The sequence below is a fragment of the Lycium barbarum genome, chromosome 9, assembly GCF_019175385.1.
Source record: "Lycium barbarum isolate Lr01 chromosome 9, ASM1917538v2, whole genome shotgun sequence".
NCBI lineage: Eukaryota > Viridiplantae > Streptophyta > Magnoliopsida > Solanales > Solanaceae > Lycium > Lycium barbarum.
The window spans coordinates 104221768-104293856 of NC_083345.1; the positions used below are offsets into that span (position 1 = coordinate 104221768).

The 72089-nt window shown below is 36.8% G+C and overlaps 2 protein-coding genes, 1 long non-coding RNA gene and 2 pseudogenes across 4 annotated transcripts in view; 2 read left to right on the forward strand and 3 right to left on the reverse strand.

Annotated features, from left to right (window-relative positions):
* Positions 1-18845: 18845 nt before the first annotated feature.
* On the reverse strand, positions 18846-20226 carry LOC132611378 (uncharacterized). Its single transcript, XR_009571612.1, has 3 exons — positions 20078-20226; positions 19670-19871; positions 18846-19537 (listed from the first exon to the last, which is right to left on the reverse strand). It is a non-coding gene; the product is annotated as an uncharacterized LOC132611378 (long non-coding RNA).
* Positions 20227-21166: 940 nt separating this feature from the next.
* Positions 21167-26188, reverse strand: LOC132609229 (F-box/LRR-repeat protein 25-like; annotated as a pseudogene).
* A 4745-nt stretch (positions 26189-30933) lies between these two features.
* Positions 30934-33959, reverse strand: LOC132612103 (probable F-box protein At1g60180; annotated as a pseudogene).
* Positions 33960-57223: 23264 nt separating this feature from the next.
* Positions 57224-58741, forward strand: LOC132612104 (uncharacterized). Its single transcript, XM_060326443.1, has 3 exons — positions 57224-57595; positions 58107-58361; positions 58676-58741. Exons 1-3 carry the CDS (start codon positions 57224-57226, stop codon positions 58739-58741), a joined length of 693 nt encoding a protein of 230 aa, XP_060182426.1.
* A 13248-nt stretch (positions 58742-71989) lies between these two features.
* Positions 71990-72089, forward strand: part of LOC132609230 (uncharacterized) — an 8277-nt gene continuing 8177 nt past the window's right edge. For both annotated transcript variants that reach the window (XM_060323107.1, XM_060323106.1), the window contains exon 1: positions 71990-72089. This exon is cut by the window's right edge and continues 1242 nt beyond it. The gene's annotated coding sequence lies outside the window, so the exon portion shown is untranslated.

The following is a 72089-nucleotide window of genomic DNA, read 5'->3' on the forward strand; positions in this document are numbered from 1 at the left end:
GCTCTAGTTTATGCATAACGTTCTTTAACGAATACGTGGTTACTACGCATATTGGGTGGCATTGAAAATAAGGTTTTAATTTCCTAGATGCAGTTAAAAGAGCCAAAGCCAATTTTTCTAAGTGGGGAAAACGTTTCTCCGTATACCCCAAAATTCTACTTACATAATAAATTGGAAATTACATACCTTCCTCTTCTCGATCCAAAACTCCGTTTAGTGCCACCTCAGATAATGCTAGATACAAATACAACTGCTCATCTGCCTTCGGGGTGTGCAGCAAAGGCAGGCTGGCCAAGTACTTTTTCAATTCATCCAAGGCTTGTTGACATTCCGAGGTCCAGACAAAGTCGTTCTTCTTCTTTAGCAAAGAAAAGAACCAGTAGCTTTTATTTGATGATCATGAGATGAATCTGCTCAGGGCCACAATCCTCCCAGTTAACCTTTGTACTCCCCTCATGTTGTCGCCTACTTTGATGGCTTTGATGGCCTTGATTTTGTCCGGGTTAATCTCGATTCCTCGATTTGACACCATGAAACCTAAGAATTTGCCCGAACCTACTCCGAAAGTGCACTTTTCGAGGTTTAGCTTCATATTGTACTTGCGCAGTATATCGAATGCTCCCTGTAAATGCTTTAAATGGTGCTCTGTTTATAGGGACTTAACTAGCATATCATCAATGTAAATTTCCATTGTTTTCCCCATCTACTCTTCGAACATTCGATTAACTAGGCGCTGCTAAGTTGCTCCGGCATTTTTTAGTCCGAATGGCATCACGTTATAATAGTAAGTCCCATATCTTGTTATGAAAGAAGTTTTCTCTTGATCCTTCGGGTTCATCAGAATTTGGTTGTCCCCGGAGTAGGCGTTGAGAAAACTTAGCATTTCATGCCCTGCCGTTGCGTCGATCATTCGATCAACGTTAGGCAAAGAAAAGGAATCCTTCAGGCATTCTTTGTTCAAATATTTATAATCTACGCACATTTTGAATTTATTACCTTTTTTAGGTACGACTGCTACGCTAGCTAACCAGTTCGGGTATTTAACTTCGCGTATGGAACATATCTTTAATAGCGTTGTTACCTCCTCTTTGACGAATTTATGTTTGACCTCGGACATTGGTCTTCATTTTTGCTTCATCGGGGTGAAATTCTGATCAAGACTCAGCCTGTGCGTCGTCATCTCTGGCAAAATACTTGTCATGTCTAAGTGGGACCATGCAAAACAATCGATGTTAGCATGAAGAAATTTAATCAATTTACGCTTGAGCTCGGGGTCAACCCCGTGCCCAGGTATACCTTTCTATCAGGCAGATGAATGAACAGGATAAACTGTTCCAATTCTTCACGGTTGACTTTGTCGCGTCCGATTCATCCGGTAGCACGAACGATCTTGGAACATCGAAGTCTTCTTCCTCGAAGTCCCTCTTCTACTAGTTTTCAGGCCTGGCTGGGCCCGGGTTTTGTAGTTGCTATTTAGTATCTTTACCTTTGTTCGGGTCTTCAGTGTCCCTGGACGCGGATGACTTCGGCGCTGGAACCGCTTCTTCGACCGCAAAAATTTCCTTTGCTGCCGGTTGTTATCCATGGACAGTTTTTATTCCATCCGAGGTCAGAAACTTCCGCATCTAATGTAAAGTTGAGGGCACCGCCCTCATGTTATGTACCTACGGTTTGCCGAACAAAGCATTATACCTCATTTCGACATCAATGACATAGAATTTCGTATGTTGAACAATCCCGACAGTGTTCACCGGCAGAGTGATCTCTCATTTGGTAGTTTCGCATGCCCTGTTGAACCCGTTGAGGACCCGGACGGAAATTACCAAAGCATTATTGTAAGGTTGAATGATGCCTTCCGCGTCTTCGTCACTTAAGCAAACGAACCTCTCTGGTACATAATCTCTAGTTCTCTTTTCCCGAGTGGTTGAGACCTTTGTTTTCTTCATCATCGGACCACGGGGAACTTCTACTCCTCCGATAATCATGTTGATCACGTGCTGAGGTTCCGTCGGTTCAGTTTTCTTATTCGCTTCCCTACCTTTGTAATGACTCTTCTCTCGGTCACTCAAAAATTCATGCAAGTGACCGTTCTTCAATAACCAGGTGACCTTGTCCCTTAGTTGTCGGCATTCCTCGATTCGTTGACCCTGAGTTCCATGGTAATCGCATACTGCATTCAGATCCCGTTAGGCGGGGTCAGTCCGAAGTGTGTCGGCCATCTCACATCCTTGATATGCCTAATAGCAGAGACAAGAGCAGCGGCATCGACGTTGAAGTTGTGTTCGGATAGCCTTGAGCTCTCTCCAGTATCGTACGTCCCAACGGGATTGTTCCTGAATTGGAAGCCCCTTCTACCAGAGCAGCGGTCATTTCGCCTGTCATTCCTTACCACCTCATAGTTGTGACCATTTCTTCCTCTATCCGTCCTAAAGTCGGACCTCTCAGGCTGACTGTAAGGCCGGTACCAATCTTTTGATGGTTTCAACTCTGCTTCCATCACCCTTTTTAGCCTTTCCGTATTTTTGTTCCCGCTTTCCGAACCTGGGAGAAGCTCGAGTTAATCATCTTCGACTCGAATTTTGGATTCGTACATGTTGTGGACGTCAGCCCATGTCACTGCTTCATACTCTAACAAATTCTCCTTTAGTTTGATAGAAGCGGCAGAGCTACGAGGATTGAGTCCCTTAGTGAAAGCTTTGGCCGCCCACTCATTCGGGACTGGGGGTAACAACATTCTTTCCTTCTGAAACCTTGTCATGAATTCTCGGAGCAATGCATTATCCTTTTGGGCTATTCTGAATATGTCAGCTTTCCTCGCTTGGACCTTCCGAGCCCAGCATGGGCCTTCACAAAAGGATCTGCAAGCATCTCAAAAGAGTTAATAGAGTGTTTGGGTAGCATACTATACCATGTCATTGCCCCTTTGGACATCGTCTCGCCAAACTTTTTCAACAACATCAACTCAACCTTATCTTCTTCGAGATCATTGTCGTTTATGGCACAGGTATAAGAAGTCACGTACTCTTATGGATCCATTTTTCCATCGTACTTAGGTAAATCCAGCATCTTGTACCTCTTTGGGATTAACTTCGGGGCTGCGCTTGGTGAGAAAGGCCTCAGGATATAGCGTTTGGAGTCTAGCCTGGATAAAATTGGTGGGGCCTCGAGGATCTGGTCCACTCGAGAGTTGTAGTTTTCTACCTTTTTCTCGTTGGAGTCGATCCATTTGGCTAATGCCTCGAGTATTTTCAAGACCTCAGATGAACCATCAGAACTGGATTTCAATGCCTCGGATAAACCATTAGAACTGGACCCGTTGCCATTGTCACTCACTCTTTCTCCTCCACGGACTGGCTCGTTGATTTGGTTCTGCTCTGCTGTTGCTAGGACGTTGTTCTTCTGTTGGAGTTCGACTATGGCTGCCTGTTGTTCCTGCAACATATTAAAAATCAAACGCAAGTTAACATCTTCCCCCGTGCCATCAGATGTCTTTGTATCATTAGAATTGACGACGTTTGGGTCGATGGGGAGGCCGTTGTTAGGATCAATAGGGGGTAGGTCATTTGCTGGCACCCTGTTGTTGGGGTTCTCGTCATGGTGACTTGAATCTTCATCGTTCAAATGGGCTGACAGGCTAAGATTTGACATGCTAAAGCAAACCTGAAACTACAAAGACCAATAGAACAAGTGAAAGTAAGGTTGTGAACAAACTGCCACTATTATCCTTTGCCCCACGGTGGGCGCCAAACTGTTTGCCCCTTAAAAAGGTAAGCATTGAATTTATACGTGGTTAAAGTATATGTGGCTAAATTCGTTGAAATAATAAAGTATAACTAGCAATCCATGATAAGTAAAGAACAAGAAAAAGGATGGCTTGTAATTGTTATTGTAGAACATAGTAACTTGGTTCGGTATGGAGCAATTTGATCCGTTTTCCGAGCCAAGGCTTGTTTAGTCTTAAGAACTTGCAGATTTACAATGTGTGAATGTAGAAAAAGATCGGAATTAGATGCCCTAATGAAGGAATCTCCCTCTATATATATAGTACTAGAGTTAGAGTTATACAAGGTAACTAAAATTTGAAAAAGAGATAATGATCCCGACGATCTCGGGTGCCTCAATGGTTGATGGCGCGACGGCCGGCGGGAATCTCGCTACAAGTTGCATTCCTCGGGTTCGTGCCGATCGGTGCCCCTCCAGTTTGTGACCCCTCGGGACTTATTTTGTCCGACTATTCGAACCTTCTTATTTTGGTCCGATCTTCCGTCGACGGATACAAACACTTTGTTCCGGTTTACACCGTGTACAACACTCAATAAAAATCCAAACCAATATTCCATACGAAATCGTTTATACCTCAACACAATCCACGCTAAGGTCTTGTCATGAACGACAGTGAAGAAAATTAACCAAATACCCCGACAAATCCACGACATCATATGAAATGCCCCAAAACTAGTTGAACTATAAAGTTGTTTTCCACTCGTATTGTGATTTTGATACTCTTACTTTTGAGACCACAGGCTGCATTTTGTGTCGGGAATCTGGGCAGAAGGTCTTTTAAACAGGAAAGGAGAATGCGAACTATTTAATGCATGTATATTCATGGCGAAGTTACTTCAATAGCTTATTGCATGATATTGTTTTAGCCTCCTGCTTTCACTAGAAGTATGATTGAGTACAACTAAGTGCCAATCCATAACTATTTCAGTGGATTTTCGTGAATAATGCCTAAACCCTGTTAAAATAGGTAATTAAGGATTTTGAATGTGCCCAAAGATATCCTTTTGTTGAACCTTCTTAAGTTACTTAAGTTGCACATGCACCTCAGTGTCCCAACCTTTATTTTTACAGGACAATGCAAAAGCAAATGGTCTATATTCCCACTCACTGTCAAACATAAAAAACACTTATTGCGGACTGCTATACTATAGGTCCATCCCATGATTTTTAGAACAAATGTGTTTTTTTTTTCTTTGACAAAAAATGTGAAAGCAATCTGCAACAATTTTTTGGGCAGACACCATCTTTGAAATTGGCTCCGGCCAATTAATGCCAAAAAGAAAAATGAGCACATTACATCTCTATAGATAAGAAGCTCTCCGTCAGCTTTAGTCACACCAATCTCAAAAAAATACATCTAAGTATTGGAGATTAGAGTGAGATATACCATAAACTGTGTAAGAAAATACTCCGTTGAGGAAAATAGAGTGTGAGCGATATTATAGTGAGGTGGAAAAATTAAAAAGAGTTATTTCTTTTGAGTGTGTAGTGGGCTTTGAAGTATTTATACCCGTCACTACACAGTGTAAAAAAATTTACTATAGTGATATCAGTTGCTCCTCTTGGCCCGTAGTTTTTCCTTATTCAAAAGGGTTTCCACGTAAAATCTTGGTGTCAATATTACTTATTTTTTTGTTCTTGCTAATTAATCATAACTTAGTGTTACGCGTGTATGACTAATACGTTAGAACATTATTCTTGCGTGTCTTTTTATTCCCAGCATATATCTCTTTTTCAACCATATAAAAAGGCCGCTGCTCCTAACATTTGTTCATTGTAGAACTCCCTCTCTTTTTCTCCCTGTTGTAGGTAGTCCCCCTCCTGTTCATTGATTTTCTGAGTGCTATATTAACGCTAAGCTGGAGAGTTGGAGACATACTCTGGAGTCTAAAGGGTTTAAGCTGAGTAGGACCAAGACAGAGTACTTGGAGTGTAAGTTCAGTGAAGAACCTCAGGAGGCTGGCTTGGAAGTGAGACTTGGTACCCAGGCCATCCAGAAGAAAAGTAGTTTCAAGTACCTTGGGTCTATTCTGCAAAGTTGCGGGGAGATTGACGATGATGTCACACATCCTATTGGGGCAGGGTGGATGAAATGGAGGCTTGCTTCCGGAGTGCTATGTGACAAGAAGGTGCCACCAAAACTTAAGGGCAAGTTCTACAAAGTGGTGGTTAGACCGACTATGTTGTATGGGGCGGAGTGTTGGCCGGTTAAGATCTCTCACGTTCAAAAGATGAAAGTTGTCGAGATGAGAATGTTAAGAAGGATGTGTGGCCACACCAGGAGTGACAGGATTAGGAATGAGCATATTCGGGATAAGGTGGGGGTGGCCTCAGTGGAAGATAAGATGCGAGAAGCGAGATTGAGATGGTTTGGGCATGTGAAGAGGAGAGACACAGATGCCCCAGTGCGGAGGTGTGAGAGGTTGGCCATGGATGGTTTCAGACGAGGTAGGGCTAGACCGAAGAAGTATTGGGGAGAGGTAATTAGACACGATGTCATACCCCATTTTCACCGGATTAAAGTAGAGTACAACATATTGGTGATTCCTGTTTTTTGTTTATTTTAAGGAGTCGCCACCTAATTACTTATGGTGAATTAGGACACCTAAATTGATTAAAGTTATTTTAAAGTTAACTCTGTTTTAAAAGTCTGCGAAACTTAAGATTCTAGGCAAGGGTTCAATTAGTCTAAAGGGAAGGTATTAGGCATCCTTTAAGACCCATTAACAATGGTTAACCGACCGGACTTATGTAATTAATTAAGGCTAAAAATGTAGATGTAATATTTAAATATTTAAGAAAATATCTTGTAAGTACTGCTAAAGTTATAGATAGAAATAGAATGTTATTTAAAATAAAACTTGTAGAAAAGTAATAGTTGCATAAAAGAATTTAATTACAAATAAACTAAAAGAAACGAGATGTTTAATGTTTATATGTATTTGAAGGAAATGACTAACAAATTTAAAAGAGTTATTTAATAAAATTTTAAAGGTTTTATAGAAAGGCCATTAGTTCAATGTATATTGTGCGAAGGTTGTTAACAAATATGTGTTTCAAATGTTAGGAGGAAGCTAAAGTGAATGGTTGTTTATGAAAATTGGTTCGTTTTTCTTATTCCCCAAAATAAGTTAAAGTTAATGTGAAAAAATTTGTGACATTTTTAATTTCTAAGATAGTAAGAGTGAATCTTGATTCTTTTAACTCTAAATATGTAATCATGCTATTTTGAAAATCAATTATTCTAATAAGAAATAAATGTTATAGATATTATGAATAATTTAACATGAAAACGGAATGAAACCTATGAACTAACGGTTAGTTTCTTTTTCAAATTAACTACCCATTATTTCTAAACTATCCATACTAATCCTCCTACAATTCATCTAAGCTAATTAAAAAACAAGATAAAACGAAGTGTTAGTCAAGCAATCAAATACACAAAGATAATAAAATAGCGGAAATGTAAAGAAATTCAAATGGGCTTGGCCCATTTTGGGCCGCTGCTGTCCGTTGCCACTGCTATGGGCCTCGGCCCAGCGAGATTGTTAAGCAGATCGCTGCGCATGGACTGGTGGGCTGACTTGAGAGAAATTATGTTGGGCTTTTAGCCCAATACCGGATGTGTAAGAGGATGGGTCCAACTCGTATGTGAGATGTCATGCATAAAAATGAAAAGAAAAAGGATTAGTAAGGTGAGGATTTGTAATAACTGTACTTCAGACACAAGAACAAAGAAAGGGCAGCAGCCGAACAAGAAAGAACAAGGAAAAACATCACGTAAATAATGGTAGTCCAAACAAAGCTCACTGCCTGATCTGATGACATATAGAACTTAATTAAAATGGGCAGTAAGGCCCAATAGCAACAAAACAATTAGAGGAAAACCGAAAACAAGTCCAGGCCTTTAATCACGTTGCAACAACTAAAGAAACAAATAGAGCAAGGGAAAATTCAATCTCCAATATAAATGACTCGTGTAATGTCCACAAGCACATAAATGGGTTCAAGTTTACCCAAGACACAGTCATATGGAGTGCAGTTAGTATGTTTGCTATCCTGGCAACATCCCATGACTTTATTAAATTTAACATGATGTGGACGAACATTTCCAGATATTAAAACTGATTTAAGACCCTTTTAAAAGCCTTCATAGCATGTTCTGATGAATTGTACACTAAAATGGTAGCAGGCAGATGGTCTTAGTTTCCACATTTTAATGGAAACATATGGCACACCGAATATCAGATTAGTCAAATAAAAAAAATCGAATGACATGCTATTCCAAACCTCAACAAATGGAGCTATATATGCAGTGAACATAGGAGCCCTGTTCTAAGGTTGATTGTACACTTTATCATTAAAACAAATTCCTTACAGATTTTCCTAATTCATTAGCTACCTTGGGTCGTTAATGACTCCCATTTTGATTTAAATTAATGCAGAAATGTCTCAAAGCGATTTAAAGAGAAACTATTCATATGCTAACTGGGACGTCCAAAAGGTAGGATGTGTCAAGTAGAGAGAACGACTATATGCTTAGACAGAAATCATGCTCAACACTTATACATTACTATAGTCTTGTAAGTGATCAAAGTAAACTGGAATACAGGAGAATATTATGTCAAAGTTCAGATGTATTCTTATGTATCGAGTATAGATAACATAAACACCTTAAGAGGAAAGGGAATGAGGAGGACCATGGTGCAAATAACTATTTCTCATCGACACTTAAACTACATTGACGCTTTCAGTATTCAGACTTGTATCAATCATTTAACGAGCTGCTCAAAACTGGAACCATGTCATACCAACAGCTATATCGAATTAGTGCGCAAGCGACAGTTTTATTTTCCTGATAAGCTATTTCAATACTCTAATCTATTCTAATTCAAACAGCCCAGCAGATAAGCATTGAGATTGAAGGTGGTCAAAAGGTCTGGAAAATAAAGGGGAAACAATAACTAAACATATACTTCTAAACGGCTGCACCACACAGAACCCCCACTAACTGAGAACCAAACTTAATCCAGGGGAAATCTGAACCAGTAACTGGAGACAACATTGTCATAATCGTGACCAAAACTAAATTAAACACAGAGATGGCAGTTCATGACTAGGCTATACGACAACTAGGCTAAGCGAACTAACTATGATAATCAAACTAACAGGGCATAAATACTACACCAAACATTCATAACTAAACTATACTAACCCGATAACTAAACTAGACAGAAGGTAAATATTACTCTAGAACATGACAACCAAATCCGACAGGCAACAGAAGAACAGATGTAGCAAAACCAAGTTAAACAAGTGAAAATACTAAAAAAAAAAACACAGAGGAATGTAAAATTGCAAAGATGGAAGAGAATGGAGGATTGCTAACCTAAAGCTAACTCATAAATTAACCAAAATATGCAAACGAGTTTTAAAGTCTATATATGACTAATCTTCCAAACGCATATAAAGCTAAATGACCACAACATCAAATAAGACAAGATTAACTTAAAACCAAACTAATACATAGACCTATAGATGTTGTTAATCACCCAACCGAGATCAAACTGATCAAACAGGAACACACATAATGCTATTCAACTATTGAACAGAAATTAAACCGAACTAAGACACGAACATATAAACATTATTCATTACTAAATCAAAATTAGACTAACTAAAACATGAACATGCGTAATACTACTAAGCTGCTAAACTGAAATTCAACCAAACTGAAGCAACAACATACACGAACACATCACAGACTTTAGATTCGAAATAAGAACACACTGACCTTTTGTGGGTGCAGTGAACAGGGATGTCGAGGCCTCGAATCTACTCTCGTATTGACAGATTCGAAACTCGAGTCAAAAAATTAAAATGTCTTTGTTGTAATTAAAGTTCTTTTGCCGAGCAGCGACGAAAGTTGATTGAATTGTGGAAACTTAATTTTTCAACACAAATTTCATAACAGAGAGTATTCTCTGATTTGAAACAAATGTTCAAGACCCGATTTTTGAAAATGAAAGAAAACTCAAGACTTTTAGAAAATACTCATGTATTACCAATCCGTGTCCGATCAGTCTCCCCTCGGCTAAGAACTAGAGACGTATTTATAGGAAAAAGATTTGGGTTTTGTTTTGTATTGAAGAAAAGAGAGGAGCGTATGAGAGAGAGAGAGAGACGAAGGAGCGGGAGACAGGCGTGGGGGACAGGCATGGGGGACAAGGGGAAGTGGAGATGGCAGAGGCGTGTGAGAGGAAAGGGAGGAGAGAGGCGGCGGGTGAGGGGTGATTGAAGAGAGAGAGAGAGAGAGAGAGAGAGAGAGAGAGAGAGAGAGGTAAGGCTGAAGAAAGAGGAGGAGATTTGGGTAAAAAAAAAAAAAACTTGGGCCGGGTCGGGTATGGAAGGTGTGGGCTGGACCGGGTAATATTAGGTAGTGGGCTGATTTTTTGGGTAAGTTGTTAAGGGCGATTTGGGCTGGTCGGTTAAGTGATGAAATGGGCTAATCCGTTTGGGCCATTAATTGGCTGAAAAATGTTGATCTTTTCTCCCCTATTTAATTATTTTTGGGTTTCTAATTTAATAACTTGTACAGTATATACTATGTGAAGACAATTAATAATTAATATGTAGAAAAAATAAGGATTCTACAGAGTGTTGTCTTGTAATTAATTTAACGAGTCCAAATCCGAAAATGATTTGTGATAAAGTAATGCTCGTAATGTTGAAAATAAAAGTAACGATATTAATAGTAGTAGCAATAAAATAAAATAGTGAAAATAAAGTGTTTAGCTCGTCAGTAAATTTAGAAGCTCCAGTAAATAAATTGAAATAAAGGAGGGACAAAATTGGGTGTCAACACACGACATGGCGCAACTACAGCTTACCGAAGACATGACCTTAGATAGGAGGGTTTGGAGGACCCAAATTAGGGTAGAAGGCTAGTAGATAGTCTCGTTTTCCGTTCTTATTAGTAGTCGCATTATCGCAATATAATTTCTTCTGCTCAGATTTCTGCTATTATCTGTTATTTCATGTGCTTTGATTATCCTGTGTTATATGTGTTGCTTGCATTATTTCATTTCATATCGCTTTGATTCTCTTAACCTTATCTGACTTCTTTGTATGCTTTTATTGAGCCGAGGGTCTTTCGGAAACAGCCGTCCTACCTTGGTAGGAGTAAGGTCTGCGTACACTCTACCCTCCCCAAACCCCACGATGTGGATTTCACTGGGTTGTTGTTGTTGTTGTTGTTGTATATTATATTCCACGTATTTCACTTCCGCTGGTGTCCATTTCGACTGACTAGTGGTAAATTGTCCGGAATTGCTTTCTTTTTCATCAGTGGCATAGGCAGGATTTTCATCTAGGGGTTCAAAAATATGAAGAAGTAAATATACGAAAAAGCCAAGTGGTTCAACATCTACTATATATATATATACATAAAAAATAATTTTAACCCTGTATATACATTATAATTTTTTGCCGAGGGAGTTCGGATGAACCCCGGGGCCTACCTAGCTCCCCCTGCTTCTCATGACAAATTACAGAGGAAGAAGAAAGAAAAGAATTGTAGAAATATTGTACTTCAGTGCTATAGAGTTTCAACCATGCTCAACTAGTCAAAGTTGCTTAACAAAATTTATTGGTTTTCTCTTCAATTAGACCTGCAAGAAGTGAAGTTTAGTTACATTGATGTGCATCTTAGGATTTTATTTGTAAGGTTCAAGTATAGTATAGTCATTTAGGTTCATGAATTTGAACATATCCCATATGAACATCCTAAAAATAAGTGTGTCTCTACTTTCTAAATGAGCCCTTCTTTCTTTCAGCTTTTCTGTAGACGTCCCTTTCCGGAATGGAAAGAGGGAATTATATGTATAAATAGTTGATTCAGGAGCATAACATCATATCACCTTTTGTATAGATGTGTTATAAACATAAAGACAATAAAAAGACAAAGCAGTAATGGAGTACAAACACTTACAAGGGTATGCTCATAACGGATACAGTAACATTGAAAACACAGAAAATTAAAAATATCATACATGTGGCAGACTTTTAAGTTCAACTTGCTTTTAGTGTCGAAGTTGACTAGAGAGTTAAGTAGTTCAATGACCTTAATATTATCGCAATTTCTGTGTTTTCCAGGAACTCTACAATCGCAGGGTACTGGGGATGATAAGGAAGATCATGGACTGTACATAATCAGGATACAAGAGGATGTTATTGCAGCAGGATCATTGTAAAAGGAAGCAGAGAACACCATTTTATGGCATCAAGACTTGGGACACGCATCCACAACAGACTTACAACATTTACCAAATTTGAAGAATAAAGTACAGTAGTTTAGCCCGTTTGGTCAAGCTTCTAAAATCAGCTTATTTTGAGAAGTGTTTTATCTAGTCTGCTTTTAAAAAAAAAGTACTTCTGGTGAGAAGCATTTTGTGTTTGACTAATTAATTTAAAAAATATTTTTGAGCAGCAATTAATATTTTGCCTAACTTTTAAAAAGTGTTTCTAAGTGTATTTTCTCAAAAAATGTTTTCCATAAAAGTACTTTTGGAGAAAAGATATTTTTTTTAGCTTCTGAAAAACATTTTCTGCTACTCCAAAAACATTTATTTTCTTCTAAAAGATTGGTCAAACGTCACCTCACGTTTTAAGCACTTTTTGAAAAGAAAAAAAAAAACATTTTTGACTTCCAAAAAGCTTGGTTAAACAAGCTATAAAGTTTCCTACTGGTAGTAGTAAATCTACTTGTATTTCCTTATTTGACCTACTAGTTTTCTGAAACGTGCAATGTGCGTCATATATTGTGTTAATTATTTATAAAATTTATATACAAAAACAATTCTCTAAGGGTCTAACAAATATAACATACCATCACACTACCCTATTAAACAGTGTTTTCATGCCAATATTGTACAAATGTTATATAACATAACTAACTACCTTCTGTGTTACTTTAATTTTCCTAATATTAAAAAATTTGAAATTAACTAACTACCGTAATCCTACTTTTGAGTAAACTGACATTATTATGAATTTCCACAAATTTGTCAGACAAATATTTAAATTGATCAGTTGGAGAAATTTATAAACTTCAATTTATGGATATTTTTTTATTTTCCGTTTATATTGTTAAAAATAAATATGAGGTTACAAAAATTATAAAGCAGTATGAAGAAAAATAATGTAGAGTGTAGATCCATATCTACAAAATATTAAAGGTCAATAAATAAAATTCATATTAAACCATTTTAAGTAGTATCTTCTTATTATCCGTAAAAATTAAAACAAAACAAAAATAATGCTCAAAGAAAGAGTTGAAGCAAGTATTTGTAGGAAATATTATATGTTACCCTAACAAAAGTATTGAATAGATTAACTTGAAATCTCAGATTCCTAAACTTGAAATTACAAATTATCCACATAATTACAGTTACTGATCCTCGACATGGTTAAGATATAACATAATAAATGTTATAAACCAAAATAACATATACATGGACGTCAATATTAAATTTAATTTTTGTAATAAAAAAGATATCAATGTTTGAGAGGACTAAACATTTAATTGGAGTTGAATACTAATTTCAAGATAGTTATCATAAATGTAAAGTAGAAAGGCATAAACAATTTCAACCTTTCTCATCAGAATACAATTTGCATTGCTTGTTTTTCTTTTTCCGCTTGAAAAAGAAACATCAGCTGCTTGTGATTCTCCATACAAGCATGTGTACTCCATTATATCTCACATGTAATTTTATCGTCCGAAGGCTGCCCAGGTTCTTTGACAACTTCCACGTCCTAATCATTTAAAAAAAAAAAAAGGTATATGAAAAATGAGCTCATAGGTAGAAACAATTAGTTGAAGTATTGTACGTACTCGTGTGTTTTTTTTTTTTTTTACATGTACTTTTTGAAAATCAATAATATGTACAGAATAACCAATGAAAAGATATTAAGGGAGATGCTTATGCCGGTAGTAAAATAATTCCGGAACCGTGTATTCACCTTCTTTTAAGGGCCCAAACGGTACTGATGCATAACCCATTAGTCTTTAATAGCTTCAATCCCCTTGTTAGTGGTTTGCTAGAAAGTGTCATGCTTGACCTTGTTACATCATGATCTTTCTAGTCTAGTCCAGCGGACATGTGTTCCTTCTTTAAATACTTTTCGTGATGAATCTTTCCAGCTTCCGTTATGTTGTACCAGTTAGAGAAAAGGACCAAAATCATCCATAATGTTTAGGTTTGGATCAAAATCATACATATTCTTTCACATGGTGCACTAATAGTACATTATGTTTGCATAAGTGGTGCACTTTTAGTCACAATCCCAAATAAATTTAACGGAAAAGAACAAAAATGCCCCTGAACTTTTAGAAAAGGTATAAAAATACCCTTTATTCATCTATTTTGCTAAAACTACCCCTCAATTCAACTTTTTGAGAATTTATTCCCCTTGACTAACGGACAACACTAATTTTTTTTAAAATAAATTGCACATGACATTTTATTACTGAAAAATTGATTTATTCTTTTAAAAAGAAATCTGAAACCTTGGAATTTTTTTAAATTTGGAAAACTTTTTTTTAACGAGTAAAACCTTGACTAACGGACAACACTATTTTTTTTTCTTTTCAAAATGTGAAAAATTGGATTTTTATAAAAATCTGAAAAAAATAATTTTTTTATGGAAAAACTGTGTTTAAAAAAAAAACCAGAAAACTATCTTTTTTAAAATCTAGAAGAAAATTATGGAGTATTAGTTTTGCACATTTTACTTAAAAAAAAAAAAAATCAGTTTTTCAGATTTAAAAATTGAATTTTCTAAAAAAAAAAATGGGGTTTCCACCCGTTAAATTTTTTTTTCCAAACTTAAAAAAATTCCACATGTTTTAATGAAAATCCAATTCTGTTTTTTTTTTTATATATATATATATATATATAAAAGGCTTACTACATTTGTTTTTTAAAGAAATGGATGTTGAAAAATTATTTTTCCTTATTCTACAAATAACGATTTTTCAGATTTCTTTTTAAAAGAATAAATTAATTTTTCAGTAATAAAATGTCATGTGCAATTTAATTTTTTTTTTTTTTTTAAAAATTAGTGTTGTCCGTTAGTCAAGGGGAATAAATTCTCAAAAAGTTGAATTGAGGGGTAGTTTTAGCAAAATAGATGAATAAAGGGTATTTTTATACCTTTTCTAAAAGTTCAGGGGCATTTTTGTTCTTTTCCGTTAAATTTATTTGGGATTGTGACTAAAAGTGCACCACTTATGCAAACATAATGTACTATTAGTGCACCATGTGAAAGAATATGTATGATTTTGATCCAAACCCAAACATTATGGATGATTTTGGTCCTTTTCTCTACCAGTTACATATGTATTGATAGTATAACTAAAGAAAAGAATGTTGCTTCCAGGTCCCGACCTTTTCGATTCCTGAAATGAATTTAAACGTTATAATTAGCTCTTAATTTAGCTGGTATCGTGCGATTCCTGAAATTATTAGTGATTACTACTGGATTATTATTTATTATGGACAATTCTTCAACAAATTTGTACAATTATTAAGATTAGGGGTGTACAAAGTAAACCGATAAACCGCACCAAACCGATAAATCGAGTCAAACCGAGAAAAAAACCCGACTAGTGGTTTGGTTTGACTTGGTTTGATGTTGAAAAAAAAAAACCCGACCATAATTGGTTTGGTTTGGTTTTAGCTAAAAAAAGTCAAACCGAACCAAACCAACCCGACATTACATTTATTTAATTTTTAAAATATTTATTTGTAATGTAATTTATAAATATTTATTAAATTTTTTCGTAGTTTTTAATCTATTATCATATTATTAAAGCTTGAACTTAGAATTTCGAATGCGAATAAGTTTTATATCCTATAGATGTTAGTAACTCATATAAAGTCTAAACCAAAACCAAGTCAACACTAATACTAACAAAAAAAAATCAATTTACCACTAGGAATGACAATAATGTTGGATATCTATTCTTTAATTTTGCATAATTGGTTTAGAGAGTGAAAATACATAACATAAGTGTTTTTTCTTGTCATGTAAATAATACTTATTAGTCGTACTTATTTTAGTATGACTTAGTATTTTTAGATTATGGTCATTTTCTTTATGGTTTATTAATTAGCAATATTTATTTTAACCGATTTTATTATCTTTTGTTGAATATTTTAATACAACGTCATCACTCTTCTCAATATTTTAATACAACGTCATCACTCTTCTCACATTTTGTGTTATTTTCTTATGAAACACCTTAATTACATAGTTGTATCTTATTAGGACTAAAGAAATATTTGAAGCAAAAGTTATATGTTTTGTATCAAGAATATTCCGGAAAAAAAAAACCCTGAATAACCCGAGAAAACTGAATAACCCGAGACAACCCGAGGTTGAAAAACCCGAATCTTATTGGTTTGGTGTATAAATTTAAAAACCCGACGCAATTGGTTTGGTTTGGTGTTTAAAAAATCCGAACCAACTCGGTCCATGTACACCCCTAATTAAGATGAATGTGGGATGCTAAATCATTAAATGTAATTAACTCCTCCACCTTTTCGAACTTTTGCAAGTAACGAAGAGAAGTGAGCCTACTTTGATTTTGCTAGTTTTTATTAGGGCATTCAGTAGTTTCAGTATTACTATTCAATATTTAATTAATTATATGTTTTATTACATTTTAATTTATAGCAGATGCAAAATAGTAATCTAACTTTGAAGGTAGGAGTTTCCCACTTTTAGTATAACTAGTCCTCAGACAAGTGCATTGCACGTGTATTCAATACTAAATAATACAAATATTTTACGCATAATGGTGAGCCTATTTGGCCAATATTTATTGTCATTGCAAAGCATAATCATTCTAAAAAATAGCTATCACATGAATTTAAAATATTCGAACCACTTCAATTATGCAATTCTTATAATATATCAAGTATTCAACTTGACAGTAATTCCTATTTGTATATGTTAACAACACCTAATTTAAATGTGTGTTTGAGCAATATCGGCTATATGGTTGCAAATGATTCGCATCTTAAAAGTTTTCCTAATTTTTTAAAAATTGTAGCCTCCTCTGTGTGCCCTTTTTGCTGATTCAAAATTATGAGTCATTTCATCTGTCAATTCAACAGAAAGGAAAATATAGTTAAATTATATAAAAGACATTATTCGAAACCAGTGCACGTAGTTTCAACCAAGAATATATGTTTAAGCTTTCCAAAATGTAAACAACGAGAAGAAAAAGAACAAAGTTGGGGATTCTAAAAACATATAAATCCACAATCGATCGGACATTCTGACCGAAAGTTAATATACACACATTAACTTATAAACATAACATATGATAAGAACCCAAATGAAACATTAATATTAGTAAATGAAGATACACTATTTTATTCAGTAATTGATACAACGTTTTAAGAGAAGAAATTGAGGGGGAAAAAAACTGTGACATGTTGCAGCATGAAGTGCAGCAAGAAAAAGAAAAAAAAAAACCATCGAATTTTTAGGAGAGAAGAGAATCTTTGACAGAAGCAGTAGAAATCTGACGATGATCTTATATAGGGATTAGATAATTTTATATAATAAAATTGAGAATGTGAATAGTTGGAATAATTATCCCACTACCGTGGAAGATGGAAAGAAGCAAAACGGATTTGGAGTTAAATACATAACGGAAAAGGGCCTAAAATACCCTCGAACTATTGAAAATGGAGCAAAAATACCCTCCATCCACCTTTCAGCCCCCAAATACCCTTATCATCCACCTATTGGGTCTAAAATACCCTTATCACCACCTATTGGGTCTAATACCCTTATCACTATCAGAATCTTTTCATTAAACACGTGTCATTTTTCTATTGGTTGGATTATAAAATTAATTAAACTAATTAACTTTTGCAATATTGACCAGATAGTGCCCCCCACCCCCCGACCCCACCGTGAATTTTTTTTTTTTTTTGAAAAAAAAGTTGACATTTTTTTTTTGCACCCCACCCCGCACCCCTACCCCCCCCCCCAAGACGCAAAAAAAATTAATATTTTTGAAAAAAAAAGTTTTGCCATTTTTTTTTGGATTTTTTTAGCTGGGAGGGGAGGGGGGCGTAGGGTGCGGGGTTTGGGGGGTGGGGGGAGGGTGCGGGGTGGAAAAAAAAGTCAACTTTTTTTTCAGCTGGGAGGGGGGGGGGGGGGAGGTGTAGAGTGCGGGGTGGGGTGCAAAAAAAATATTGTTACGCTTCTCAACTTCCTAGTAAAAAGCACAAGTACTGTGAAATGTCTTGATAAATTAAAATGTCTAATGTAATTGAGTTACCAAAAAAAAAAATATCTCACCCTAAAAAACATGGTATATTTTCAACCAAAAATCTAAAAGGCACAAGTGTAGACTACAATATTTTTTTTGCACCCCACCCCGCACCCTACACCTCCCCCGCACCCCCCCCCCCCCACCCCCCCAAAAATCTAAAAGGCACAAGTTGACTTTTTTTCCACCCCGCACCCTCCCCCTACGCCCCCCTCCCCTCCCAGCTAAAAAAACCCAAAAAAACGTCAAAACTTTTTTTTTCAAAAATATTAATTTTTTTTGCGTCGGGGGGGGGGGGGGGTAGGGGTGCGGGGTGGGGTGGGGTGCAAAAAAAAATGTCAACTTTTTTTTCAAAAAAAAAAAAAAAATTCACCGGGGGGGGGGGGGGGTCGGGGGGTAGGGGGTTGGGGGGCACTTGGGTTATCTGGTCAATTAGTTTAATTAATTTTATAAGCCAACCAATAAAAAATGTCACGTGTTTGACCAGAATATTCTGTTAGCAATAGGGGTATTTTAGACCCAATAGGTGGATGGTAAGGGTATTTGGGGGCTGAAAGGTGGATGGAGGATATTTTTGCTCCATTTTCAATAGTTCGAAGGTATTTTAGGCCCTTTTCCGAATACATAATAATTACGGAAATTCAAAGCTGAAAATCAGTTTCTTTTTTTGCTCAAGGATAAAGTTGCCTCTCAACTGTGCGTCATTATAGTGATAATTAGGGATATTTATTAGGCAAATTATTTAATATAAAAAAATCTTTTTTAAAAGAAGGGCATTTTCGTAATCTAACTTTTAATTTGGGAGCTTCCCACTTTTAATAAATATTATATTATTATATTATTAAGATGATTATGATTATCATGATGATTATGATGATATGATAAGTTTCATTCATATATTTAAAAGATTCTTCTGCAGGTGATATTCATATATTCAATCCTATATTAATTCACTACTTCACCAGAGATCAATCGTCTCTTGCTTAGTGTAATCATCGAAGTCTGTCAATCCAACTTACTCTATTGCTCCATGACACTACCATATACATAATAGAAATGAGGTAATCTGTTAGAAATGCTTTTACTTTAGTCATGTTCCCTAATAATTCTTTCAACTTGGTATCAAAGTTCCCATAATGATGCTTAGCCCAGAATGAAAAGACACGAAGGACAAATTAAACAAAAGAATAAAATGGAATAGATGAAGCAACAAATTGACTTTACTGGAATGGAACTTAGTGGTATAAGTACTTTTACCTTCAATTTCTTGGCATCCACTCCAGATGCAACCTTACAGGGAATGAAATTAGAATAGCTAGGGTATGGATCAAGAAAAGGAACTTCTTTCAATAGATTAAATAGCCTCTTCCTTTGTTGCACCAATGCCACTTTCACATACTGGCATAAATGACACAATAATCAGTGAAGCTTTCAAATAAAATATGATTTCTTTACCTATAAAAGAGATTAGAAAATTTGGGGAAAGTTATTTAACAATACTCAATGGAAAGGTTCGACGTCCTAAGATACCTCCAGATAAGCGGGATTCTGTAATGCAGCATATGTAGCAACTTCAGCAGCAACAGACGCATTATATGGTTGCTTTTCTCGCCAAAAGGAATTCAACAATACTCTGGAAAAGCTCCATATCCGAATCTAAGTCCAGCTAAACCTGATGATAGGGATACCACTCAACTATACTTAAAGCCCAAACACCCATTTATGACACCACCTGTAGACACAAATTTCACGAATAGGAACACACACGAAGTCTTCATTACTACTACAATTTGATAATATGACAAGACAGATAGAGATGAGCATGTATCAGCCACAACTATAAGATCTTGCACTATATCAGCAAAAGGGCAATAGCAGCTTATGAGTTTTCCAAGCAAACATATTGATTTTTTGTCAAATGGAAAAGAATGAACCTACCAGCTCTTTTGCTGAACGTACGAAGAACAATCAGATTCCCGTGCTTCTTCACCCACATCATCTTAGACTCCATTCCAGAAAACTCAACACATGCTTCATCCAATATTACCAATAAGGGCAGATGAAGTATTTTCAGAAGAGTTTCATCATCAATTATACTGTTCAACAACAAGATAGATTGTCAAAATGGAATGACAACTTGAAGGAGGTCGGTGTCCCAAAATGTATAATAGCAAACTAACTACCAATTGGAAAGCGAGCAAAAGTACAGTCTAATAGAAAATAGATTTCAGTTATTCTATTTCCTGGGGTGCAGAATACATGCCAAATTGTGGAAAGCCTATAGAAAAAATATTCTGTGTAAACAAATTATTTGATTTTTTTTCAATTAATTAATTTTTAATCCACTTTATTGGATAATAGTGGTGTCCGGACCAGATTGCGTGCACCTCGACTAAATCCACAGAGTACCCAGAGACGGATCCAAAATTTGAAGCTTGTGGGTTCTCAGCTAGCAGTGTCTGTTCTTACTGGGTTCTTAGCTCAAATTTCTTATATATTTGAAGGGTTTCACATTATAAATACAAGATTTGGATAAAAGTTGTGGGTTCCTGCGAACCCACCCCCAATGGTGTGGATCCGCCCCTGAGAGTACCCATTACCTCCCACCGGCAAAGGTATCGGGTAACTAAGCCCACCAAGGCTTTGACAGATGGGAAGAAATCACCTTGTGTTTAAGCACGACACATATACTATCTTAAACATTCACAGACTAGATGCTACAGACAACTACTACAGCATACCTCCAAGTAGGCCTGTGCACGAATCGGTTCGGTTCGGTTCGGTTTTGGCCATCATCGAGTTGAAATTTCGAATTTCGACTTTCTAAAATTCTCAACCAAACTCGATCCATTCTAGGTTCAATTTGATTCGTTTTTTATTATTTCGGTTCGATTACACAAATCGATTTGTTCGGTTTATTCGAAATTTAAACAAGCAACTATTTCATTTCAGTTTTAGAGTAAACATAACAAAAAATAATGAGATCCTAAACTTGCAGCCTTATAACCAAGACATTAACCAAGAAAAAACCATAAACTTGCAAGCATAATAGCATATAAATAGCAAAACAAGAGCTTGACAACTTGTGCAAGCATACAAATCCGCCAACACCACATTACATATACCAAATTAGTCATATTAGTCACTAGTGGCATATAAATTCGGTTTGTTCGGATCGGTTCGGTTGATAATTGAAGCAAACCGTAACCGAACCGTTAAACCGTAATATTTTACAATTGCATTTGTAAATCGAAATCGAATTGTATTATCCAAATTAAATTATTCGAATTGTTTCGAATCGGTTCGGAAATTCGGATTGAACCATTTGTGCACAGGCCTACCTCCAAGACCCTTCGCTGGAAAAGTTATTCCAACCAAGGAAAGAAATAAGAATACACCAAAAGTGCAAGTGTTTCATCTTCTTTATTTCCACCACTGGATCATCAAAACCATTCCAAAACCTTTCAACCAATGCCATGACATATTCATTCCATGTAGCGGGTTGTAAATATTGCCTATACCTTATGAAGGATAAGTGCCACTGAATGGCCTCTCCATCTAGCTGCAAAGCTGCTACCCTATCTTCTCTTCTGTAGCCACATTTTCCACGGAAAATTTTTCTCAATTTTGAACAACCAAGATCGCAAATCTTCACTTGAAAATCTCAAGATTCCATTCTTGACCAATAAGAAAAACCGGAATTGTGAGTGTTGAAATAAACTGGACTCCTGTCTCTTTGGGATCTTTCACCAAACTGTCTTCCTCCTGAGGTCCATTTTCCAACTCCATTGAGTTTTGTCCCCGCAATACTCCCCAGATGCTGCAATTTGTTGCCTTAATTCAAGCACTGATTGGTCGAATTTAAGTCAAATTCGAGACCTCCCCTGCAAGAGTTCCCATCTCTGCCAACACTTTCTGCATCATTTGGTGTAATGTTCCCACTTCCGGGAAAGAACTTTCACTAATAGGTTCTCCTTTCGCTCTAGTACACTTCGCCATTGATGCCAACGATTCACTAGCTCTGATACCACTGATAAATGAATTGCAGGGATCAACAATAATCCGAGAATTCAGAGCTGACTTCAGGAGCCTTTACAGAAGCTCGAGAATTGACAGCCAAAGATAAAGAGAAAGAAAATTGAAGAAGAAGAAGAAGAAGAATATAATAGGAAAACACGTAGTACTCTGATTGATGAATGTAAAGACTTGAATATAATGTTATATACTCCCTTACGAGCTATCAACAAGAACTAATTTAGTTAGAAAACCCAACTGTTGTGAACAGTCTAAGTAACTTCCGAAAACAAACAGTAACTAACTTGCGGATTTGGCAATTAACTAACTCATGGACTAATCTGAATTACATTGAAATACATGTATCAGAAAAGAACATGACAATTACTTTTGTTAAGTTTTATAAACATCTTTAGTTCACAACTTCACATGCATGACCAAACAACGTATTTAAACTGCCAAAAGGCTGAGTCAGGCATTCAACTGTCTTGAACTCAACTGCCGGCAGAGGTAGCTCTAGCTATAGTATTTAACAGGAAATGAGTAGAAAGAAGAAATATTTTTGACAGTGCAATTATGCAAATATGTGTAACATATCAAAAAGTCCCCAGACCCCACTTGTGGGATTCCACTGGGTATGTTGTTATTGTTGTATAACATATCAAAGGGTGCTTCTAAAATCTTATGGTTATAAACATGTCATGTCTTATATATAAGAGAGAACCATTAAGTGTAAAATAGAATGTAAGAATTAAATAGTTTCCAATATAAAGGTGTTAATCTTTTTGAATCGACCAAAAAGAAAAGAGTCATACAAAATGGAAAGGAGGGAGCATATTCTATTGATTTCGGAACAAAGTAAAAAAATCCCAACACAAAATAATATCGCAGTTTCAGACTATATCAAACTAAATTTAGAGGATACATGCCAAGAGTTAGTCAACCCAAAAAGTTAAATATCTCAAAAAAATCCAAACAAATTATGCAAAGAGCCCAGAAGTCCCAAGAGAAAATGATTGCAAAATAAAAGACAAGTCAAGTTAACCAGATACAACCCATTCCACAATCAAATTAACATGCAGAAATGAGATAAAGAAGATGTTCTTGAATTAACATCTTGTATATAGACAAGTGAATTAACAGAAAGCTAACAAATTTACCAAAAACTGATTTAAAAAAAATATAGACAAAGTGAAATAGAGAGAAGCTTACAAGGGCACTTTGAGTCCATGATGTCACGTTATACTGACAAAAAATCTAGAAAAGATACCCTAACCTTGTCTATAAGCTACAAACCAGTTTTAACCATAAGCAACCAATATTCAGTACGTTGCAATCAATACAAATGTTAGGGGCCAAAGATTATCAATAAGAAAAGACAAAATGAAGCGTGTGGGGAGGATCTTGGAAATCTTGGGAACTCTAGTTCCATTTTAACATAATCCTGAGATGTAACATTCCCTTTGTATCTGGCAGCAATGACGAGCTTTTCTAGCACGGTTGCATGCTTGAGCAAATATTTTACCGATGACAATACTAACTTATTTTTCCTTAGTGGTCCATAAAAAGAAATGATCTTGATGGCCTTCAGATCTAGCAATGAGCAGTTAAAATTATGTGTCTCAAACCTCCTGCTTCGTTCATCCTCATTTGTGTACTTTGACACCAAGTCCGGCAGGAAAGAATCCTTTATATTATTCAGTTATTCTCCAAGGATCAAAGTAGAAAGCCAAGAAGTTGATTGTAGATAAAATGAAGAGGTGATGAACTTTAAGATTCAATCAACATATCAAGTGCTTAGCAAATCTTACAAAGGGGTACATACAAACAACAACAAAAAATGTTTCAGAGCTTCATTATCATTTGTCTCTTGGCATGAAGTTGAGTGCTATCGCCGTTTTAAATATCTTTTTCCTACAACTATAAAAAAAGTTGATTGTAGAACTGGCTCTACTCATATAATCAATTTCCATAGTGACAACATGAAATTCTTGTCAAAGCAACTCAAGTTCCTCTAAACTTCTTACATAAACGGAATACCAAGCACAAGCTACTGCAGATTTAGATCCTTAAATCCTTGCAAAGCAGCATTCAAATGAAATTTTCAGAATTTAACTAGGTATTCCTTGGAGGAATTTCTATGAACATATCGAGAAATTCTCATATTGATGGACAAGCACAACTGTAAAATGGTGCAAACCAAATCTAAGATGGGTAAAACTACACGCGGGTCGCAGTTGCAGACAAGGACAAGGGGGACCAGTATGGAACAAATAATATGGCTGAAGCATTTGCACTTTTCCTATGGGCTTAAATGGTTTCTTCAACATGGTATTGATGAAAGCCTCGACACTCGCGTTCTAAGGGGAACATTTTTTATTATTTACCTTCATCAAAGCCGGAAGCAAAGGGCAAAAACTCCAAAACTATCAATTAAAGGGTTGAAAAGAATTCTTAGAGATCCAACAAACAAAGCAAAGAGTCTTTATACATTTTGGGGATACCATAGTATTGTAAAAGAAATATAGGTCTAAACAAAACTCACTCTTGTGTCGTGATTGAACCCGTCAATGACCAATGTCTCAAGATTCGGTGAACTCTGTAGAAATTTGCAAATTCCAGGCAAGTCCAATTGTTCGAAGTTTCTATTAAGTTGTAAGGATTTCCGGCTTGATGGTGGAGGCTGCCATCCTTTCAGTTCCAGTATGGACAGGCACTTATAAACCAAATAGATAAACCAGAATATGTCAAAACAAGGAAATGCTACATACTTAATAAATGGCATGCAAATTGTTAAACAACGTTCAAGGTAGGTTTGTCGATCCAAAGATGGACTTTTAAACACTTTGAAAACTCATTCCACATGACTTAAAGATTATGAGCAGTGCAAATCAATCCTCATTTTACATGTTGTTATGTCCATTGCAAACTATTTATTTTCAGTGTTCATCATCCAAACGGTCTTGTTTGAATCACCTGGCACGATCCAACTAGTTTGGTACTTACCAACTTGGTTGTCATCATATTATCCTATATCATGGCATTGTTGATGTTACTAAACTAATGAATTTAATAGCAAATAAAAAGTCCGAAATTGGAAAAAAAAAAAATCTGAATTTTGGACAGTGAAAAGTATGAATAAACCTCAATGCACCAGGGACCTAATTCAAGATTCTCAACACGGGCAACGCTGTGAAGAAGTTGCTTCAAACTGCTAGACTCCTTCTGCCATTCGTCCCCATCTCCATAATCAAAATCTAAGTAAAGGACTGCAGTGATAAGTGAAGCCACATTTCTCAAGTGTATCTCACTGCACGGCCCCATAAGTTGCAAACTCTGAATATATGGGGCTACTATTTCAAGCCAAACGTCACTTCCATCAGTTTCATAGTTGATTAATATCAATTTTCTCAACTTCACATTGCTGATTTCCAGATGACGAATGCCCCAAAAATAGTCCAACTACAAGCACTCCAAGTTAGGACAACCAGATAATACCTTTTCCATGACACCCTCCATCAAATTCAGGCGCATAATTGAAAGAGAAACGAGATTTCTCCAATTAATACTACTAGAAGGGTTCAATTGGCAGTGCCGTAAAACCAAATTTCTCAAGGAGGTATTCTTATATGCAAACTGAGGAAGCTCATATATTTGGTCATTTATACAGAAAAGTCCATGTGTAAAATCTTCAACATTAGCAAGTTTAGTGGCAAAATATACCCATAAATCGACATCTCTAAGAAATTGATCCTCGCGAATATCTAAAAAGACGCTGAATTTTTCGATTTTGTGGCAAGACCTCCAATAATGAAGCTCTTTATGTGTGGAAGTCACGAAATCATGAATTTCCTTTTCGGTTTGGTAAAAAGGGAGGATGAAATTGAGTGATACTGGAACAGACATCCAAAGAAACCTCCATCGTTTAGATAATAAGCTTGTTCTCACAACTTCTTTTGCTTCCGGCAACATAGAGAGGATGTGGAGTAGGATCGAGTCGGGCAAATCACTGAGTCAGTCACCTTCCGCCATGATTTTCCTCGGAGTTGCAATTTGGTAAAGTTGACGGGGTAGTCTGAACTCAAAAGTTAATTCATTTAAATCTCACCTATCTGATATATGAATATACCCTATCTGAATTGTTTTTTCAAACACATAATCATCCTATCATCATAGTATACTAAAAGTCAAAAGTTGATTTACCAAAATGTCCTTTAAAAAATGTTTGACTTTTTTGACCTTCACCAAAAAAAAAAAAAAAATCACTGGCTTAGCTTCTTGGACTTGTGTGCAACCATTTACTACCTATTGAAACTGTATAATTAATCTCAACCTTTGAAATGTTTCTTTCAATTTTCAACATTTATTTATTACTCATTCATGCACGCCAACCTTCTCTCATCCGTTATTCTGTGGATCTGACTAGAGACTCATAAATCACCAAAGAACTATTGCTTTTCTGTGTTGCTGGTCGAATTTCTGTTATTCATTTGATATTCTCACATAAATGTTCTCCGCTTTTAGCTGTATTATCATTAGACTTGTGCTTGATTTGTAAACTACTTGAATTAATTTATCCATTTGCCATCAGATTCTCATTAATTGTCAATATTGGTTTCACCAGCTGAAAGGGATGGATGCAAGTATTGAGATTTTTGCTACTGCAACATCTCTTCTTTTCTCACATAAGAAATTACGAATTATTTCCTTTGCTAATTAATCAGCCCAACCCGCCCATTTAACACCTCTACAAATGGGTAACACCATAAACGCTTATATTCAACAAAGGAGGAGACAGAAGAGAGACTTACTCTTGAGCGTCGTTCAATTTTCAGAGAAACAAATAAGGTAGTGCTGACCCAGTGTAATCCCACAAAGTGGGGTCTGGATAAAAGTGTACGCAGACCTTACCTCTACCATGAGAAAGAGGTTATTTCCAAGAGACCCTCGGTTCAAAGAAAGAAGAAAAAGAGGCAGTAGCAACAAGCAAAAATAATAGCAAGATAACAAGGTAATCGAGGCTAAGGAAACAACACATAATAATAGCAAGATAATAAGGTAACTGAGGCTAAGGAAACAGCACATAATAATAGCAAGATAGTAAGGTAACTGAGGAAACAATAGATAATAGAATCTAAGAATAAGAGAATAAAAAAGTAATGCTAAAATTTAGGGAATGAGGAAAGAAATGCGCCGATTACACACATCAGAGTTGTATACTATTATCTTGTTCGATTTGGACTATTAATTTATTGATTCAAGCGTAAGCGCTGTTACCATTTGTAATTCCATATATATTCTAATTTTTGAATAATTTTGAGGAAAATGAATGAAAGGAACATACAATAGCTGAAGTATCATCCACAAGGAGCATTAAGTGAGATACGCTTCACAACGTGCTTATACCTCATAAAATAAAAATAATTGAAAGAATCACATAAATCCAATCAAACCTTGATTGTTTGTTTTTATAGGTTTAGATGATATCCAATCATCTTAATCTCGACATATAAACTACTATATGAAGATCCATAGTTGTCATTCCCAAAAAAAATTGTATTTCACTTTTCATGTATAATTATGTACTTACATTTAAAAAAAAAAAATTATCTTAATTTAAAAAATCATGTGTAAAGAATCTCTTACTTTTCTATTAGAGCATATTCATAGCAATTTTAGTCTATTTTGATTACTATATTAGTAGTAAAAGACCTTTACTTTTTGTTTATTTGCTGGCTCAATAAGACTTCTCCTTCTTGAATTTGAGTGAGATTATTAGATTGATAGCCTATCAGTGTTGTCAGAGGCGCACTTAAGCCCTGAAGCGAGGCCCAAAACATGTTGAGCGCTTCGCCTCACTTTATGTGCACTTCTGTATCATCATCAAGGCTCTAAGATATACTTTTCCTTGCCAATGAGCCTCTCTTGATGAGGTGACACTAGATAATTAATATCTCACTTTATCGTAATGTTTTTACAATTTCTTTGTCCATATATTTGTTATTCATGCTTATTGTTATTAGTCTTGGACTAAACATATATATATATATATATATGTTCGCACCATTGCGCCTTTTTTCATTAAAGCCCACGCTTTATTTGCGCTTTGCGCTTAAAGCCCCAGGTGACCTTAGAGCTTTTTTGCACTTTTCGATTTTGATAACACTGTAGCCTATTAGATCAAACATATTGTCTTCATTTATTTTATTTTATTATTTTCCAAGCTTTTATTCCAAAATTCACCTACATTTGATCATTGTAGGTTTACACGATATCTAATTATCTTGACTTCGGCGAACAACTCATCATATGACAGTTCATGTTAATCAATCACACAAGCTTGTACTTTATTCTATCATCGATAATTTTTTTTGAGAATGAAAAAAAAAAATTATTGATGAAAGAATAAAGTATAAGTTTGTTTTATTCTTTCATCTATAATTATTTTATTAAAAAGTTTTGTTTTACTAATATTATTTTATTTTATGAAATCATGTACCACGGGAACTATCGAGAAAATGGTTTTTTCTCTTCCACAAGTAAAGAAAGATTTAATTATACAACTGGCCGAACACCAAGACAGCTGGTGAGTACGAAAACCATGAATAACTCAGGCTACTCCTGAAGCCTGGAGTTAAAATCAATCACAGCAATATCTTCATTGACATCTTTCATTTTACACCAAAGACCATTTTCAGATACATATTGATCTCCATAAGGTGTTATGCATGCAAAATAAAAATTTATGCTGCCCATCAAAAATATGTGTCAATCTAGAGTACATCTAGAGAATCCTCAACATCTAAGACTAAAAAGTGCTATAATATCTTATGTAGTATTTAGCATTAATCAAATTCAAGCTTTGTTCATTAGCAGGTGTACTCAAGAAAACAAAGTAAAATCGGTCTCACGTTCACTCATAATAACATGTCTCAAGAAAGGATCTGATGGATTCTATATAACTTGGTAAAGAAATAACCCTTTGGCAGCAAGGAAATAAGTGAACAACTAGAATGTTTATGGGAGGGAGAAAGTCAATATCGATCTTTGTAACACTATGTTGTATGTAGCTGAAGCATGAGAACACTTAGATTTTTAAAGAGATATGTTACAAGGAGAGCAGAGCCAAACGCAGATCAACTAGATAATCGAAATAACTCATTGCCCATATAGATTTGAGATATTTAATGCAAAAATGTGTTTTATGTAACTAATTGCTCTAAAAGACAGCTCTTTTTTTCTTTGATAGTACTTTTATTGGACAGTTTAATTCAATAAGATTACTCCAATGCTCCAAAAGTACCTTGCTCAAGAAGTAAATGCTACAGCTGGAAGGAAATGAAACTCACTTTTTCCCTTGTATGTTCCTGTTTAGCAGGATCCTCTTCAACTAGGGGAGCATATTCACGTGTCGCTGCTGGGAAAAATTCATCCAAATCTCTAGTGGGAATGATGTCCTGTAGCCAATGCTTCAACCTCGGGTTCAAGGAACAGATGCACTGGTTATTGCGAGCTTGATATGGATAAGAGGTATGATATGAAGGAAGCAATGGAGAGGATTGAGGAAGTAAAAGAGAGGGATGGGGATGATGACTTCTACTTTTCTTACGCAAGTGAAGTTGATCTGCGGTCTTCAAGAGGATTATCTGATTACTTCTCTCAGGTCTCATTGAACATTTGAAGTGTACGCCCTAAGGTTTTTAATCTGTTCAACTCATCATCGTAATGGGTCGATCAGACTTTATTTTGTTTTGATGCATGGTGGGGAGTATATGTTTTTTTTATGGTCGAGTCAGTGAAATCACCATGTGGATAGCCACTGAACAAAATAAATGGAGTAATTAATATAGAGAGGTAGAAAAAGATAGACAGATCCAAGAAGGCAATACCAGTTTGAAAATAGCGTTTGTTGCAGAACCTCTGAGTCCAAGTAAAAGTAGCTTCTGCACCATTTTGCGCTCTAAATAATTTGGTATAATTGCTGAGTTCATCCCTCTGTCCATGGGAATGGCCTGAGGTACCGCCAATGATAACAGTGAGAACAGTAGACCTCGTTGATGCCTGTAAAACAGAAAAATATAAGTACCAAAAAAACAAATATTAGATATTTAATAAACAACTAGCTGACTAACAGAATCAGAACTGCGGCCTAAATCAACTCTTTTTTGCTACCTTTCCCATGTGTCACCCCTGACATTCTTTTGTCCTTCTTCCTCGTAACGACCATCATCATACACCAATAACAGGTGCAACGGGATCCACTCCATAACAGGTGCAACATCCAGGCCTAGAGATCTTCTTGATTCTGAAAGAGTTCTGGTATAGATATCGTGGGAATTGCACCAGAATTCACATCAAGGGGTTCTACTCTACGAAATAATATACTGGATGACCAGTATACTGTAATGCTATTGAGTAATCAAAGTCAGCACCTGCCTCAGTGAGGAGAACTCTTGGAGGAAGCAACCTCCATGGAATTCGTTCTTTATTTAGAGAATAAATAAAGTGGGAGAGAGCAACTATTCTAATTGCAGCAAAAGGAACGAGTACTAACAACTCCTTCGATACTGACAAATATTTTAATGTTTATTTTCCATCAATAAAAATTAACATAGGCCAAAGAAAAAAGTCCTTGGACATGTAATGAATCTTGACATACTATTTTGGCAAAAATGATTTTCAACAAAAAATTTCAAAGTAAAAAGACATGATCAAGATTCATCAAATATGAAAAGAAATCACAAAAAATTTAGTGCAAGCTTTCTTATATGCTGATCAGAGAATAAAAACATTGTTGCTAAGACATTAAAAACTACTAACAACTCCTTGGATACTGACAAGTACAGTTCTAGCCATGTCTATCAACTACAGAATCAGTTTCAAACATAAAGCAACAGCGGTAAAGTATGTTACGATCAATACAAACAATAGGGGTCAAAGACTATCAATAAGAAAAGACAATTGAAGTGTGCGGAGAGGATCTGGGAAAGCTTTGAAACTCCTGTGCCATTTTAACATAATCCTGAGACACATCACTCCCTTCAAACTTGGCAGCAATGACGAACTTTTCTAGCACCGTTGCACTCTTGAGCAAATATTCCACCAATGGCCGTGCACACTTATTTCCACTTGGTGATCCAGCAAAGTTAATGACCTTGATGGTCTTCAGATGTGGCAAAGAGCTGTCAAAATTATGTGTCTTGAACCTCCTGCTCTGTTCACCCTCGTTTGTGTACCTTGATAGGAGGTCCTGCAGAAAATAATCCGCTATATATATTAAATAGTTATTCTCCTTAGATGGAAGTAGAAAATCAAAAAGTTGATTCTGGATTTAAAAAAAGGTTATGAATATTTAGATTCAGCCCTTCAGGGACATGTCACGTGCTTCACAAATGTTACTTACATGCGAAAAAAACAAAACTAAATGGTAAAGGCTTCATTGAAGCTGATCCTTCTTTTTTTAACAAAAAAACAGATCCTCTGTCTCCTCACATAAAGTTGAGTACTATCCCTTGTTAAAGATCTTTTCTTACAACTACAAAAGAAGTTAAATGTAGAACTGGCTGAATCAGACCATCAATTTTGAGTGGCAACAAGAATTATGTCAAAGCAACTCAAGCTGAACTATTTCCTTGAGGAAAAGAAACTGAAAGCAGATTTAGCAAAGAGAAACCATCAACTTTTTTGAGAAACTGGCACTGAGCAAAGAGAAACCATCAGCTTTAAAGACTAAAAAAGCAGATTCTGAAATCCTTTAAAAAGCAGCATTCAAAATTTCAAATGAAAATTTCAGAATTTGAACCACGCATTCCCTGGAGCCATTTCTGTGAACGCATTGGGAAATACTCACCTAGATGGTCAAAACTAAATGTGAAGTGGAGTTCCCTTCCTTCAAAATTCATAAGAAAGCCAAAAGTCTAGCTCCAATAATGCAACAAGATGAACTTCCCGGTTAGATCTTAATTTGTGTGAGCTCACATGTTACTTGAGAATACTCCTCTCGCTTTTTCTCTTTTTTAGTTCTTATGGGAGCAAGTCTCTACAAGTTAGAAGCTATTGTTGTAAAGGTCATCAAGTGCTTAGGCTAGTTATGTTTCACTTTGCAAACAAGACTCCAGAAACACTCTTTTCAGTTACACATTAGAGGCTTATCTCCTACACACTTGTCAAAGATAGAATCTTCTCGATCTTCTTGAGGAATGAACCAGTTCAGTTCTTATCCTTTTTTGGAATAGGTAAGGCAGTCAAGTCCCCCTCTTTGTGATTTTTTATCATTGTTTCATATACCGCTAAGGTCGTTTAAATTAAAAAAACAAAAGAAAAGTTCTATTATATTTTTCCTAACGTACTTGAGATCAGAAGTATGTTGATATACCATCTTCTTCTACTAGTAGTAGTTATTTGATCTTTGATAACACGACAGTAACAAACTAAAGGTCTAAAGTGAACTTACTCTTGGTTCGTGATTGTACCAGTCAATGACTAAAGTCTCAAGATCCGATGAACTCTGCAGAAAGCTAAGAATTCCAGGGAAGTGCAACTGTACTATGGCTGCATTGAGTTTTAAGAATTTCCGGCTTGATGGTGGAGACTGCCACCCTTACAGCTCCAGTATAGATAGGCACTTGTGAACCAAGTAGATAAACCAGAATATCTTAAAACAAGGAAATATGACATACTTAATAAATGACATGCAAATAGTTAAATAATTGAAAAACAGCTTGGACTATACGATTGTGTTTTGCCACAAAGTGTTCAACGTTAGTTTGGAGATCAAATGATGGACTTGTAAGCACTTTAATTAAAGAGTGTGATGAATGTAAATGAATCCAAATTTTACATGTTCTGACCATTGCAAACTATTATTCAAAAAGGTCTTGTTTCAATCACCTGCCACTGTCCAGCTGATTGGACATAAGAATGTAATTATTTAGTACTTACCAGCTTGGTAAACAGATTATCCTAGATATGAACTAATGAATTTAATAGCAAATAGAAATTACCGAATCGGGAAAAAAAAATCTGAGTTATGGATAGTTTAGAGCATGAATAAACCTGGATGCACTAGGGACCTCAAGATTCTCGACATGGGTAATGCTGTGAAGAATTTCCTTCAAACAGCTACACTCCTTCTTCCACAATTCATCCCCATCTCCAAAATCAAAGTCTAAATAAAGGACTGCAGTGACAAGTGAAGCCACATGTCTCAAGAGTATCCCATTGTACGACCCCAAAAGTTGCAAATTATGAACATAGGGGACTAAGATTTCTAACCAAATGTCATTATTCTCATCTTTGTATTTTTTATGATCAATTTTCTCAGCTTCACAGAGCTGATTTCCAAACGATGAATGCCCCAAATAGTATCCATTTCCAAGCACTCCAAGTTAGGGCAACCACAGAATACCTTTTCCATAACACTTTCCGTCAAATTCATCATTCTAATTGAAAGAGAAACGAGACTGGTCCAGTTTACACTACCAGAAGGGTTCAATAACCAAATTCCTCAAGGAGGCGGGTATTTAAATGCAAACTGAGGAAACTCACATGTGTGATCGAATTCGTAAAATCCAGGTGTAAAATGTTCAACAGTAGCATTTTTGGTTGCAAAATGTACCCATAAATCAACATCCTTAACATAATGGTTGCTGTACATAGAGAGACAAACACTGAATTATCGCAATATTTCCAATAACAAAGCTCTCTATTTATGGAAGCCACAAAATCATGAATTTCATTTTCTTCGATGGTGTAGTAGCCGTCGATATTGAGTGATACCGGAACGGACTTGCAAAGAGACCGCCATTGTTTAGATAATACACTAGTTTTAACAACTTATTTTCCGTCGAGCAACATAGAGAGTATGTGAATTAGAATCGACTCTGGCAAATCATTGAGACGGTCTTCTCTAGCCATGATTTCTCTCTGCATTTCCATGGATACGACTTTCAGTTGAAGAGCAAAGGATATGTGGACTGACACCGATTCGGGTTTATTCGTATTAATGGGTTATTTTGAGGAAAAAAGATTATTGTCAAGAATGGATGAAGGAAAATAAAACAATCTAGGAATACATAATTTTCTCAAGATTAGCTAATATTTATTTCATTAGTCATCCATGTAATTACATGTTTATAGAACTAGAACTACATTGAAATGTACCCTTGTATTAGGTTGGCGCCTCTTTGATTGACTGGTAGAGTACAACTGCTACTGTTAGCAATTTTTGAAAGATTTTGAAGAAGATGATAGAAAATTTCTGTGTAATTTTATTAATTGGCCTTGTCTGTATTTATACAAGTATGTGCATCAGAAAATAAAAAAAAATAAAAAGGAAAATACATAAACTTTGTACACTTATCCTACTCCTATTGTATAGCATATAACAACATTATAACTACCTACCTAATGATGCCAAAACCGTGCTGGTCATGTGCTTAATTTCTGATCCTTCTATTTTGTACCAGTTATAATGTTTGATCTAACGCCTCATATTTAATTCATCAACTAAGTGTTGGAGCGTCGAGATGTTGTCCACGTGTTTCATTCTTGTGAGGAAAATATAAAGGTTTCATCTCACTTATCCTTGAAGAATCCGAACTCTTTCTTGTCGGATATTTTGTGCTTCTCCTCTTCGTCTCTTCCTTCTACCTTGACTTAATCGATGCAACAATGGGAAAATTTATGGGTTGTTCTTCAAAAATTTTGTATGTCTTCCACTTGCATTTCGGTTTAAGGGTTTGTGGAGGTGCGTTGATGGGTTATTTTGACCCGATTGGGTCAGTGGAATCGGGTGCTACTTGGGTCTGTAATTCATTTTTTTGCTCGATTGTCCTTCTTTTGGGGTGGTCATTAATTTATTTATTTTTTCGTGCAGATTGCGCTTCATTTGGGGTGGTCTTTTATCTTTGTCCTTCAAATTGGTGACAAGTTTTGTCTTTCGCCTAATACTTCAAAATTGTGGGTTCGAATCCTAACTTAGTTAAAAAAATCACAAGGTAAGGTAGAAATTTTGTCTCTGTCCATGCAAATTTGGGCCTGAAGGACAAAAGTTAAAGACTACCAATTTGAGGGGCAAAAATTTGTTCTTCGCTTAACACCCAGAGGTCCTGGGTTCGAATCCAGGCTCAGTAAAAAAAAAAATCGCAAGGCATTAGTTGAGTTTGCCTTAACACAAACTTTTACCCGAAATTAGGCCTTAAGGTAGAGGTTTGCAAAATTTCAGCAAAATAATCTTTTTTTTTCCTTAAGACAGAGTTTGAAACCCAACTAATGCCTTGCGATTTTTTTTTAAAATTTTTGACTAAGCAAGGTTCGAACCTGGAAGCAAAAGGCTTGTAGCGAAGGGCAAAAATTAAAGACCACTGATTTGAGAGGGAAAAATTAAAGACCATCCCCCAGCGAAGGGCAATCCTGCAAATTGCCCTTTGTAATTTGGAGCTAATTTCCCTTCCTCAAATCTCAAGCTACTGAGGGGGAACTTTTGACATTTTTAAATCTACACAAAATATACCCCACATTTCTCTTCGCAAATATAACGGAAAAGGGTTAAAAAATCCTTAACGTATCCGTTTGGATTGACTCATTTTAGGTGTTTTTAAGCCAAAATAATTTTTAAGTACGTTTATATTATTTGAGTAAAGTAAAAAAAAAAAACTTTTAAGCACTTGTTGTAAAACCAAAATAATGAAAATAAGCCAAAATCATAAGCTATAATTTCTAACTTATGATTTTTGGCTCATAAGTCAAAAGCCATAAGCCCATCCAAACAGGCAAATAGCTTAAAAATGTACTCTTTTATGTTATTATCTGTTGCGTCTTGTAATTGATTATCGTATTAGTTGTTGCAGTTACTATTACTTTTCTTCATAATGCTTCTTTACTTCCATAAATTCTTGTCTGACTTTCTTTGTCATGCTTTCTCTTGAGTGGAGGTCTTTCGAAAACAGCCTCTTTACCTGTCATGGTAGGGGTAAGGTCTGCGTACACTGTACCCTCTCCAGACCCCTCTAGTGAAATTACACTAGTATGTTATTGTTGTTGTTGTTAAAAATGCATGCTTTCCGCCTATTGGATCAAATTTGTCCCTCCTTCTACCTATTAGATCAAAAATACCTTAAAATATTAGAAAAGGCTCAAAAATGTCCTTCTTCCATAATGGATCAACTTTACCCCTAATGTTATTTTCAAACTTAAAATTATCCTCTATTAACAATTACATTATATGGCATTTAATTAAATTTTAGTTAAACACGCTATTTTTATTTATTAGTCCACATAAAATTCTTTTTTTGTTTTGGTGCGGATTGCTCTTCTTTTGGGGTGGTCTTTAATTTTTGTCCTTCGCTGTAACATCTCGTAAATCTGAATTAGGTGTAAATGTATTAAATGGGAAGTAATGTGACATTTTAGGCATATGAAGTCCTATCAATATGAGTTTGAGTGAAATAGTTGATTTAAGACCAATACCAAATAGTGAATTTCGTAAGAGTTCTCAAGCTTGTCTAAATTTCAGTAGGTTTGACTTCTAAGCCGGTTTCGTGAAAATAGGTTAGGAATTTGGGAAAACTTATTCAATGAAAGTTGTAGGTCTTCGAAATACTTTTCCAATGGCAGGTCACCCAGCTCAAACGGAGCTCTCTGCTAGGAGTTATGCGCATTTTACTGAACATTGTCTGTGCAGTGTAAAAATTAGGTGTGTGCGGCGGGCGCCCCAGGCCCAATTTTCAGGAAATTCAAAATTTTGGCACTGTCGGAATAGATACACTGTGTGCGATGCCCTGGGAAACACACCAGGATATTTTATGCCTGAAGCGAATTTTTCCGAATTTTATAAAATTAACTTCATAATATTCATTCCCACTTTGTTTTGGCCGATTTTTTAGAGGAAACAACCCTAGGGTTTCCCCAAAACATATAAGGTAAGTTCTTGATCAATTCCCATCATTAATTCATCCATCTAATATCAAATTAACCTTAGTTCATCTCTCCAAACCCTAGATTCTTGAAAACTCTAGAGAGGAGAAGAAGGGGCGTGTAGAACTTCATCTAAAAGGTATGAACTTTGGTTTCCCTAATTTAATTAATGACTTTTAGGCTTGTATATATTATACTACGCGATTGAAATCTACTAATGATTCACATGTGGTTCAAGAACATGTTTCTAGGCTTAGAAAGCCCTAGTTTCCGAAACGTAAAGAATGTTCGTAGAAACGAATAAAGCTTTAATCTTTCTCATCTAAATCCATTGTATGTTGACTGTTGAACCTTGGGAATTCCGTTTTGCTAGCTTTTAGCTGGATTTGAGGTACGTCTCTTTTGAAAACCTTCTTTGATATATGTCTCTTTTGAAAACCTTTTTTGATGTATGACTCTTTTGAAACCTTCTTTGATGTATTTCTCTTTTGAAAATATTCTTTGATGTATGTCTCTTTTAAAAATCCTTTTTGACTTCAAAGGTGATTTGTATGTGTCTTTTTGAACATACTCTTTTGAAACGATTTGTGTGACTTTGGTTGTGGTTTTTGTGTGAAGAAAAAACCCACATTAAACCTTGTTTGTACTATATTATATATACGTATTCATGATTTCTTTCCTCTCTAAGGGATGACTAAAGATTGAGACATAAATCTTTGGTATTTGAACTCGAATTACCCTTAAGGATGTTTAAACTTGAGATTTGGAAAGCTTGATTATCTCATGTGAATCCTCTATAAATGGATTATATTGAACTTGAAACTTGTTTAAAGAAGTGCGTCTGTTTTTCTAAAACTAAAATGAATTGATGTACCCCTATAATGGGGAGATGAACATAATCCATGAGGAATAATTTGGCTATCATGATATGACTTGGGATTCGATTTCTATGCCATGATTGATGATTCGACTAATATGCTATGATTTGTATCTTGTTTGTGTTTGGGCCTGTATGGGCAAGTTGTGCTAGTCCAGAGGATGATTAGCCGTTTTTTATCCTAACGTATCGCTACGAGTATTGCTGTGTCGGTCCAGAGGACAATTGACCTCCGAGGCATATAGCCTGGAGCATCTATTGCTATGTAAGTCCAGAGGACGGTTGACCTCCGTGGTGTATAGCCCGGTGGATCTATTGCTGTGTCAATCCAGAGGACGATTGACCTCCGAGGAGTATAGCTCGGTGCATCTATTTTTGCGCTAGTCCAGAGGACGATTAGCCTCTGTGGTTTCCTAGCCCGGAGTATCGATTCTTTGATCTGCCTATGAGTGGCTTGTTTCGTATCTTGGTTGTCTGTGAGTGGCTTATTGATGATAATGAACTTGTTCGCTTGTGAGTGACTTATTGATGATATTGGTCTCGAATGGAAAAGACTCAAATGGTAAAAAATAATTTACTGAATCGAAAAAGATATATACTTGTCTTGATGGTTTTCTGTTGATTATTTTGAGTTGTACGATTGATCTTGTCTTTGATTTCAAATTATTCGATTGGAACTGGTTTCACTAATCATTATTGTATTACTTATTGTCCCCGAGAAACTCACTGAGTACCCAGTACTTAGGCATACCATTGTTGTCTTTGATGGTGTGTTAGGTAATGAAGAAGAGCAAATACCGACAGATCTCGCGAATTAGGAGTACTTGCTGCTTTCCAGATTGTTGGTGAGCCCACACATTTGTTCACGAGTTTTCATTGAGTCAAATATACTACTTAGTAGTTTCGGGCTGTGTCCTGAGTTAGTTTATTTTTCTTAGAAGCTCCATAGACAGGTGTCATAATGTGGGTAGTTGTGATGCCATTGCTTGACTCGTTGGGTGTTGCTACGTTTGATGATAACTTATTTATATTAGATTTTCACTGATTTTATTTCATAATTATGATCACGATTTATTTAGCTATTTATGGCTTGTTTAATTAAATAATGAAAGATTATAGAAATGGACTTGATGGTTATTGGTCTATAAGGTGCTTTCAGTGATGTTCATACCATCAGATGTCTGTCACGTCCAGGGTGGGTTTTGGGGCGTAACATTCGCTTAGAAAGGTGGCCCAAAATACCTCGAGGTTTTGGGTTTGAACCCCTGCCCAATTAAAAAAAAAAAAATCAATCTCAAGGCAAGACTTTATAAAAAGTCTGCCGCATGTTTTTTAAAATTTTTATAACTAAGTCAGGGTTCGAACCCAGAACCTCAGGGTATTTTAGGCGAAAGATAAAAATTAAAGGCCAGCAATTTGAAGGACTAAAATTAAAGACCACCCGCAGCAATTGCCCATTCCAAACCAACTCAATAGGACCCGACCGCCGTAACTTAGCCCAATACAAACCTCGTGTTAAATTAACACAACTAAATGATAATATCAGTTTTTTCCACCTGTTTAACCTGTTCATGTACCAATATTAGATGCCAATGATATTGCTTAGTCGAATATATATGCATCCAAAATTATTCACTGATATTGCAACTAGTTTTAGTCGACATTTTCAGTGGCCAGTGAAGGTGGTGAAATACAATATCAGAATATACAGGAAGATTTTAGAGATTTTCAAGGAAGCACCGGAGATTTATTTTAAAATTAGTAAATTTGTTCGCGCTTTGTGCAATTTCAAGAGATATTGGACGATTTAATAAAATATTTAATCGAGATAATTTGTTCACGTATATGCATATAAAATGTAATTTTATAAATATATACACATCACTCAGAAATCAATTACACTGTAACCTTTCACTTGTTTTTATATGCTATTTTTTAAAATGAACAATTTTGTCAGCTAAATATGTATTTTACTTGATATTTGTAAGCAAAACTCTATTAAACTTCTTCAGGAGGAGAAGAGGTTTAGAGTATACATGCATCAAGCTTTCTCTTGTTTTTGTAATGCCAGCTTCTCTCCAATTAAAGTCCCAAAACCTATTTGTTTCAATAGCATATATGAAATGAATTAGTACTATTTAATTGTAATTGCAAGAAAATGGCTTATTATCGTAATAAAATGATAAGAAATAGATTCATAGAACAAAGAAGGAGAAGTGACAACTGACAACAACTTTTGATACTAACCTTCCATACAATTTTTTCTGTTTAGTTCCAAAAAGCTGTTAATTTTCTTGTATTGTACGCCACTAATAGTTTTATTTGATCAGTCCAGATTATTTAGGATACTCTATTGTTTATCACTGCCTGCAATTAATGAAAAATGAAGAGATAAATGAAAGGATATTATCATGAACAATGAAAGTTAATAAGTTCTAAAAGAATTTTACATTATTAATGGGAAAAAAAAAGTTGAACGTTACATAAGCATTTAACCGGGGGAGTAAACAAACATGATGAAGGTAAAAAGTTTCCATCTTAATTCATAATAAGTGGTGTTTTTTACTGACTATCTACCATCTAACCTACAATTTTATTTTCCTTTTCTCTTATATCCCAAAGATCTACTGTATACAATCAGAAATAACATAATCAATCAAATAAATCTATTTATTCTGTCCTCCAAGATATCATCTTTAATTAAGTACACTTCATTCTAACTACACAGAAAATTAAAAGTGTTGATTATTTAATCCAATAACACAACTAGAACAGATTTCGGGAGCACAAAAGATATCATAATAAGTCTAAATGGTTAGCATAATACTCAGTAATGTAATATATCTACAAAATTAATTGATTACTGTAAACTATTGAATAACATATCCATGAAATCTTTAAGAATATATACCTGGAGTTTTCCCCGAAACATTCAGAGTTTCAGAATTTTGCTTACGAGACAATATTATTTTAATTCATGTAAGAATTCGTCGATAGAATTATTCAATAAAGAGACTTTTGAATTACCTGATGGGAGGTATTGTCGTGAGTTTTTCACCATGCTTAGTGGAAAAGCAGTTGTAGCCTTGAGTTGTACTTGTGTCTAAGCCTATAGCATTTTATTGGGTGGCAGAATTTCAAGCAATGCAACATTAATACCTACTAGCGAAGTAGCATAGTAGCTGGCCCTTCGCGCGGTTATAAACAACACTATTATATTTATAATTTATATTATTATAAATTTATTAAAGATAGAATAGATGAGATTTTTTATGTATATGCATATGATAATCAGTTATATACTTATTATATTATTTATTAAATCACAATATGAATAAAATATTAATGTACAGTATTTTTCATAAGCATATTTCAAGAAGAGATAAAAGAAAGAGAACATGTGAACGTGTTACGTGTATGCGTAACTTTCAATTTCATTTACATTTTCCTTTTTTTTTAAAAAAAATTCTATTCCGTAATGTCTCCCTCAAATCTTCTTACCTCAAATAAGCTCGTTTTTTCTTCTCACTTTCAACATCTACCTTGATCGTCATATAACCGCTCTTGCTCACTTGTCTGCATTATTTATAATATCACTATCTAATTAAAAAAAAAAAAATATATAGGCAACTCTATAGCATTTAAGAAATCTAACAGTGATAAATGGTGCTCACTTAGTCGCTAAGCTTTACGGCTACGGTAAATATGTATAGATTGTTAACACTGAATTCCTTTGGTGCTTTACCGGTGATGTCTGGCACCTCTAAGATATCACCAAATTATTCAAAGTACATCTTTTTCGAGCTTTCACGGTCTCCGTTCTCCCTAGTCAAACCTACACCGACATACACCATAGTGTAAATGGTGTTTTGTGTTGCTCTATATATATTGTGTATATATATATATACTAATGAATACGGAGAGGCATAGGAATTGACACATTCATTATTCATTTTTAATAGAGAACATTAGAAATTTGAAAAGAAGGAAGAGGTTGATTGGAGACAGGGGCGGCTCAACGAAATCGGTGACCTAAAGCCAAACCTTTACGAGAGGCCTTAAATTTTTCTAATGAAATTTTATACACGTTATTGAAATTCTTTCTTCTTCTTTTTGTATAGATGGCATACAGACCATATTGCATGCATCTTGATTATTCACTTAATCACATGCTAGTTTCCACTGTTAGAGATATTTAATAACTATATTCATTAAAATTTAAATAAATATTGAATAAGAAACATATATTGATTGTTAAGATAATATTTTTACAAATTGTCATAAGCAAAAATACTTTCATACATTTAGAATAATTAAAGTCTATCTTGAAGTTAAAAAAAAATGGTTTAATCCACTATTTATAAGAAATAATCAACTCTACAAGAGACTTCGTCTTTTTGAAATTATCAAAGCCGTCATCAATTTTTCATTTTTATATATTGCATAATGTTTGTTATTCTGTAATTTATGTGAAGGTATTTAACTGGGCAGGGAGTTTAAAAGAAAAAGAAAGACTTTTGAAACTTGTGGTCTAAAACAAGCAATGAAAATTTTTGTGACTATAAATCATCTCATTAAGGTAATATAAAAAGTTTAAAATTAGATTTTATTAAATATGAAAAAATATCATTCTTTTTTAAACTGACTAAAAAGGAAAGAACGTCACATAAATATGGACGGAAAGAGTATAAACTTTGAATTATTTATTTGAATAATCTCTATCATATTTCAAAAAGTAATATATATTCTAACCCCTTTTACTCATAATTTATAATGTACCAATAAAACATAATAATAATTTTTTGGGGCCTTCAATTTTGGTTTTTTTTTTTTTTTGGGGGGGGGGGGGGGGGGGGGGGCGCTAAAGCAATTGCTTTAGTGGCTTCCCCCTCTAGCCGGCCTTGATTGGAGAGACTTAATTCGACGTAATAATTTGCTTAATAGAGTGTAATAGGTATTTAACAATTTTTGAATGTAGAGGAAAATAAGCAACATTTATAATAAGCAATATAAATGAAGGAATTGTTTGGATTATACTGATTAATAAGACAAACCAATCACAACTGCCTGCGGTGACATATTTCTAACGGGAAAAAGCAATTGCCTGTGATAACATATTTCTAACGGGAAAAAGCAATTTTCATAACCGGGAGGGATAAGCTCTCCTTTTGTACGAAGAAGCCAACAAATACTTAGCATAAGAAGCAGATTTGAAAGACCTATATGGAGTCACCATTTACAGAACATGAAGAAAAAGTCATGCCATATCATCTACCTTTTTTCAATGGATTGAAATTCATTTTTTGGCTTGCTAAAATTCCTTCTCGGTTATTTGGGTTTTATTTAGTAGGTAATGACTCTTGAGTTTTTTAGCATTATAAAGAAGTTAAGGCAATGATTTTCAGTTCATTAACAAGCACATTTAATATAATTAAGAGAGTTAAATGAGTGACTTTTGACTCTTTTTGGTATGGAAAAAAATGATAAAAATAGGAAAAAGACAAAAAAAAAAAAACAGAAAAATATTAATTGTGTTTCTTGGCCCATGAGAGATATTATTTATTTGTGCTTAAATAGGTTGTTAAAACACCACTTCAAAGGAGATTTGGTGTAAGAAAAAATAAAACTCCATTATTGATTTTGTTGAAGTTGAAAATTCGAATATGAAAGTTGGTTATTATTTTGAGTGGGTGTTCTTGAAACTCATTTAAACACCTGAGAGAAGCTAAATATCAAATTTGAGATTATTCAATGATGATTTGAGTGATTTTTGAAAATAAAATTTAGAAACCAATAAATAAACTTTTTCAGTCGCAAACAACTACGGGAGTTGTTGGACAACTACTAAAGTTGTTGTAACAAGTAATATTAAAGTTCTTGAAACAACAACTATTGTTGTTCCCACAACTTCAATAGTTGTTCCATCATCTGTCGAAGTTGTTGAAATATTTAATAATCATAATCCTTTAGTTAATATTTTACTATGTGTATAATCACTTGATTAATGTTCAATCACAATCAAATCAATAAGTGTATGTCTAACAATATGTTGAATCACTCGATCAATCTTCAACTATCATTAAATCTCTTAGCTAATGTTTTACTATGCATTGTATCGCTCTGTTGATATTCAAGTATAATGAATTAGTTGTTATTTTTGTAGTTGTCCAAACAATTACTTTAATTGCTCCTATAATTTATATAGTTACCCAACAATTGCTTTAATTGTACCAACAATTTTTTTTAATTGTCCCATCAATTCCTGAGTTGTTCCAACAATTTCTTTAGTTGTCCAACAACTATGTGAGTTGCTCCATCATTTTATGTAGTTATTCTAATAACTCTCAAATAATTCATAGAATCATTAATACAATGATTATATTATACTAAATAATTCATCCAATCTCTTCATGGATCATTCATTGTCATCACATTACTTACTTTATGTGCAATATTTCATAAATCCACTCAATCTTCAATTGTTAATGAATCGCTATGTTTATACTCAACATAATAATAGAATAAATTGATCGACCTTCTGTAATGACCTGATTGGTCGTTATAGTACTATTGACCCTTTCGCGAGGTCATCGGACGAGTTTTAGTGTGGCTTTCGGAAGTTGAGCCTTAAGTGAGACATATTTGACTCAAAGTTGACTTTTGGGTAAACGAACCATTTTCAGAATTTGGTCAATTCCAAGCAGTCCGGATGACTGTTTATGACTTGGTGAGGTGTTCGGTTCAGATCCCAAGGCACTTAGGAGAGTTTTGAGACTTGGGTTGGAAACTTGGCTTTAGGCCATTGGGCCTGGCTTGGCCAAATAGACCATCGTTGGAAACTCCTATGCGATGGATGGGTTCGTAACGCGTTTTTATGTATGTTTGTATAGTTGTTTTATATATGTGGACTCTGGTGATAGCCGAATTTCGGGTTGAACTTTGTCAAAACCAGGACTTTCTGGTGTCTGGTTCCACTGTAACAGCACCAGGCTCACAGTACCGGTCACGCTATAGCGAGGGACTGACCGTTATAGCGTGTGGGATGGTACTATGGCGAGTCGCCCTAGCGGACAGGTATCTGCTGCGGCATACTCGCTATAGCGGAAGGGAAGCCGCCATAGCGTCCCTGTGAGTTGTATTGTGGGCCGCCGCACCTAGCTGAGTAGCGCCGTAGCGAGCTCGCTGCAGCGGATGACGGGTAGATTATTTCCTTCCTTTTTTAGTTAAAACCCTTGAACCCTATCATTTCCCTTCATCACTATCTAAGCACACTTTGGGCGAATTGAATAGCTTTTGGACTGAATCTTCTTGGAGGTAAGATCTTTGATCCTAGACTTCATCATTTACCTTCCTAAATCCTTAATCCATGCTTTGAATAACTAGAATCAAAGTGGGGAATATGAGTCTTATGATAAATTTCTTGAAATGGGTTTTAGACTGCCTAAATAAAAATTGATGGTGAAATTGACTAGTATGACCATAGAATTTGATGAATTCATTGTTGCTAAGATTATTTCTTCCATTATCAGTGAATTTAAGGATTGAAAAGTTAGGGTTCTTACCCAAAATTGGGAGTTTCACTTTAAATCCGAATTAGGCTTAATATTGAGTTGTGTTAGCAATTGAATAGTGGGTTTGATCATCTAGATCATGAATTGCATATTCCACCTTCCAATTTCTCATTTTACTCTTGTGGGTCTATTTTCCCAATTCTATGATTTAGAATTTGACCTAACTAGAACATGGGTATTGTTCTTCTTGATTTCTAATATAAAACTGGAATATGATTAGACTTTGAGTTTTTGGAGTCGCAAAGAAAGGGCAAGGCTAAGGTTTGACGGTTCGTGGCTCTGGTTCGGCTTTCTGAGTAGGTTATGGCTTACCTTTTTGGTTAGACTTCGGTTAGCGAATCATATGTAGAGTTAGTGATTGTTGGAGAAAGCATGTAAACCTTCAAGTGTGAAGTTTGGGATGGAATACTTAGGTTGGTACTAATGTTGACTATGGCTTGTCACCTTATTATGTCCTATTGAATTGTTGCCTTACTCTGATTTGTTATCTTGTCGCCACGTGTATGACTCTAGAATTGATGCTTAGTCATTGCGGAGAGCATATTTATCATTGTTGAGGTTGTTGGAAAGGAAAGTAAGTTTATGATATTGATATTGTAATTGAGATATGTGTCCATGTGTGGCACAATTGATTCTTATATTCTTGTTGGCATTGTTATCATGCATAAACGCATTTATACATATATTGGGATCGGGTTGCACGCCACAACACTTTCTTGGACCGGGTTACACGTACCACAACACTTACTTGGATCGGTTGCACGTTCCACAACATTGATTTTGGGATCGAGCTATGCGCCACAGCAGGTACATGGACTTAACGGTCCCCCATGGGTCATGACTGTCGAGGCGACGAGATATTTTCGCCCGAAGCGTGTTTGCATGATTGCATTTGCATTGCATTCATCTCATTCTCACTTATGACGTCGTGTTTGGACTTGATGGTTGATCTAATGGTGACACTTGTACTTGATAGTGATTATTGAGGTAGTCCTTCGGACTTATAGTTGATCTTGAAGAGATATGCTAGACTTGGTAAATTTGGTACTGAATTTGATACTTTGGACTGTGTGAGTTCTATATGATTTTGAGCATATCCATTTTTTCAGTCTCTTTCTTATGCTTATGTCATCTAACTGTTGTCGTCCTATGATACCTATTCAGTTCGTGTTGTTGTACTGATTCTACCTTGCTGCATTCTTTTTTGAGTGCAAAGTTCGTGACTGGATCGACTTCTGCTCTTTGAGATTGAGTCCTGAGTCTATTTGATGAGCATTGCAGGTTAAGCACTCAGACAGGTTCGAAGCCTTGATGTCTCCTCCTATTTTACTGGTCCTATTCGTTACTTCTGGGACAGTATTTCATTTTAAAACTATGTATTCAAACTTTTAGTTATGTAGTGGCTCTTGTACTGCCTAGACCAGATTTTGGGATTGATGTAATATTTCAGCACTTACTTTGTTTATCTATTTATATTAGACTTATTATATCTTCAGGTGATTGGGTTTACTTTACTATTTATTAGGTGGTGAATAAGGAATGGGTTCGCCTATCGAGGTAGGATATAGTAGGTGCCCGCACATTTCCCAAGTTGGAACGTGACAAATTTGTATCAAAGTCAGGTTACCCGGTCTATAAGTCCAAGAGCATGTCTAGTAGAGTCTTGCAGATCGATACAATGACCTCCGTACCTATCTGTGAGATGCTATGGGACATTTAGGAAACTTCACATTCTTTCATTCTTTCGTGCTACTTTAATCAAATTGGTATCTGGAATTTGTAAAATTGGTATCTGATTCATTTTTATTCTCTCACAGATGGTGATGACACGAGCTACCATCACGAGGGACGAGGTGCTCGAGCCCGCTACTGGGGAAAGCACCAGAGGGCAAGGACAGGCGAGAGTCACAGCTGAGCTAGAGGCCATGGAGCTGCACCGGCCAGCGGTAGGCCTCCTGTGGCAGGACAGAGACGAGCACTTTCTGCTTCTCCAAATCATCAGCCCGAGCGAGCACAGGCAACTAGGAGAGGTGTGGGACCAACCCAAACTCACCCTGATACTATGTCTGATCAAGCATTCCAGGATATTATGTCCCGTGTTTTTCTTCATCTTAATGGCCAACATACCATAGGTAGTGCCACTACTCCACGTGGTTCCCAGACTCGAGTGGAGGTACGGATTCCCGAGCAGGGCCAGACTTTAGGGATGCATCCTGCTACTGCTATGGCCCTGCCTTTAGGCAGTATTCCGATCCCTGATGGTACTTCCAAACTCATGGCAGTTCATACTTTGACCGTTGATGATCAGGAGCTTGTTGGGAGGTTCCTAAAGATGGAGCCGCCTGAGTTCTTTGGCTTGCATAGTGAGGATGCGTATAAGTTTATAGTGGAGATACATGAGAGGCTCTATAAGATTGGTATAGTGGAGTCTCATGGTGTGGATTATGTGTCTTTCCAGTATCGCGGCGACGCGAAGACTTGGTGGAGGACTTTTATTGAGGGCAGACCAGTTGGTGCATATTCACTTACTTGGACCCAGTTTCATCAGGCTTTCTTGGAGAAATACGTGCCTCGTGCTTTGAGAGATGATCGTAGAGATGAGTTCCTTCACTTGCGACAGCAAGGTATGTTAGTGTCAGAGTATGGGGTCAGATTTCTCTGCTCAGTTGGTTCCCATAGAGGAGGAGAGGGTTCGTACATTTGTTGGTGGGCTTGTATATTCGCTCCATGTTGCTTGTCTCTAGCTGGTGACTTTAGGATCTTCCTTTCAGCAGATTGATGATCATGCTGCGAGTGTTGAGTCTGCCAAGGCTCGATCTCTGGGAGAGTCTAGTGAGAGGAGGCCACGTCATCATGGTGGGTATAGTAGTTCTAGTTACAAGGGTGGGGGACAGTTGTCCAGGCCTTATCATTCAGCCTCCAGCTGCCCTATTCAGTCCGCGTTGCAAGCTTCTTTAGGTGGTCCTTCTAGACCCAGTGGTTGTAGAGCTGGACAGTCCTATGGTGGTTCTTACTCTCATCTAGCTGACTGTGGTGGTCACTCTAGTTCATCCGCTTTCATGTATCGACCTCCAGCCCCCAGATCTTGCTATGTTTGTGGTGACTCTAGTCACCTGATGAGAGATTGCCCCAGATCTGGACAGAGTGGGTTCCAGCAGGGTTCCCGATTCCAGACTCCGAGGACTTCGGCGCTATCTAGTGGCCGAGATGGTTCTTCAGCCAGAGGCGGTGCTTAATCAAGACGCGGAGGATCTTATCAATCCAGAGGTAGACATCAGTCAGGTAGAGGTAGTTCTTAGGCCTCCAGAGAAGGGGCGTAGTTCGGCTAGAGTGGCCGTGGTGGTAGTATTTGCTCTTCCTTTTAGGGTAGAGGCTGAGGCTTCTGATGTTGTGATCTCAGGTAACATTGTTGTTTGTCATCGACCTGTTTCGTTCAGTTGTTGTTGATCGAGTCTTTTTGTCTTGCTTAGTTACTTTCATGGGATATGATACTTGGGTATATTTGATGATATTGGACATGATATATTTTGATATTATCTTGGGTATGACTTGGTTGTCGCTATATCACGCGATCTTGGACAGTCACGTTAGCTATGTCTGGGATTCTTAGATTAGAGTGGAGGGGTACTTCGAGCCTCGCTCCGAAGAAGATCAATTCTTATATCCGCGCGAAGAAGTTAGTTAGCAAGGGGTGTTTGACTTACTTGGCCCATGTTCGTGATACTAGCGTTGCTTCTTCACCCCTTGAGTCCGTGCCCATTGTGAGTGAGTTCGCGAAGGTATTTTTTTCTGATTTACTGGGTATGCCACCTGACCGCGACATTGATTTCTGTATTGATTTAGATCCAGACACGCGCCTTATTTCTATTCCTCCTCATAGGATGGCGTCCGCTGAGTTGAGAGAGTTGAAAGAGCAGTTACAAGATCTATTGTAACGACCCATCGGGTCTTTATTTAATATTTTGCGAAACCATGCCCAATTTAAGTCTAGGGTTGTAGTTAATAAGCTTCATAATATGTTTTAAGAGTTAGGAGTGGGAAAAATCAATTTCAGAAGGGTTTAGAAAATGTCGAGCTAGAATTTAAAGGCGGACCGCTATAGCAGTCGGTGGACCGCCGTAGCGGCACCGCTATAGAGGCCTGAGGACAGCCGCAGCGGTACCGCTATAGCAGCCTGAGGACCGCCGCAATGGTCCACACGGAAACAGTGACCGAAAATCGTGTACTTAGTATATTTTCTCTTCTTTTTCAAACATAAGACTCCCAAGGGCTGGTCCTAGGGTTCCTCATTAAAAGAAAAACCATGGCCCCCAAGAAAAAGAAAACCCTTCTAATCCCTTCTTCCACCTTTCCCTATGAAAGATACCCGCTCATGGATTCGGATGGAGGTTAAGAAGATGAGCAATTCATGGAGAATCAAATATTTGTTCGCCAAAGAGGTAGGTTACAGTTTACTTTAGTCAGACTTTGATTAGTTAATCGTATATACGTTAGAGTTGATAGGAGCATGCATGCTTAGGTCTTCGGGCACCGGAGTTTGGAGAGACGTACTTGTAATACGGTTAAAATAGGGTAAAATCAGGACTATGATAATAAGGATTTAGCTTAATAGGAAGTGATGTGGTCGCTACGGAGATACCTCGTAATTACTTAATGCTACCCTAGGAGGGGGGAGTAAATTTCGTGTGTATATCTTATTGCTTATCATTCATATGGTTATTTCCTTGAAATTAGGAGGTCGTATTAATTGAATTATATGAAGTTGTTTTGCATTGCGTCCATCAAGGGTTGGGATTATGATTGATTTGTCAGGTAGTTTTGTGCATTGCAACTGCCGTGTTCAGGTGGAAATATAGGTAAATAGGCAAGGCGTGAGTATCATATTGTGTTATCCGGCCTTGTGGTCGTGGGATCGACTACTTGGATTACGTATGTGTATACAAATTAATGTGGCCGCGTCCGAGGTTCTTTCCGGAGTGGAGGTTTTTGCTCGGTCCGAGGAGTATTCCGGAACGAGTAGTACATGGACACCATGGGTCCCCTGCAGGTCATAGCCACTGAGCAAAGAAATCAGATAGCGTGTATGTATAGTGTATCGGGTCTTGCATCACATTTGCATTGCATTGCATTTCTCATAATTTATTGTTATACGTGTGTGTATTACTGTCGTTAACGTAGTCCATTAAACCGTGCGTGATGACGAGAGCCTAGTGGGGGAGGGGTTACACAAAGCAAGTGTAGTGTTGTGCGTTAGATAGTGATCTATTGCCCTAGATACATCTTATCACAGTAGCAAGGTGAATAGGTGGACTCTTTAAAACAAAAAGTGTAAAGGTACAATATACGACCAATGTGAATACGAGAGTTTCTAGGTTGGAATTTAGCAGAATACCTTATGGTTGGGAAATAAAAGTAGCGAGCGTCGGGAGTAAAAAAGTAAGGGGGCGGTATGGTAATGGTACTTATCTAGAATTCTTGAGGTCCTTGACTTATCTGTTTACCCTATTAACTATATATTGTATTGCGTGAACTAATCTTAGTTGACCTATGATGTTTACCAGTACGTGTGGTGTACTGATACTACTTGCTACGCCATTTTTAGGTGTAGATGTGTTGCAGGTTTTAGCTGAAGTTTCGCTGCATGGGTCTATTGGATATTCTCCTACAGCTTCGTCTATCTCACTCCCAGCGGAGGCTGTGTCATTTATCTTGTCTTCTTGTATTGTAGGAGCTGCGGTCTAGTGACTGCCACAGCAGTACCCCTGACCGGTAGCCTCCCCTTCCATCCCCTGTTCTTCCAAGTTTTGTAGTCCATCCACAAACCAATAATAAGTTGATCTCCATAAAGCAGACACATGCATAAAAACATCAGCCCAACAGGAGCAATTGTCTTACGAGCACCCTTAAACCGGGGCATCCACGTCAAACCGACCAAAAAAAAGATTATCCAAACAAATCAAAACATGACCAAAGCTGTAAATTGTCTAAACATCCAAGCCCAACATGGGCAAATACTAACCAAAGTAGATGGGGGAGGGGGGGGGGGGGGGAGGATAAGTCCCTAAGCCACTCCATGGCTAGTCGCCTCATCGCCACCATCCTAGTCACTAGAGTCCTCGCTACTAAGTCCGGACTCACTGAGAAAAGAGAACTGGGAGGCATCTCTGGTAGTTACCTTCGGAACTAGGGCTTTCAGAAGACTTTTTACACCCTTCCACATCCTCACGAATAGCTTGTCTCTAGCCTGACTCTTCATCTTCTCCTTGTCCAAATCTTCACGAAGATCCACATGAGCTTGAGCCAGAGATCCATAGGTTCCCTATAAGGCATCCACAGCCTCTCCCACCTTAGTCTGGGTCTCTATGTAAGCTTTCATCTGCTCAAGTGTAAAGTAGCCAGTACCCGCAGCGCTGCTAGACGACCCGGCCTCCTGGAAGGCCATGCAAATCCCATCATGGCCGCCCTTACCGTAGCCATATCAGCCTCCATGTGCTCTAAAGTACATGGCGCCTGCGACTGACCACTCCCACCTGGTGGACCGCCACTGTCCTCGCTGTCATCCAAGCCTGTCCTCTTCCTTTTGCCCCTGCCTTGTGACCCTTTGACCTTCAGTGGATCAAAAGCAACATCACACTCCACAATACGATCCCCAGGCTCCGTAATGGGTAATCAGGGAGGGAAACATTAAGCTCGGGCCAGCTTTGGCCATAAAACCCCGCCACTTCTCAATAACCTGTATACCCACGTTCACGGGTGCACCATCCAGAATGTAAGCCACCATAAGGGCCCACAGGTAAGTGACATCAGTAGTATTGCTCGAAGGGCGAACCCGCCGAGCAATGAGGTTTAGCTACCTCCGGGCCTCAGTAGTAAAGTACTGGCTCTTAATAGCCAATCGCGAAACAGCCCAAGTAACCTTCTTCCTCTTTGATTCTGGTACCAATATCCGTACCAGCCACGGTCCGTTATCGTCAACATCCTTGGCCCGAAACTCATCCTGCGATGGGTTGGGCAGCCCGTGAACAACATTGATGGCCTCGGCACTCATCGTCACTGCAATTCTCTGAATAGTAATCTGCGACTGCAGGGCAGTCCAATCAACAGTGGGGAGCATAGCATAAAACTCCCTGACCTAATTGCAGTTGGCATCACCGGGCTCCTCAGCTAACTGGGCCTAACCAATACGGTGTAGGGTCTGGTAAAATTCTGGGGCCATTTCTTCGACCCGGTCCATGACAAGAGCCCTCTCATGAAGCAGTCCCTTGGTCTGCTGCTCCATAAAACGCTGCTTGCAAGCGTTGTTGGGGAACCTGATATATTCAGGAGAAGCCAGGGGTTGTTGTTGATCCGCCATGTTTGGGTGAGAGAGTTAACCTGCACGGTGAAAAGCGGAGTTAGAGTAGTGCAGCGTAGAGAATTTACGGGGATAGGCAATGCATGAAATAGGAGAAAAAGCCCAAAAATTGATTCTGTCTGAAGCAGCTCCGCTGCAGCGAAGCCGCTAAGCGGTAAGTGGGCCGCTACAGCGGCCAAGGCGTCGCTATAGATGTGCCTTGTCGCTGTAGCAGGATCACTATAGTGGGCAGGTCACTGCTATAGCGGTCCATTTCCAAACCTGTTGGATCGCTCCCAGCGACGGCCTCACCGCTACAACAGTGCCGCTGTAGCGATGGAAGGACTGCCGCAGTGGTCCATCCTCTCCAGTCTGTGAATCTGTTGCCCCAACCTTGTTCCAAACCCAAACTTTTCACCATGATTTTTCCGTTTAGTAGAGGATCAAGTAGTAAGATAGCATGCATGATTTTTAAAACGTGTTCCACCCGATTTCAACTAACACAGTTACCAAAATTTTGAACTAGAATACCAACAATTGCACCAGTGCGAGACCCCCACCCTAACATAAAAAGACTAGCCCTGATCAGCAAATCTGCAGTATAAAGTGTTGCTAGGGCATTATGAACGTAAATTAACCTTCCATGATCCAAGAAACTACCCGCCCTAAGAACCAAAACCCTCTTTTCTAGGAAACTAAATTTCCCTTCCAAGACTAGCAAGTTAAGCATGAGATTTTCGAAATAAAAAGCCATATACAAGTTATAGGATAGTAAAGGAGAGCATTTACCTTGAAATAGATGAAGATCTGCAAGCTTGGAAAAATAAAAATGAAATTTTTGCTGTGGAAAGGAACTTCCTTTTTCTGATTATGTGAGGGGTTTGGGTTATGGTAAAAGGTAGGGTGGTTATAAGAGAGTGGGGAGGGAGATGAAGGGTTGAAAAATGTTTAGGGGGGAAGAAATTTTCGTGGGAAGGGGGAAGGTTTTCAGTTATGGAGGCGAGGGAAGTGGGAGGGGTGCCCCTTTTATCTTTATAAATCTGCCTGATAACCGCTGCGGCGGTGCTTAGACCGCTGCAGCGGTACCGCTATAGCGGTACTATGGCCGCTATAGCGGTGGCAGCGAGACATTTTCCATTTTTGTTTCGTTTTGCGTTGTCATTCTTTGTTTTCCCATAACGATGGTCCGAGACCCTGTTTCACCCGACATAAGCCCCAGGACGTTAACCCCTACTTCATCCCACCCCGTTCAGGGACGAAGGTAGTTTAATTGGTATCTGGTGTAACGACCTAGCCAATCATTATTTAATATTTTGCGAAACCATGCCCAATTTAAGTCTAGGGTTGTAGTTAATAAGCTTCACAATATATTTTAAGATTTAGGAGTGGGAAAAATCAATTTTAGAAGGGTTTAGAAAATGTCGGGCCAAAATTTAAAGGCGGACCGCTATAGCGGTCAGTGGACTGCCGTAGCGGCACCAGTATAGAGGCCTAAAGACAGCCGCAGCGGTACTGCTATAGCGGCCTGAGGACCGCCGCAGCGGTCCACGCGGAAACAATGACCGAAAATCGTGTACTTAGTCTATTTTCTCTCCCTTTTAATAAAAGACTCCCAAGGGCTGCTCCTAAGGTTTCTCATGAAAGAAAAACCATGCCCCCCAAGAAAAAGAAAACCCTTCTAATTCCTTCTTCCACATTTCCCTACAAAAGATACCCGCTCATGGATTCGGATGGAGGTTAAGAAGACGAGCAATTCATGGAGAATAAAATATTTGTTCACCAAAGAGTAAGTTACGGTTTACTTTAGTTAGACTTTGATTAGCTAATCGTATATATGTTAGAGTTGATGGGAGAATGCTTGCTTAGGTCTTCGGGCATCGAAGTTTGGAGAGACGTACTTGTAATATGGTTAAAATGAGGTAAAATCAGGACTATGATAATAATGATTTAGCTTAATAGGAAGTGATGTGGTCGCCACGGAGATACCTTGTAATTACTTAATGCTACCCTAGGAGGGGGGAGTAAATTCTGTGTTTATATCTTATTGCTGATCGTTCATATGGCTATTTCCTTGAAATTAGGAGGTCGTATTAATTGAATTATATGAAGTTGTTTTGCATTGCGCCCATCAAGGGTTGGGATTATAATTGATTTGTCAGGTAGTTTTGTGCATTACAACTGCCGTGTTCAGGTGGAAATGCAGGTAAATAGGCAAGGCATGTGTATCGTATTGTGTTATCCAGCCTTGTGGTCGTGGGATCGAGTACTTAGATTACGTATATGTATACAAATTAATGTGGCCTGTATCCGAGGTTCTTTCCGGAGCGGAGGTTTGTGCTCGGGTCCGAGAAGTATTCCGGAACGAGTGGTACATGGACACCATGGGTCCCTTGCAGGTCATGGCTACTGAGCAAAGACATCAGATAGCGTGTATGTACAGTGTGTCGGGTCTTGCATCACATTTGCATTGCATTGCATTTCTTATAATTTATTGTCATGCATGTGTGTATTACTGTTATTAACGTTGTCCATTAAACCGTGCTTGATGCCGAGAGCCTGGTGGGGGAGGGGTTACACAAAGCAAGTGTAGTGTTGTGCGTTAGATAGTGATCTATTGCCCTAGATACATCTTATCACAGTAGCAAGGTGAATAGGTGGACTCTTTAAAACAAAAAGTGTAAAGGTACAATATACGACCAATGTGAACACGAGAGTTGCTAGGTTGGAATTTAGCAGAATACCTTATGGTTGGGAAATAAAAATAGCAAGCATCGGGAGTAAAAACGTAAGGGGGCGATATTGTAATGGTCATTATCTAGAATTCTTGAGGTACTTGACTTACCTGTTTATCCTATTAACTATATATTGTATTGCGTGAACTAATCTTAGTCGACCTATGATGCTTACCAGTACGTGTGGTGTACTGATACTACTCTTGCTATGCCCTTTTTGGGTGTAGATGTGTTGGAGATTTTAGCTGAAGTTTCACCGCATGGGTCTATCGAATATTCTCCTCCAGCTTCGTCTTTCTCACTCCCGGCGGAGGCTGTGTCATTTATCTTGTCTTCTTGTATTGTAGGAGCTCTTATACCCGTCTAGACTAGATCTCAGGGTTTTATTTCGGATTTATTTATATTGAAACGAGTCTGTAATAAACGTCTACATTTAATTTTATTATTATTAAAAGATAAATGTCACAAGTTTTTAATTATTGGGTTTTATTGGTAAGGGTTCTCCTACTAGCTTGTCATATGGTAGGTGCCCGCACGACCCGTGGGTTGGGTCATGACATCTGTTGAGTAAGGGGTTCATTAGACTGCGTGTCTCCTCTTGGGGTGCTCCTGTTTTGTCTGTCAAGAATAAAGACGGCACGATGAGGATGTGCATAGATTACCGTCAGCTAAACAAGGTCACCATTCATAATAAGTATCCTATTCCTTGTATTGATGACTTGTTCGACCAGCTTCAGGGTTCTTCGCTATTTTTGAAGATTGATTTGAGGTCAGGCTACCATCAGATGAAGATTCAGGCCGAGGATGTTTCGAAGATGGCCTTTAGGACTCGTTATGGTCATTACGAGTTCCTTGTAATGTCATTTGGGCTTACGAATGCCCTAGCTGCGTTTATGACTTTGATGAATGGCATTTTCAAGCCATATCTGGATTCTTTCGTTATTGTATTCGTCGATGATATCTTGATATATTCGAAGAGTAGGGAGAAGCCTGAGCGTCATTTGAGGATTGTCCTTCGGTTGTTGAAAGAGAAGAAGCTTTACACCAAGTTTTCGAAATTTAGTTTTGGTTTGAGTCTGTGGCATTCTTGGGCCACGTTGTGTCTAAGGACGGGATCATGTTTGATCATAAAAATATTGAGGCTGTTAGAGATTGGGCGAGGCCCCTACTGTGACTGAGATTTGTAGCTTCATGGGATTAGCCAGCTATTACCTTTCATTTGTGCAGGGATTCGCTTCTATTGCTTCTTCATTGACCAGATTGACTCAGAAAAAAGTTCCCTTCCAGTGGTCTGATGCTTGTGAGGAGAGCTTTCAAAAGCTCAAGACTCTTTTGACTTCAGCACTGATTTTGGCATTACCAGTGAAGGGTAAGGACTTCTCAGTGTATTGTGATGCATCCCGTGTTGGTTTGGGTGTTGTGTTAATACAAGCGGGTAGAGTCATTACCTATGCTTCCCGACAGTTGAAGATCCACGAGAAGAGCTACCCTACCCATGATTTGGAGTTGTTAGCGGTAGTCTTTGCCTTGAATATTTGGAAGCACTATCTGTACGGAGTTTATTGTAAGGTGTTCATCGATCACCGTATCCTTCAACATGCGTTTAGTCAGAGAGATCTAAATTCTAGGCCACGTAGGTAGATGGAGCTTCTGAAGGATTATGATGTCACCATTCTCTATTATCCAGGGAAAGCCAATGTAGTAGCTAATGCCTTGAGTCGCAAAGCAGTGAGTATGGATGGCTTAGCTCAATTGGTTGTTTCTGAGCGTCTGGTAGCCATAGAGGTTCAGACTCTAGCTAACAATTTCGTGCGCCTTGATATTTCAGTTTTGAGCAGGGTCTTAGCTTGTGTTGAGGCAAGGTCATCTCTTTTTAAGCAAATTAGGGCCCAGCAGTTTGAGGATGCCCAGTTGTGTAAAATTCATGATAAGGTTCTAAGAGGTAAGGACAAAGAGTCCATGCTTGATAGTGAGGGTATTCTGAGGATCAAGGGACGTGTGTGCGTTCCTCGTGTTGGTGATTTGATTCATTTGATTTTGGAAGAAGCCCATAGTTCCAGATGTTCCATTCATCCGGGTGCTACGAAGATGTATCGTGACCTGAGGCAACATTACTGGTGGGGTAGCATGAAAAGAGATATTGCAGATGTGGCTTGGCTAAGTGTGGGAATTGTCAGCAAGTCAAGTACGAGCACCAATGATGTAGTGGTGTGCTTCAGAGGATGCCAATTTCCGAGTGGGAGAGGATTCCTATGGATTTTTTTGTGGGTCTTCCGAAGACCTTGGGAAAGTTTGATTCAATTTGGGTTATTATTTACCGGACTAAGTTCGCTCATTTCATTCCAGTTCAGGTCACTTATACTGCGGATAAATTAGCCAAGACATTCGTGAGATTATGCGATTGCATGGGGTCCCAATCTCTATTATCTCGAATCGAGGTACCCAATTTACTTTTAATTTCTCGAGGGCTTTCTAGGTACAGTTGGGTACTCAGTTGGACCTTAGTACAACATTTCATCCCCAGACTGATGGTCAGTCCAAGAGGACTATCCAGGTGCTCGAGGATATGTTGAGAGCATGCGTCATTGATTTTGGCAGTCATTGGGACCAGTTCTTTCCCTTAGCGGAGTTTGCGTACAATAATAGTTATCATTCCAGCATCGATATGGCACCGTTCGAGGCTTTGTATGGTAGGAGGTATCGTTTGCCTATTGGGCAGTTTGATGCTTTTGAGGTTCGCCCGTGGGGCACAAATTTTTTGAGAGAGTCTGTGGACAAGGTAAACCTTATTCAGAAAAAGCTTCTAGCAACCTAGAGTCGACAGAAGATGTATGCAAACTAGAAGGTTCGGGACTTAGAGTTTATAGAGGGCGAGCAGGTTCTTCTGAAGATTTAACCCATGAAGGGTGTTATGCAATTTGGGAAGAGGGGCAAGTTGAGCCCTAGGTACTTTGGCCCATTTGAGGTTGTCTGTCGAGTTGGAGATATTATTTATGAGTTGGCTTTTCCACCTAGCATGTCATGTGTTCAGCCGATTTTCCATGTGTCTATATTAAAAAGTATCATTCTGATGGTTCTTATATCATTTGTTAGGATTTTGTGTTGCTTGATGAGAATCTGTCTTATGAGAATGAGCCTATAGTGATTCTAGATAGGTAGGTTAGGAAGCTGAGGTCTAAGAAGATTGCTTATGTTAAGGTTTAATGGAAGCATCGTCCTATCGAGAAAGCTACTTAGGAGACTGATTCTGATATGCGCAAGAGATATCCCCAGTTATTTGCTGACTCAGGTACTTTTCCCCCATTTTTATTCCTTGTCGCCTGGGGACGAGCGATTGTTTAATTGGTATATGATGTAACAACCCGATTGGTCGTTATTGTACTATTGACCCTCTTACCCCTGTTGACCCTTTCCCCAAGTCATCGGGTGAGTTTTAGTGTGACTTTTGGAAGTTGAGCCTTAAAGAGATATGTTTGACTAAAAGTTGACTTTTAGGTAAATAGACCTTTTTCGGAATTTCGTAGATTCCAAGAGGTCCGGATAACCATTTATGACTTGGTGGGGTGCTCGGTTTGGATCCCAAGGCACTTAGGAGCATTTTTGGGACTTAGGTTGGAAACTTGGCTTTAGGCCATTGAGGGTTGACTTGGCCAAATAGACCTCCATTGGAAATTTCGAGCCCACGGATAGGTTCGTAACGCATTTTTATGTAAGTTTGCATGGTTGTTTTGTATCTGTGGGGCATTGAGTGATAGTTGGATTTTGGGTTGAACTTTGTCAAAACCAGCATTTTCAGTTAGCGAATCATATATAGAGTTAGTGATTGTCATTGTTGATTCGGAGAGTATACTTATCATTGTTGAGGTTGTTAGAAAGGAAAGTAAGTTTATGATATTGATATTGTGATTGAGATATGTGTCCATGTGTGGCACGATTGATTCTTATATTCTTGTTGGCATTATTATCATGCATACATTCATTTATACATATATTGGGATCGGATTGCGCGCTGCAACACTTGCTTGGATCGAGTTGCAAGTACTGCAACACTTACTTGGATCGGGCTGCACATTCCACAATATTGGTTATGGGATCGGGTTGTGCGCCATAGCAGGTATATAGACTTAGTGGTCCCCCATGGGTCATTGATACACCCAAATTACACCTTTAATACTAGGAGTAAGCGGTTATTGTTAAATATATAACCCAACAAGATTGGGTCAAATCTCACAGAGAATACAATGAAGAAATATACTGGTTAAGTGTAACACTGGACTATTAGTCTATATTTCAAGGGAGAGGGGACTATAATAGTAATTGGTTTGACGTTTGATCATTAATAACAAAGAATGATTGTTATAAAATGCAAACTATTGGTAAAAGGGACTAAGGTTGCGGTTCCAATGGAAAGTAATGCAAGTGGGTATCAATTTAACCTCTTTAAATGTCTAGATGCAGTTAGCAATAGGTTAATTAATTTTATCAAAAGTCCTTCAACCAAATTGATAAATATCATTACTAAGCTTTCTCAAGCCTTAGAATGTGGAGAATGTAAACACCCATTATGCTACAAGTTAGCTTTCCTATCTCTAGCTCAAGCTATTAGATGGATTTAATGACCCAAATCCTTGCTATTTAGCTCTTTTCCTAACTTTCACTTTCTTTCTCAAGCAAAGTAAAAGTACTTAGGCACAAATGATGTTTGTAACCATCAAGAGATATTAAAGCATGAATAGTTGATAGAAAGCATCATTAACATATAAATAAGAGTTAAATAGGAAACCTAGTCACATAACTAACATATTTGGTCTCATAGTCTTAGTTAATGGGTTTAGCTACACATTTCCATTAAATAAAAGAGAAAAGTAGTTACAATATTCATGAGTGCTTACAAAGTTATGGAAGAAGACAATAAAATAAAGTGGAAGATTCCCCTTTAAAGCTCCAACAACCAATAATAAATGTTTCCTCCACAAAAAGACAATAAAAAGTGCAGAATGTCTTTTTCAGAACCTTAAGAGAGTATTTATATCCACCCAAAACGTGCATAAACTTTAGACAAAAATAACCCTACAGACACAACATGCGTCTCGCATGTTGTGTCGCAGGACAAACATGTGAGACGCGAACCATGCTCAGCAGCCGTATGTTGTGTTCTTAACTTTAGGCTTCCAGATTTCGGACAAGGTTTGCAATAAAACTTTTGTCTGGCTAGCCTGACATGCAAGACGCATGTTGATCTCGCAAGTGGCATAACCTTTCACCTCTATTCTTCAGTGGCCTGTCATGATGTGTAGTTGACTTGTGGCTTCGCATGTCATACATGCGGTTCGCATGTCATACATGCGGTTCACATGTTGAGCTCGCACTTTAGCAGCCTTTCATCTCTTTTCTTCAGTGGCCTGTCATGCTATGCGGTGGACTTGTCGATCCGCAGACATGACATGCGGCTCGCATGTTATGCAAGGTGTGTCCTTGGCCTATTTTGCTTCATTTTGCTTTGTTATGCTTTCCGAATATCTTATCCTACAAAAAGACAAAAACATACTAAAAGTAAAACCAAAAGTACTTGAAGAGTCACAAAAGCCTAAGGAATCAGTATCGAATATGCCGTAATTTCACGGAACATCAGTCATGACTGTCGAGGCAACAAGTTATTTCCGCCCAAAGTGTGTGTATCATTGCATTTGCATTGCATTCATCTCATTCTTACTTATGGCGTTGTGTTTGGACTTGATGGTTGATCTTATGGTGACACTTGGACTTGATAGTGATTATTAAGGTAGTATTTCAGACTTATAGTTGATCTTGAGGGGATATGCTAGACTTAGCAAATTTGGTACTAAATTTGATACTTTGGACTGTGTGAGTTGTATCTGATTGTGAGCATGTCTACTTTTTTAGTCTCTTTCTTATGCATATGTTATCTAACTGTTGTCAACCTATGATACCTATTTAGTACGTGTTGTTAAACTGATTCTACCTTGCTGCATTCTTTTCTGAGTGTAGAGTTCGTGACTGGATCGACTTCTGCTCTTCATAACTGAGTCCCGAGGCTGCTTGACGAGCATTTCAGGGTGAGCACTCGGATGGATCCACAACCCTAATGTCTCCTCCTATTTTACTTGTCTTATTCGCTCCTTCTGAGACAGTATTTCATTTTGAGACTATGTATTCAAACTTTTGTTATGTAGTGGCTCTTGTACGGCCTAGACTAGATTTTGGGATTGATGTAATATTTTCGCACTTACTTTATTGATCTATTTATGTTAGACTTATTATATATTCTGGTGATTGGGTTTACTTTACTGTTTATTGGGTGGTGAATAAGGGATGGGTTCGCCTACCGAGGTGGCATATGGTAGGTGCCCGCACGTTCTCCGAGTTGGGACGTGACACCTTCAATTCTTACTGAACCACTATGTTTATCCAAAATTATTCATAATATGGCTCAGTGATCATCCATTTATTATTACTTTGTTTATGTGTTATTGTCACGACCCAACCGGAGGGCCATGATGAGCACCCGGAGCTAACCTACCGAGTACCTCAAGACATACATGCATCACATAATCAAACCTGAGTGGGCCATAATGCTGTCTAATAAATATCATAAACTGTGAGGGACAGAAGCCCAAAGAAGATATATACATATCTACATCATCAAGCTGATCTCAAGTACACAAGCCGACAAGGCTGTCAAAATGATATAACAAAATATGGACCGAAAAGGTCATAGAACATTTAACTGTATATATCTGTCTACGAGCCTCTACATGGAGTGCATAACATCATAAGGACGGGACAGGACCCCGCCATGCATATATACACTAAAGAATCATACCAACTGAACTGTAGCTCCGGAACAAGTGGAGTGCTCCTGTACCAACGCTGAGATGGAAGCCTAAGGATCTGTACCCTCTCCTTATCTACCTGCGGGAATGAACGCAGCGTCCACAAACAAAACGGACATCAGTACAAATAATGTACTGAGTATGTAAGACATGGAAAAAAAATATAATAAAGACATGAAAGAAATATGAGATAAGAGAAATAACCTATACATCTGAATGCCTCTTAAGGCGAATATCTTGCATGCTTCTCTTTTAAAAATATATTTTCATTAATACGGTACCCGACCATAATAGGCTCGATGTTATTCGTATCCAACTGCAGTGGTATGCACAATAGGTGTTGTACTCGGCCGACTATAGCGCGGCTTGCTGTGAGAAAATAGCTTTATATATATATATATATATATATATATAAGCATGCATGAGAGCCCAAGGAAATGTTACAACTCTATCGGAGTGACGTAAGGTCGGTAAACCTCCGATTTCCATTACGGAACTATCATCATGAACATGTCTCACCTTAGAGGAATAATAACCATAAGACGAGATCAACATCAATAAATAGGATCAATAACCATAACACAAGTTCAATAATCATGAGACAAAGATCAATAATATCATAAAAGCATCAAGAACCATAAGCTTCTAGTATTTCTAAGAATAGGGACATTATGAATATCATTTAGATGGGTTTGTTTCAATAAGATCATGCCATAAGAAAGAAAGAGATAGCCTTAACATACCTCAAGTCGTCCAAGCAACCCAACAATCGAGCTATTTACAACTAGCACGCCAATCAATACAAACTTAAATGACGCAAGTATATCACGTATATCAACAATAACTTGATTCTCACGAAGAAACGGGTAGCATTTCCCCTTATCCTTAGTCACGATAACATATACATCAGCAAACAACAACCGCAACAAGTTTACATAAGTTCCTCAAACTTACTTAACAAGTATTCCCAAGTTATACAACAAATAGCCCAAAATATATTTCATAAGCGATTGTACTCTCTTCCTTTTCATGTCTATGTAATAGAATCATAACAACACAATTATCTCATATGAACCTCTTATACTTTCTTCAACAATCATACAAGGATATTCATCAATCAACTCTCAAATATATTAACATACAAGAACGATATACACTTCCCTTCTTCTCACCCATTAAGTATAAACTCAACAATGTCTTAACAAAATCAAATACTATCTAAATTCATGGACATCATCCTAATAACACAGCAACAACATGATCAAGATCAGTCCACAACTCAACTTATATCCAAGAACAAGTTTAAGCTTTCCCTTCACCATTTCCTCATCTAACAAGTAGTAGAAAGGCTAAATAATTCCATAATCATGAAAAGATAGCAGCTTACAACCAAAGCCCAATAAACATCCAACATAGAAGTTTCTTCACCCTTAAATTCTTCACAAGGTAAGCACAAGAAGCAACACTAGGATTCAATATAAAACCCTAAGCTTGGATCACGTGCTTTGCACTTTTAATCTTTGATTCTTCTTGGAGATTGGTTCTATATGTTTAGGAGAGAGTTCTAGAGCTTTCATGTACTTAGGGTAATGTGGGAATGAAATAAAAAATGAGTAGAAGTCGAGATATATAAAAAAAGTAAGGGCTGCACTGCCATAAAAATACGGCCAGTATAATAAATACAATCTGTATCTTCAATCATATAATTTTATACGGGCCGTAACTTTGTCCGTATTACTTGGATTTGCAATCTGTCAGTTGCATTTGAAAGAAGACTCTCTGAACTTGCATTTACACAGGTTATACTTTCCATAACTCCTCATATGCTAAGAGATATACCTCCCTCAAGTTGGACCAAAAATCCTATCCAGAATTCTGCCAAGTTTTGGCAAAGTTTCGACAAACTTAATTTCTTCGATTCGCTTGATCCCTAAACCTTTACATACTTTCTTAACACTTGTGAAAAGTCTTTCTTAACCTTCTGAGGGTTCCATGGCCTCTCCGGCTTACATTAGTTTACTTTTGACACAACTGACGCGAAAATTTGTGAGTGTAACATCATATATATATATGGTCCGTACTTTCTGGCCATATTATCTCACACGGACCGTACAATGGTCCATATTTCTCAACCCTAAAATCTGCCTTCTCTGTTAAATTTTTAAATCCTTAAATACGGTCCATATCACAAAATACGGTCTATATTCCCTAAGATACGGTCCGTATAATTCAATCTTAAAACAGAACTTTGACGAACACTTATTCTCCAATCCTTCCATAACTTACTAAACATGAACTTAAACCCTCATAACCATAAGATAGGCATGTTTAATCTCATTTAACCTTGAAGATAACTTCGGTTTCCAGGACTAGAACTACTAACATACGACAAATCTCAATATACAAAACTACGAGGTGTAACAGTTATGCTCAATACAGTCACTTAACCTTTCTTTAATTGTTATCGAATCACTACCTTTATCCTTAATAATTTGTATTATGGCTCAGTTGATCATTAAATTATTTTATTTATGTGTATAATAATTCATACAATCACTCCATCAACTTCAATTGTTATCGGATCATTACGTCTATCCTTATAGCATGGAACAATTGACCATTAATATTCATTAAATTACTTATTTTATGTGTAATAATTCTATTATTGTTCAATCGATCTTTAGTTGTTATTGGATCGCTACATTCATCCTTAATTCAAAGAATGGTTCAGTTGATAATTAATTGCCGCTATATCACTTCGTTTATGTGCAATAACTCATAGAATGACTCGATCGATCTTCAATTGTCTTTGAATCACTAGGTTTCTTCTTAATAATACATAGAATGACTCAATTGAGCATCAATTGTCATTATATCACTACATTTATCCTTAATAAGCCATAAAATGACTCAATTGATCATCAAGTGTCATTAACTCATTTAATTTATGTGTAATAATGGATATAATTGCACTTTCAATCGTTAATCGTTATTGAATTACCATGTTTATCCTTAATTTAACGTTAAATCACTTAATTTATATGTGATAATTCATAGAAGAAATCAATCGATCTTCAATTGTTATTGAATCACTATGTTTATCCTTTATAATTTATCGATGACTCAATTAATTATCAATTTTTATTAAATCACTTAGTTTGTGTGCAATAATTCATAGAATAGATCGACCAATCTTCAATTGTCATTGAATCACCACATTTATCCTTAATAATTCATAATTTAGATTTGATCATCAATTCTCATTAAATTACTTAGCTTATGTGTAATATTTTATAGAATCACTTGATCTATCTTCAATTATCATTGGATTATTGCATTTATGCCCAATAACTACTGTAGTTGTGGCAACAACTATAGAAGTTCTTCAAAAAAGCTGACTTTGTTGTTCCAACAATTTTAGCAGTTGTTCGATAACTTCAATAGTCGTCAGACTACTACTCTAGGTGTAGGACAACTGCCAAAGTTGTTGGCTTACACCTAATAGAATTTTTCAACAACTTCAGAAGTTCTCCGACAACTACAATAGTAATTATAGGACAACTACCGAAGTTGTTGAAAAAACTCAATAATTTTAACATGCGGTGACTACTGTAATATAATGACTCCATTAAGGCAACATAATTCATAGAATGACTTGTTACCACAAGCTCTTAAAAATACATCAAGGTTGTTTGTGTCACGACCCAACTGGAGGGCTATGACGGGCACCTGACCATACTAGTCAAGTACCATCTGACATACATATGTGATATCAATAGGAACATAGGTAGGCCAATAGGGCCATCATATGATACTCAATAGACTTATAAAGAAAACATGTCTGTATCAGATAATCTGAAAGATTTATCTATATGGATATGCTGGACATACTATATAAGCCAACAAGGCTATCATAATCACCTGTGTGACAACATATGAAACATCAAGTCTGGACATCATCTGACTATACGTAACTGTCTACAAGCCTCTACTGGAAAACATACGTAACTTGATCGGGATAGGGCCCCGCCATACCCATGCATATGTGTACACACACACACACATATATATCACGTGTGTATATATATACTGATTCCTGGCATCTCCAGAACTAATGGAGTGCATCGACCTTATCCATTGAGCTTACATCCTAATAGATGGATCACCAACTTGTATCTCGGGACCTGGGGGCATGAAACACAGCCCTCAAACAATATGGGATTCAGTACGAATAATGTACCGATTATGTAAGGCATGAAAACAACATATACATAAGAACCATGAAAGGAATCTGAGACATCAGAGTCAATCTGTATATCTGAATATGTCTGTATAACTCTGTACATTTGAAAGTGCCTCTGAGGGCGTATGATATGCATGCTTTCTTTCAAAACTAATATACATATATCATAATACCGTACCTGGCCATATAATATAGGTTCGGTGTTATCGGTACCCAACTACAATGGTGTGCACAGTAGGTGCCGTACCCGGCCGACCATAGCGCTGCTCAGTGTGGTAAAATAAGTGTATACACATATATATAACGCATGATTGACTCATAGGAGTAACTTCTGGGCCTTTCGGAGTGACAGAGGGTCCGTAACCTCCGAACATTTTTATGGAACTAACATCATCAATATTTCTTACTTCTACTGAATCAACGATCAAAAGTTCAAATCAAGAATCATCAAAGGTAAGTAGTAACATTATTGAGAATCCAAAGAACATAAGCTTTCTAACATTCTAAGAGTGGAATCATTATGGATAACGTTCATTCGTTCATTTCGTTCTTTTCATAAGATTCATGCCAAAGAGAAAGAAGGGATAACCTTAACATACCTGCTCCTTTCACAGTTAATATCCAATTTTTCACCATTCAACGCTCGTCAATCTAAACAAGACAATTAAGAGCAAATATCAATTCACCACGGTATTCATTGGTCAAGTTCAAGCTAGTAAGTGTCGTATGTAAGTTTGGGCAACATCTCCTTTATAATATCGACTTCCGTCAAAACCAAATTCAGCCAACAACAATCTCATAACATCAACAACAATATACATGTTACCAATCGATTAAAATAGTTGTCCAATGATTCTACAATCTTAACCCAAACCCCCCGCAAGTATCGTTCTTAGTTCTACTTTCTCAATTCAAGTTTATGTCTTTCCTTTCAATAATCTATCCACGAATACATGTATATACCTACAACAACATCAAGAACGTCTAACTATTGTCATTAACCATGATTTTCATTGAAAACAATACCCATAATTACTTCAAAACATCCCATGAATACAACATCAACCATAAATGTAGTCCTTCAGTCTAATCTCTAAGATTCATCATCTAAACAATATATCTAACACTTTTGTTTCATTAAACATGTCAAGAAAGGGTAGAATCTTACATTTACGAAGTTACTTCATTCAGAAGTATACTCCAAGATCAGCAACAACAACCACAACTCAAGGTTTCTTCTTCCATCAATATCTATCTTATACTTCCTATACTTTGGAGTGGTTTGATTTAGTGTTTAATCTTGTAGCACTTGTTTTAGGGACTTGGGAGAAGTTTAGGGGTCACTTAGGGAGGGTTATTAGGTCTGTTGATGAGTTACAAATGAGAGAAATGAACTGAGCTTCGAAATAAATATACAAAGGTCGGCCACTGCCATAGAAATACGGTTCGTACATCAAATCGTATAATTTTGTACGGACCGTAACTTTCATCGTACTTCTCCAATTTGTGATATGTCAGTTGCATTGAAAAGAAAACTCTCTGAACTTGAATTTAGGTTATGCATTCATAACTCCTCATATTCCAGGAGATATACCTCTCTCAAGTTGGACCAAAATCCTATCCAGAATTCTGCCAAGTTTTCCCAACATTTTGACAAACTTAATTTATTCAGTTCGTTTGATCCCAAAACCTGTAGATACTTTCTTAAAACTTGTTAAAATTCTTCCTTAATCTTATAAGGGTTCTTTGGATTATTCCACGAGCTGTGAATCCCACCGTGAAACAGTCCACTTGCCAATTTCCGAGGAAACGTATTTTTTCCAATTCGTTTAGATTCCAACTCTTACATCCTCTAGGAACCATGTTGATGATCATATATTACCTTAATAAGTGCTTGTAGGCTGTGTGTACGACTTCCCAAAAGGTTCTCAACACGAGCCTATATCAATTGGATTATAACGATACCTCAATGTACTAAGAGGGTGGAGTGCACCCCTATTATCTTTACTAATTTTAAAGGAACTTTATAACTTGCCCCGCTTATGTTGGCTTGCATACGACTCGAATAACGCAAAATTTTTCCGACGTGTAACAATTTGTTAAACTTAGATCAGCAATAATAGCATTCTCCCCTAAACATTAAGTTATACTCCCCTAGATATTTGAGGTCATTACATCGTACCTGAAATATTAAAAGACAAGAATGATTAAGAATCTATAATACAAATGATTGTTGGTCCCCAACATCTATTGTATATGCTGGAACAAATGTTAAAGTTGCCCTAATAACTACTGCCATTGATGGACAACTGCTGAAGTTATCCCAACAACTAGTCAAGTTGTTCCACAACTGCAATAGTTGTTGGGACACGTAGTATCGAATTTGAATAAGTAAGATCTTTTTAATATTTTAAAATAGTAACTTAATTATGATTATTAAATATTGGAACAACTTCGATAGATGATGAAAGAACTATTGAAGTTGTGGGAACAAGCATCGTAGTGGTGGGAACAATAATAGTTTTTGTTTCAAGAACTTTAATATTACTTGTTACAACAACCTTAATAGTTGTCCATCAACTAATGTAGTTGCCCGACAACTCCCGTAGTTATTCGCGACTGCAAAAGTTTATTTAGTGGTTCTAAAATTTATTTTAAAAAATCACTCAAATCACCATTGAATAATCTCAAATTTGATATTTAGCTTCTCTCAGATGTTTACAATGATTTTCAAGAACACCCACTCAAAATAATAACCAATTTTCAAATCCGAATTTTCAACTTCAACAAACCCAACAATGGAGTTTTAATTTTCCTTACACCAAATTTCCTTCCAACTAGTGTTTTAACAACCTATTATATCTACTTAATTATGCAACAATTCACCAATTATTTTCGAATTTCAATCACAAATTTATGACCCAAAAACTTCACAACTCAACAATGGAGGAAAATTTGGGGCTAAGTGAATGCCTTTTGATTTTTGAAAAGAAAGAGTATTTTTTTATTTATTTCTAAGTCCTGAATATTACAAGTTAGCCCCCATTTTACTTAATTAGTGTTTAGTGAGTAAAAGAAAAAAGAAAAAGAAAATGAGACCCACTTATCCCTTTTTTTCTAATTGAAGACTTGAATGTCCTCCTCACCTTATTCTCCAAATTTCTTCTTTTGGTGACCTTTTTTGAGAAAGAACAAGGGTCATTTGTTTTGATCTAGTTTGGGTTTTGGTTTGGTGGGTTGCGGATTTATTGGGACTCCGTTTAAAATGGAATAATTTTAAGTGAAGTTGGTAATTGAATTTGATTTGGGGGAATCCGTCAAAATTAGAGGTATATTTATTAATTTTGGTAACGGCAAGGGCTTATTTAGCTGCAATGTGAAACAGAGGGTAAAGTTAACTAATAGAAGAAAATATAGGGGTACATTTGACCTTTTCCCTAAAGAAAGTTGAGCAAAGCATGTAGTCAAAAGAAATATTAGCAAATTGTTAAAAAAAAAGTACTGTTTTAAAATTTAGTTAGTTAGATAATGTCATGGTAAATGAAAAGAAAATTCTTTTTGCTACTTTGACTTGATAATTATAAAAGAATTAAATAAATAAATGAAAAATGATTGTGATTTGGGGAAGTTTATATGACCCGTCCATTTTAACCTAAGTAAATCCAGAACCGGTTATAACTTTAGCCATGAAGAAACTGTGATTGTTGTCATGCTAATATATATATATATATATATATAGATTAATTTTATTGAACTATATTTATGCATATGATCACAATTACATGGATGATCTTAAAAAATTGAAAGACAAAAGACTTATTTGTCATTCTCTGAGCAAAAAGGAATGTTTTGGGGAGATAATTTTTTTATCTTCATTATTTAATAACTTTTTTTTTCTTTGAACAGGCCGTAAGAACTTAAATGTCACAATATTTATTTGACATATGTAAAAGTTTATCAACTTTTTGAAAAATGATAAAAAAAAAAAAAAAAAGGCTATCCGTATTGTCACTCATGATAAAAAAAAAAAAAAAAGGCTATCCGTATTGTCACTCCCGAAAACACTCCCTAATGAACTGGACAAGTGGTTTTTTATCGGAATCCCTATGTTCTAAACTAGTCCACTAGTCCACCTACATCTACAATATTCTTTTTCATATCATTCCACCAATAGATTTCTTTAATATCATGATACATCTTAGTCGACCCTAAATGACTCCATCTTCTGTTACCTCGAAGACTATAATTTTATTCTGCTAGACCTTCTCCTTGAACTACCAAATCATAGAACCTTTATACTATTGTTCTTCCACCTTTGCTGCTGGAGATGATACTGATGTATTTTGAATCGCGATACTGTCATCGTTTGGGTCTAAAAATCGAACTCTCCAAATTAGATTTCTACCAACAAAGAAAAAAGTAATACTCTGAATAAGACATTTTTAAATCAACTTGAAGCTAGACAAGTCGATTTAAAAATCCTCTCTCGTCATTCTAGAAAATAGTAGTCAAATAAGCTTGACTCTAAAAAAAGGGTTGATTGGAAGAAAAAAATTTGAATTTTGTTAGTTTTGAGAAGCAAGTTTTTCAACGATAAGGGCATAGTTGAGACTAAATCCAAACATAGGGAAAATTTGTTCTATTTCTCATAATTGAGGAGCAAAACCTGAGTCAGTCAACTAACGGTACGAGAATATTTAGGACCAAAATTTAAATGGAGGGCAAGGTTGTTTTATTTGACATAGTCGAGACGCGTTTTTTTGCCTTTTTTCATTTTAGTATTGGGAAGAGAAATGTATTCCTCTATTTCAATTTGTTTGTCTTAATTTGAGTACACACGAAATTTAAGAAAGTAAGGAAGATTTTTTAATCTTATGGTCTTAAACTACATATATGTACAATGTACCAGAATGTAATCTTGTGATTTTCTATGTATTTATAGAACTCACATGAGTTGCTGGTTAAACTTGCAACTTAGTTTTTTTTTTACTTGTGTCATTACTTTTAAACTTTAGGATTAAAATGCTAACTTTTTGTCATACATTAAGGACTATTTTGATTACACGGTATATATGAAGGACTAAAATGAATATTATTTTCATACATTAAGGACTATTTCAAATACGTGGCATATATGATAGACATAAATAATCATTTTTTTTATACATTAAAGACTATTTCAATTATATGGTATATATGAAGGACTATAATAGGCCAACCCATACATTAAGGACCATTTTGATCGTCTTCTCAAAAGGGAGTTGTATTTTGTGTATGATTTAAAAATGTCTAAATATTTGAGGAAGGGAAATCAGCCCTAAATTACAGACTAACTAGTACCTGATTCCACTGATCCAATCGGGTCAAAATAACCCATTAACCGAAATACAACTCGGAGACATACAGTAGC

Excerpts from the sequence above, each read along its gene's own strand:
- LOC132612104 (XM_060326443.1), top strand. The coding sequence starts at position 57,224 with ATGGAGCTTCTGAAGGATTATGATGTCACCATTCTCTATTATCCAGGG. Across the intron at positions 57,596-58,106 it reads GACGTGTGTGCGTTCCTCGT|ACTGATGGTCAGTCCAAGAG; the intron begins GTTGGTGATTTG and ends TTTCATCCCCAG. Across the intron at positions 58,362-58,675 it reads TGAGAGAGTCTGTGGACAAG|GATTTTGTGTTGCTTGATGA; the intron begins GTAAACCTTATT and ends ATCATTTGTTAG.